Raw genomic sequence first — 57,714 nt, 5'->3', positions numbered from 1 at the left:
ACCTGGGAGAGGCAGGTGGGACTTAACGAGTGCGTCACGACACTGTCCCTCCTTCCTGTCCACCTTCTCACCTCCCTAAACTCACATATCTACACCTTAAATTATGTTAACATAAAGTTCTTGAATTTAATAAAGCAAATACCTCAAGCCAGTAACATTGGCTGTATTAAATTTGGTCCTGGACTGTATACAATCAGGATTAATTATTGGACTTGACAAATTTTGTTAGTATCTTATGCATATTACAAAATTCCAATATTATTATTATTATAATCAAAAAGAAGCGCTAAGCCACAAGGGCTATACAGCCAAAAATTCCAATAATCAAAAAAAAAAAAAAAAAAAAAAAAAAAAAAGTTACATAATTTTAATTACAAAAATAAAAGGAAATACATCATACCAAATTATGGTCTTGATAATATGTCTTAACGCCTACCTATAGATACGCAACTAATACTGGCCGATAACTAGTTACATTACCTGCAGCCGATAACTAGTTACATTACCCGCAGCCGATAACTAGTTACATTACCTGCAGCCGATAACTAGTTACATTACCTGCAGCCGATAACTAGCTACATTACCTGCAGCCGATAACTAGTTACATTACCTGCAGCCGATAATTAGTTACATTACCTGCAGCCGATAACTAGTTACATTACCTGTAGCCGATAGCTAGTTACAATACCTGTAGCCGATAACTAGTTACATCACCTGTAGCCGATAACTAGTTACATTACCTGCAGCCGATAACTAGTTACATTACCTGCAGCCGATAACTAGTTACATTACCTGCAGCCGATAACTAGTTACATTACCTGTAGCCGATAACTAGTTACATTACCTGCAGCCGATAACTAGTTACATTACCTGCAGCCGATAACTAGTTACATTACCTGCAGCCGATAACTAGTTACATTACCTGCAGCCGATAATTAGTTACATTACCTGCAGCCGATAACTAGTTACATTACCTGTAGCCGATAGCTAGTTACAATACCTGTAGCCGATAACTAGTTACATCACCTGTAGCCGATAACTAGTTACATTACCTGTAGGTTGTAGCCAATAACTAGTTACATTACCTGTAGCCGATAGCTAGTTACATTACCTGCAGCCGATAACTAGTTACATTACCTGTAGCCGATAACTAGTTACATTACCTGCAGCCGATAACTAGTTACATCACCTGTAGCCGATAACTAGTTACATTACCTGTAGGTTGTAGCCGATAACTAGTTACATTACCTGTAGCCGATAGCTAGTTACATTACCCGCAGCCGATAACTAGTTACATTACCTGTAGCCGATAACTAGTTACATCACCTGTAGCCGATAACTAGTTACATCACCTGTAGCCGATAACTAGTTACATTACCTGGGGCCGATAACTAGTTACATCACCTGTAGCCGATAACTAGTTACATTACCTGTAGGTTGTAGCCGATAACTAGTTACATTACCTGTAGCCGATAGCTAGTTACATTACCTGCAGCCGATAACTAGTTACATTACCTGTAGCCGATAACTAGTTACATTACCTGTAGGTTGTAGCCGATAGCTAGTTACATTACCTGCATCCGATAACTAGTTACATTACCTGCAGCCGATAACTAGTTACATTACCTGTAGGTTGTAGCCGATAGCTAGTTACATTACCTGCATCCGATAACTAGTTACGTTACCTGTAGCCGATAACTGGTTACATTACCTGCAACCGATAACTAGTTACATTACCTGTAGCCGATAACTAGTTACATCACCTGTAGCCGATAACTAGTTACATTACCTGTAGTGAGATTTAATTCACCCTGGGAGGTGTATATTAGAGGTTATGTTTGTCAGGAAACGGGACAAGTGTCTCCTGACGCGGGTCTTCGTTATATGACTCGCATAGTAATAAAATGAGGTTAAATATGCATATTTTTGGTCATGTGACCGAGGCCTTCCACTGGTTTACCACTCCACCACTTTAAAAATCATGGTTATGTTTATAACTATTATTACATTACACATTAGATGATACTTGTTGAGGACGATGTTGATTCTCCAGCAGCAGTTCACGTTTTCATTCGTATCATCTTTATTTTGAGTTTCATTGTATATCTCCATTCTTCCAGATACACGGTAAATTCACTTATTATACACAACACTATATTTAACGATGCTATTTATATGGGCTTAGATTAAACGAGATTAATTCCCCAGAAATTCCTGCTCTTACCTGTATTATTGCGCCATTTTCGTCGATCTTCTTAAGGTTGGGTCTCCCAATACATCTTTTGAATTAATTTAATAACACTTCCAGGTGTGTACTACACTTTCATTATTGAAATATTAATTTCCTCTAAATTACAACATTTTCACTTTATTCAACTCCTTACAAAATATAAGGAAATAATGGAGAATATTAATTCTCATGTCACAGAACATCTTTTAAAAGTCACTGAAGATACATACACAATATCAGTTAACATTATTATCCTCATCAATTCTTACACACAAATTACGGGAAAATTATCAAAATTTTCCTGTGTTAGTTTTCAGTTACTGCACTGTTATTGCCTTATTAATCTTAAGTTTGCCCGAAATGCTCTGCCTATAAAGGGGCTTTAGGCATGTACACCCAACTGTTATACTCCTTTGTACAAACATCATACTAAAATAAAGTTGAAATGTTTATTTATCTGTAAAAATTACAATGTGGGTTTTACATATAAAATATTAATTACAAAGTGTGGTTTACTTACTATAAAAGATTAATTACAAAGGCCACTAGCATGCTTAGGCATTTCGGGCAGCTAATTATAAAAAAATATTATTACTGGCTGGTGATTATTATTATTATAATCAAAAAGAAGCGCTAAGCCACAAGGACTATACAGCACTGGCTGGTGAGAGAGTCAAGCAACTATGTCGTATTATTATTATAATAAAAAAGAAGCGCTAAGCCACAGGGGCTATACAGCAACTATGTCGTAGGATTTTCGTGGTACTTTCCCCTTGATGCAGCCGAGTCACTACTCTATTATATGACGCACCTTTTTTTTTTTTAATAGTGTACTTCAGTTTCTCAAAAGAAAACGGAGCACTGGAGGGGATATGCAGGGTGGATTTCGCTATTTATTGCAAAAAAAAAAAAAAAAGTCGCTGGCTGGCGAAACGTTTCCTTAATAAAGATTCCCAAATGTTGCAAGTGTCCCAAACTCCAATGGAAATACGTCACTGTTTTTTGGGTTATCCTGAGTTCTTTACACGTATGCTGCTATGTATGATAATCTATGTAACTGTATTTGTGTATACCTGAATACGTATACTAAACCATTTATCACACACTGGATATTCCACCTGTGATATGACAGGTTAGGTTTGTCAGGAAACAGGACAAGTGTTTCCTGACGCAGGTCTTAGTCATATGATGATCCCACAGCTGGAGCTTTTGGTCATCTGACCGAGGCCTTCCACTGGCTTACCACTCCACCACTTTAAAAATTAGGGTTATGATTATAACCTTGCCCAAAGCGATACCATTGTCCTACGATGTATATCAGAGATACTACAAGGAACTCAGTGAAATTAAGTCATTTCCTCTGACTTTTTTGGGTTATCCTGGGTAATATACACGTTACAATGTATTATAATTATAGTACCTATACCTAAATAAGCTACACTGCTCAGAGAAGATGGATAGTAAGTAAAGGACCCCATTAGAAATAAAGGACCCCAGTGGAAATAAGTCACTGACTTTTTTGGGGGTTATCCTGGGTTCTTTACACAAACTGCTATGTATGATAATCTATGTAACTGTAGTTGTGTATACCTGGAGAGAATTCTGGGGGTCAACGCCCCCGCAACCCAGTCTGTGACCAGGCCTCATGGTGGATCAAGGCCTGATCAACCAGGCTGTTACTGCTGGCTGCACGCAATCCAACGTACGAACCACAGCCCGGCTGGTCAGGTACCAACTTTAGGTTCTTATCCAGTGTCTGCTTGAAGACAGCCATGGGTCTATTGGTAATCCCCCTTATGTATGCTGGGAGGCAGCTGAACAGTCATGGGCCCCTGACACTTATTGTGTTGACACCCCTGCTTTTCACTGGGGGGGGGGGGATGCTGCATCATCTGCCGACGCTTTTGCTTTCGTAGGGAGTGATTTTCATGTGCAAGTTTGGTACTAACCCCTCTAGGATTTTCCAGGTGCATATAATCATGTATCTTTCCTGCCTGCATTCCAGGGAGTACAGGTTCAGGAACTTCAAGCACTCCCAATAATTGAGGTGTTTTATCTCAGTTATGCGTGCCGTGAAGGTTCTCTGTACATTTTCTAGGTCATCAATTTCACCTGCCTTGAAAGGTGCTGTTAGTGTGCAGCAATATTCCAGCCTAGATAGAACAAGCGACCTGAAGAGTGTCATCATGGGCTTGGCATCCCTAATTTTGAAGGTTCTCATTATCCATCCTGTCAATGTGATCACTCCCAGGGCTTTGACATTAGTTTTTCACTCTATTGTGTGGTTGGAACAAAAAACTAACGTCAAAGACCTGGGAGTGACCTGAATAAACTTACTATGTAGGTACCGGTACACATAAATAATTCCACAAATTATCGTTTGTGTAAAATACCTAGGATAACCCCCCCAAAAAAAAAAGCCAGTGACTTATTTCCACAGGTCCTTGACAGTTTCTTCAAAGGGTGGTTGTAAGTAGTTTGTGGCTCAAGTGGTAGTGTCCTTGGCTCACAAATGAGGGACCAGGATTTGATCTAAGCACAAATGGAAATTTTGAGCATGTTTCCTTATCTTTTACCAATAAGAAAGTATCTGGGTGTTAGACAACTTGTGTGGGTTGCATCCCAAGGAGGTGGTGATCAATGTTTTGTATAGACTAGGTTCTAAAATGAGCTTAGGTTGGTTAACAGCTCTTAGCCTGTCAATTCAACTGTATAAATGATAAAAAAAATAAGGTTATCTTTATGACTTGATTATTAAGGGAGGGTAGCCCCAGTTATTTGGATCAAGACCTTTAGCATCAAATTGCTCCCTGTCCACTCTAAATATGTACTGTTTAGATAGGTTAGTTCATGAACAAAGCATTTCAAGACAAAACTCTAAAATAGGACAAAGTGGAGTGAGGTCTCCATGTGCCGCTTCTAAGATACTGCAGCCTAATGTCTCAGTACCGTATACTGACATATACACCTTTCCAAGTGTACGTATATACATACGATACCCCTGCTTGCAGTTCATACACATCAAGAGAGATTATGTACCTGTCAGAATACAGTAGTATAATAAAGTCAATGAGTGATAATAAATAGTTTTACTTTGGGCCGTCCTACCTTGATGGGGAACAACTGGCATGATGCAAAAAATCTGTTGCTGTACTGAAAGTGTTGGGCGAGGCTGAGACGAGTACAGCAGAGAACACTTGGGTGAGGCTGAGACGAGTACACCAGAGAACATTTGTGGCAAACTTTTACTTAAGTTAGAAGATCTTGATATGCCAATAATGACTTAAAGTTTCATATAAAAAGTCAGGGAATATGCAGAAATGTTGGCGAGGAGATAAAACATGGACAATATAATAAATGGGTTGGATGATGATGATGGGGCCCAGATTACAATACATTACTAGGCAAGAGCGTACAGTGTGTTCTGGGGGTCAATGCCCCTGTGGCCCAGTCCATGACCAGGTCTTGTGTATTACTGGCGTAGATAATATGGAAACGGATTGCAACACACAGTGAACCTTCATATAATGGACCTTGGAAATACGAAACAAAATGTCTTAGGACAACTGCTTCTTATTGTTACCATCATGGCAAAACAACCTCTTCTCTATCCACAAGTGCCATTATTAGCCTTCCACTCTTCCCTATTAATCCAGTGTATCAAGGATTTACTGGTATCCATGGAGAACATTTATAATACAAAAGATATTTGGAAAAATTTCAAGATACTTAGATGTATGTAACTTATTAAACTAATAATTATGAACTGGTTTCTATACGCAGTTAAGGCTGCTGATAAGAGATGTTACCCTTTACAGTACAGACCTATTATTATAGTCATGCGGAAATGCTAAACTCAGAAGAATTTGGAGGTAATCAAGGTTCATTAAAGGATGAGGAAAGCTTCAAGGACCTTTCATGATCAGTATACCCCTTCCCATTAAAGGTAACTAAGTCAATAGAAAAAAAATAAAAATTAATATATTTGTGGCTACACTTAAGTTTAAAAAATGTAGCCATGGCTTTGCAGCTGGGAGTTAGGATTAAGTAGGGAAGTTTCTCTGGGTTTCTCCAGGTTAATTTAGTGTACAATAGGTCAAATTTAACATGCAAAGGCATATACATGTACAATTTTATTCTCATTAAGTTGTGAATAGCCATCAATATTCCTTATTCAAGTAAGATATTTTTTAAATGTATAAATATATAAACATGGAATGTAGTATAGAAAATCCTTCCAAACAAAGATGTCATAACCGAGGTTTAAAATGTAAGAGGTCTTGGTAAGTAAAGATACTGAATAATGTTTAAATGTTTTATCAATTGTTTCTGTCTCAAATGCATTTATGATTTGTATATGTTTCTTGCTTGTGTTGTAGATTAAGATTTTGTGGTAGAAATATGCCAAGAAATGGTATAAAAGACTTTTTCATTGCATTTGGAAATTACAGCAATTAAATTCCATCAGTTGTTTATGGATCAAATGCACCTATGTTTTGTATAGAAATAATCACCTCTGCTGCCTCTAATTCAGTTTAGAGCCATCACTGTATGTGTACCAGAATACATGTATAAATATAATGTGCTTTATAGGCACTACTTGAGATCTTGACTAATAAAGCAATGATCATATACCAAACTAGACATTATAAATTTCTTGTTGCATAATTCTTGAAAATCAGCCAGATAACAAAATTAACTAGACAATATTAAATAATACAAACTAAATTTAATATGATCTAAGGTAGAGTTGGTACAATTACGACCAATTATATTAAGACTATGTTAGTTCTAGCAAGTTTACGTCACTAAATAAATTTTGGTGCAAAGTTACATATTTATATTCTATACGTACAATAAACTCACAAACACAATGCATGCAAAATTTTTAGATTTATTCCCATTTTAGATGATACAAATAGTTACAATAAATTTCGAGAGAATACTGTATTTTATTTTGTGTGCCATATTAATCTGTAGATATGGCCAGTTTGTGGAAAGAAAGAGGAATGTGCTTTGTAAACTGCACAAAATACAGTACTTTATAAACAAAGATGGGAACAAATTATATAAATTTTGATCAGCCTATTAGGAACATAATGTGCGACAACTGTTTTACCAAGTAACTGCTATGGTTCCACCATTATCTTTCATTGTGTGACAACTGTTTTACCAAGTAACTGCTATGGTTCCACCATTATCTTTCATTGTGCGACAACTGTTTTACCAAGTACTAATTGCTACAGTTACACCATTATCTTTCACTGTTAGAAGACCATTTGTCAAAAAGAAAAACACACAAGATTCATTTGTTATTGAAGTAATAAATAAATACACTGCACATAGGAAAGAGAGATTTATGATGATGTTTGGGTCCAATTTGGACCATAGCTAGTTGCACTGAGGCAATTCATGGTTTGTATTCTGTAGTGAGGATCTGCACTACCACCATCTTAAACACAGGTTTTTCCATCTGCATAAGGCATAACTCATTTTACATTACCAATACATCATCCTGATTATACTAAACACATGCAAAAGGGTTACAAAATGGTTACCTTATGCACTACTGCAGTTTGCCTTTGATGACAAGTACCTTTTGAACAACTTACCAGTAAGAGGAAGTAAAGCTGGTTTTGCATAATTATCAGAATAGTGATAAAAATACTTTATTGCTACAAATCCTTCCAAGCTGCCATCACTAACAATTTTTCAGTGGCCTGTAAAATTATAATACAGTAATTTATTAGGAAAATTTAGAAAATTGGAACACCTTCATCCAAAATAATATTCACTAAAATCATTTTGATGGAGTGAATGATGGTGAAAGTTTTTCTTTTTCGGGCCACCCTGCCTTGGTGGGAATCGGCCGGTGTGATAATAAAAAAAAATAATAATAAAATTTAAGAAAACGTAGCTCTAATTAATTTTTCAAAGAGTGTGAATTACAGTGAATTACAAATTTTAAATACTGGTAATGCTAATTTGAAAACAACAGTACAGTGATTATTATTATAATCATAACCAAGCACTAAACCCATAAGAGTCAACAGTACAGTGAAAGTGACCATTAAATTACTTTACTACAGTATTATGCCACTCAATTCTAATTAATAGTGACAACACTTAGCTAGCTTACTACAATAAATGAAGTAAAAAATCTTTTACGTTACAGTAAATGGATTATTATGTACGTACTTTGGTAGTAGGTTGGTAGACAGCAACCACCCAGGGAGGTACTACCGTCCTGCCAAGTGAGTGTAAAACGAAGCCTGTGATTGTTTTACATGATGGTAGGATTGCTGATGTCTTTTGTCTGTCTCATAAATATGCAAGATTACAGGCATGTCTTGCTACTTCTACTTACACTTAGGTCACACTACACATACATGTACACATTTATTTATACACACTCATCTGAGTTTTCTTTGATTTTATCTTAATAGTTCTTGGTCTTATTAATTTTCCTTTTATATCCATGGGGAAGTGGAATAAGAATCTTTCCTCCGTAAGCCATGCGTGTTGTAAAAGTCAACTAAAATGCCGGGAACAATGGGCTAGTAACCCCTTTTCCTGTAAAGATTACTAAAAAGAATAAGAAGAAGAAAATTGTCAAAGTGGGAAGTCTGAATGTGCGTGGATGTTGTGCAGATGATAAGAAAGAGATGATTGTGGATGTTATGAATGAGAAGAAGCTGGATGTCCTGGCTTTAAGTGAAACAAAGCTGAAGGGGGTGGGAGAGTTTCAGTGGAGAGGAATAAATGGGATTAGGTCAGGGGTTTCAAATAGAGTTAGAGCTAAAGAAGGAGTAGCAATAATGTTGAAGGATAAGCTATGGCAGGAAAAGAGGGACTATAAATGTATTAATTCAAGGATTATGTGGAGTAAAATAAAGATTGGATGTGAAAAGTGGGTTATAATAAGCGTGTATGCACCTGGAGAAGAGAGAAGTGTAGAGGAGAGAGAGAGATTTTGGGAAATGTTGAGTGAATGCGTGGGGAGTTTTGAATCAAGTGTGAGAGTAATGGTGGTTGGGGATTTTAATGCTAAAGTGGGTAAAAATGTTATGGAGGGAGTAGTAGGTAAATTTGGGGTGCCAGGGGTAAATGTAAATGGGGAGCCTTTAATTGAGCTATGTGTAGAAAGAAATTTGGTAATAAGTAATACATATTTTATGAAAAAGAGGATAAATAAATATACAAGGTATGATGTAGCACGTAATGAAAGTAGTTTATTAGATTATGTATTGGTGGATAAAAGGTTGATGGGTAGGCTCCAGGATGTACATGTTTATAGAGGGGCAACTGATATATCGGATCATTATTTAGTTGTAGCTACAGTTAGAGTAAGAGGTAGATGGGAAAAGAGGAAGGTGGCAACAACAAGTAAGAGGGAAGTGAAAGTGTATAAACTAAGGGAGGAGGAAGTTCGGGTGAGATATAAGCGACTATTGGCAGAAAGGTGGGCTAGTGCAAAGATGAGTAGTGGGGGGGTTGAAGAGGGTTGGAATAGTTTTAAAAATGCAGTATTAGAATGTGGGGCAGAAGTTTGTGGTTATAGGAGGGTGGGGGCAGGAGGAAAGAGGAGTGATTGGTGGAATGATGAAGTAAAGGGTGTGATAAAAGAGAAAAAGGTAGCTTATGAGAGGTTTTTACAAAGCAGAAGTGTTATAAGAAGAGCAGAGTATATGGAGAGTAAAAGAAAGGTAAAGAGAGTGGTGAGAGAGTGCAAAAGGAGAGCAGATGATAGAGTGGGAGAGGCACTGTCAAGAAATTTTAATGAAAATAAGAAAAAATTTTGGAGTGAGTTAAACAAGTTAAGAAAGCCTAGGGAAAATATGGATTTGTCAGTTAAAAACAGAGTAGGGGAGTTAGTAGATGGGGAGATGGAGGTATTGGGTAGATGGCGAGAATATTTTGAGGAACTTTTAAATGTTAAGGAAGAAACAGAGGCAGTAATTTCATGCACTGGTCAGGGAGGTATACCATCTTTTAGGAGTGAAGAAGAGCAGAATGTAAGTGTGGGGGAGGTACGTGAGGCATTACGTAAAATGAAAGGGGGTAAAGCAGCTGGAACTGATGGGATCATGACAGAAATGTTAAAAGCAGGGGGGGATATAGTGTTGGAGTGGTTGGTACTTTTGTTTAATAAATGTATGAAAGAGGGGAAGGTACCTAGGGATTGGCAGAGAGCATGTATAGTCCCTTTATATAAAGGGAAAGGGGACAAAAGAGACTGTAAAAATTATAGAGGAATAAGCTTACTGAGTATACCAGGAAAAGTGTACGGTAGGGTTATAATTGAAAGAATTAGAGGTAAGACAGAATGTAGGATTGCGGATGAGCAAGGAGGTTTTAGAGTGGGTAGGGGATGTGTAGATCAGGTGTTTACATTGAAGCATATATGTGAACAGTATTTAGATAAAGATAGGGAAGTTTTTATTGCATTTATGGATTTAGAAAAGGCATATGATAGAGTGGATAGAGGAGCAATGTGGCAGATGTTGCAAGTATATGGAATAGGTGGTAAGTTATTAAATGCTGTAAAGAGTTTTTATGAGGATAGTGAGGCTCAGGTTAGGGTGTGTAGAAGAGAGGGAGACTACTTCCCGGTAAAAGTAGGTCTTAGACAGGGATGTGTAATGTCACCATGGTTGTTTAATATATTTATAGATGGGGTTGTAAAGGAAGTAAATGCTAGGGTGTTTGGGAGAGGGGTGGGATTAAATTATGGGGAATCAAATTCAAAATGGGAATTGACACAGTTACTTTTTGCTGATGATACTGTGCTTATGGGAGATTCTAAAGAAAAATTGCAAAGGTTAGTGGATGAGTTTGGGAATGTGTGTAAAGGTAGAAAGTTGAAAGTGAACATAGAAAAGAGTAAGGTGATGAGGGTGTCAAATGATTTAGATAAAGAAAAATTGGATATCAAATTGGGGAGGAGGAGTATGGAAGAAGTGAATGTTTTCAGATACTTGGGAGTTGACGTGTCGGCGGATGGATTTATGAAGGATGAGGTTAATCATAGAATTGATGAGGGAAAAAAGGTGAGTGGTGCGTTGAGGTATATGTGGAGTCAAAAAACGTTATCTATGGAGGCAAAGAAGGAAATGTATGAAAGTATAGTAGTACCAACACTCTTATATGGGTGTGAAGCTTGGGTGGTAAATGCAGCAGCGAGGAGACGGTTGGAGGCAGCGGAGATGTCCTGTTTAAGGGCAATGTGTGGTGTAAATATTATGCAGAAAATTCGGAGTGTGGAAATTAGGAGAAGGTGTGGAGTTAATAAAAGTATTAGTCAGAGGGCAGAAGAGGGGTTGTTGAGGTGGTTTGGTCATTTAGAGAGAATGGATCACAGTAGAATGACATGGAAAGCATATAAATCTATAGGGGAAGGAAGGCGGGGTAGGGGTCGTCCTCGAAAGGGTTGGAGAGAGGGGGTAAAGGAGGTTTTGTGGGTAAGAGGCTTGGACTTCCAGCAAGCGTGCGTGAGCGTGTTAGATAGGAGTGAATGGAGACGAATGGTACTTGGGACCTGACGATCTGTTGGAGTGTGAGCAGGGTAATATTTAGTGAAGGGATTCAGGGAAACCGGTTATTTTCATATAGTCGGACTTGAGTCCTGGAAATGGGAAGTACAATGCCTGCACTTTAAAGGAGGGGTTTGGGATATTGGCAGTTTGGAGGGATATGTTGTGTATCTTTATATGTTTATGCTTCTAGACTGTTGTATTCTGAGCACCTCTGCAAAAACAGTGATAATGTGCGAGTGTGGTGAAAGTTTTGAATGATGATGAAAGTATTTTCTTTTTGGGGATTTTCTTTCTTTTTTGGGTCACCCTGCCTCGGTGGGAGACGGCCGACTTGTTGAAAAAAAAAAAAAAAAAAAAAAAACTTTGAAAACCTAGATTCTTCCATATTTCAAATACATACATGTAAATGGTTTCCTAAGTACCTTCTTGCTAGTGTATTTATAAATGAGTAACAATAAGAGGATCAGCATCTACTTGCTCACAATTCATCACGAGAAAATGATTTAAGAATATTTAGCCTGCCTTGCATCTCTTCCTTTTTCTCCTTTGTGATTCGTCCATTCATAAGACCTTCCACGCGATTTTTCTCAAGACCTATAAATTCTCCACCTTTTTCAAGAACCTTCCTCATTATTTTCACATAAGTTTCTGCAATTTGTTGGTCAGATGGGCTCTTCAGCTTGTCCCATTCATCCTCTGCCTGTCTAAGAAGAGTTTTTTTCTCAACCAGGTTCTCGGTGATCATAAAACGATCAACAATTCGGTCAAATGTTTCAAGGCACCCTTCCAGACCTATGTAAACTTCCGAATGACGACGAATAAATTTTTTCAGTTCTTCAGCATTAAATTCCCCTTCAAAGTCTAAGGGATCATCTTTACCACTGATGAAAAGCTTTACTTTTGGAAAATCTTCCTTGACCACTCCAAATCTTTCAGCAAGATCCATATTTTCCATGTCGCCATAATCTTTGACTCCGACTTCTGCCACAAGAAGCTCCGGTGATCCCCTTCCTGCTGCTGACAGTTTGGTGTATTCCTCGTGTTTCTTGCCATAGGGATAGGCTATGTCAAACTTTACTATGGCAGCATGGAACTTGGGAATAATCTGTCAAATAAAAGAAAGAAAAACCAGTTATATTGTAATCTGAATATAGGGTAGGTATGAGGTACATAATAAAGATATCAAACTAAGGAGTTGCCAGTCACATTATTATTATAGTGTGGCACTAAACCCATGGGGATTATACAGCACCAGTTGGGATTGGGGGGAGGGAAGATTAAGGCATTCAGACTTAATTCAAGAAACTAAGGTACCAGTCACAAGAATGTAAAGTACAGTGGACCCCCGCATAACGATCACCTCCGAATGCGACCAATTATGTAAGTGTATTTATGTAAGTGCGTTTGTACGTGTATGTTTGGGGGTCTGAAATAGACTAATCTACTTCACAATATTCCTTATGGGAACAAATTCGGTCAGTACTGGCACCTGAACATACTTCTGGAGTGAAAAAATATCGTTAACCGGGGGTCCACTGTACATGAAAGAGCTCTAGATAATGAATCATAAAGTGCCTGGGGTAATCAGGATGATCCAACGAAGGAGAGGGTAATTCCAATTCCTTGGAGCAAAAATCCTTTTGCTTCACATAATGCAAGTATGGACAACAGAGATAAGTGATCATTATTCATGTTTATTTCATTCAAGGGGAAGCACTAAACCCACAGGAGTCATACAGCACCTAGGGTAGTGAAAGGTATTCAGACTCATTTTTAGAAATTGCAGCACAGGTCTAATTCCTTAGATCAAGAGCCCCTCACCAGCATCATGGAACCTCCCTTGAGGGGTGTTCTAGTTAAATATTTCTTTTACACACTTCTGTTTCATATTTCTGCTTCTGCAATGATATTTCCATTAAACACAATTTTAATTATTACACTCAAAACTAAGCACTAAACTCACAAGGGTCATACTGACCTGATTTTAAGCATACACAAGCAACAAATAATAGAAAAATTAACCAAGAATAACCCAGACCAATCAATATGGCTTATCAGTAAAATTTATTTTCACTGAGGTTCCATTTGTATGGATTATTATTATTATTATTATAATCAAGGGGAAGCGCTAAACCCGGAGGATTATACAGCGCCTGGGGGAGGGGATGTGGAAGGCATTCAGGCTTAATTTGGGGAATTGGAGCACAGATCCAATTCCCTAAATCAAGAGCCCCTCACCAACATCAAGGAACCTTCCTTGAGGGGTCCATTTGTATGGAAAAAAGTCACGTGTCAACTTTCTTCGGCTGATGGCTCAAGTGGTAGCACATTAAGCTTGCATGTGAAGCAAAAGAGTGTCATCCAACACAAGACAGAACTGGCATATGTCCTTACACCTGCTGTTAAGATAAGATTTCTTTCGGATTTTTTAACACCGGAGGGTTAGCCACCCAGGATAACCCAAGAAAGTCAGTGCGTCATCAAGGACTGTCTGACTTACTTCCATTGGGGTCTTCAATCTTGTTCCCCAGGATGCAACCCACACCAGTCAACTAACACCCAGGTACCTATTTGCTGCTAGGTGAACAGGACAACAAGTGTAAGGAAACGCGTCAGAATGTCTCTGCCCTGCCGGGAATTGAACCCGGGCCCTCCGTGTGTGAAGTGAGAACCTTATTGCCTTATTACTCATAAGTTAGTCTTCAGTTTGCCCAAAATGCTCTGCATATAAAGGGGCTTTTGGCATGTTCACCAAATTGTTACGCTCCTTTCTACAAACATGTATCATGCTAATATAAAATTGTTATTGTTAAGTAGGTAAGAGTAGCTAGGTGTTAGCAGACTGTCGTTGTGGGTCGTATTCTGGGGAAGATGCTCAAAGAACTACAATATCTGGGTTAATAATACAAATAATATTTTTCATCGATTTTACATTCAATAAAACATTTACCGACCACAGGATGGGTATGAGGTGCATAATAATGAGACTATCTGAAGGATGAAAAAGTTTGGATTTCAGTACTTTATAGTTTATGTTGTGGAGAGCACTAAACACTCAGGGATTATAGTGTGCCATGGGCAATAGGAAGCAGATTTAATCCAGAGGGAGGGTTGTTAATTCCTTGGATCAAGAGCCCTCATTAACATCAAGGTACCTACACCAATGGAAGTCAGTGTCTGCAGCATTAGTTATTAGGTTTGATCCAAGGAAGGGGACATCAGATCCAAGCTCTTGGATCAAGAGCCTGACAACAGTGTCTACTGGGAACATTCCTTCATAAGTATTTTAGGCAGAAGTACTAAACCTATAAGGATCATAGTGTAGATGAAAAGTAATCAGGTTTGATCCAAGGACGGAGAGGACACGTACAATTCCTGTGTAATACATGTTCTAGATGCATTAAAATTTTCTAGAATCATTGGAAATGTCACTGACTTTTTATCTTCAGTAATTTACACTGTCAGATTATTGTAATTAGTTAAACTTGTGTAAATGTACTAAATAAACTAATGTCCATTAAAGATCAAGGTCCACGTTATTATAATCATGGGGAGCGCTAAACCCGTATTATACAGCGCATGTGTGGGGGGGAATGGAAGGTATTCAGACTAGATTCAAGGAACTGCAGCACAGACCCAATTCCCTAGATCAAGAGCCCCTCACCAACATCAAGGAACCTCCCTTGAGGGGTCGACGTCCACAATTATAATCAAAGTCAGGGGGAGTGAAATCAAGGTCCATAAACAAGGGGAGTGTGGCTCACCTTATCAAAGGTCCATGAATCAAGGGGTGTACAACCCTTGGCATTAATGGCAGTAGTGAGGTGTAGCAGGAGAAATAATGTCAGCAGTGTCACTACTGTATGACAACACATTACAGGAATATTACACCACAATAAAGCCATAATAGAGCGCCAGGCTGAGGCTCAGCCGTCGTCTGCTACACAACAACAGGAATCTTCACATTCATCTCTCACACAAAAAATAACTTTGAATCCTAATCTAATTTTAATATTTAAATAATTTTGGATTACATTAATAATCAACAAATAAATCTACATTTCTTAAAAGTAAACCTGTTGAAAAATAAAGTAACTTTTAACGCTTTATTGAAAGTTCCTGATTAGATAAAACATTTATAATAATTTACATTATTTATAAATTTACATTATTTATAAATTATTTAATACTTAAATAATTTTGAATTACATTAGTAATCAACAAATAAATATACATTTCTTAAAAGTTGAAAAAAATAAAGTAACTTTTAACGCTTTATTGAAAGTTCGTGATTAAACAAAACATTTATATTAATTTACATTATTTATAATTTTTATGACATATTTAATAAATAAATAACTAAATAAATCTACATTCCCTAAAAGTAGACGTGTTACAAAATTAGGTGACATTTATTTTACGCATTATTGAAAGCCTTTGATTAGGCAGAACATTTACATATTTCTAATAGGAATATTTTATTGCATAATATGGTACAGAAGATTTAAGAGATACATTGTTGATATAAAGGTGGCATATACGGTACATGTTGTTACGTGTGTATCACCGATTATAAGGCGAAAATCTCATCCAGCTCCTCAGAGCTGGGGCGTGTGCCCAAAATACAGCAGGCATTACCCCTTTGAACAGCCGCACTGAGCCGCTGGAACAGAAAACTAGCTGCCCTGGGATCCCTAGTTACCCTGATGAGTCTTTTTCCCAGCTCCTTAAGGAATTTAGATGCACTCTTTCCCCATGAGCCAAGGGTCTCTGAGCCTATGGGAACAAACATATAATGATGGGCAAGTTCTCCATATTTTCTAGACTTTTGGGACTCCCTGAAGCTGGCAGCTGCCCCTCCTTCCTCCCTGGTGTACTGGAGATAGGTATCAGCCAAGGTAGATGCACATGTATAGTCCCACACCACCTGCTTTCCATCTGTCCAGGCTTGAAGGGTGATACCATCTGGACGCTTCTGGCTGCCATCAGATCTGCATAGTTGGGTTGGCTCCCTTACTGCTGGGCATCCAGCTGTTGTGAGGCTCCTCTTGATAATGTTATTAACCTCCTCATGTCTTGCAATCTTTCCCTCGGATTTACGGCACACAAGACCATGGTACCCGAATCGGTCTGCTGCTTCACTGCCACAAATACACCTGTGTTCGGCGAGAATAGGGGCGGCAAGTCGAAGGGCAACACCGATGCGGATGGTCTGTGGGTCGAGACGTGTGCCAAGGCTGGAGTTGGGAACAGCCAACAGAAAGTCCCCAGCATGAGGGGCTCTCACTGCCAGGAGGCGGGCTCTATCCTTCCCTGACACACTCTGAAGCATTGTTGAGGCAATATTTTCCACTATTGGACCATCCCAGTGCGATTGTTTGTAGTTGTTGGGGGGAGCAGGTCTGGCTCCAGAGCCCGTTAGATTATCCCAGATCATTGCTCCGTCAATGAATTTTTGGTCCTGGACTCCTACCTTGTCCCTAAGATGTTCAGGGAGAATCGCTGCTACAAGCTCTCTGGATGCAATACACGAGGACAGAAAAGCAGGTAACGCAATCTGTGATGACTTGCGGACACCAATGCCTCCTAGTCTGACTGGAAGTGTAGCTTGGTTCCACTGCCCGTCTTCTAGAGTAAGGTTAAGTACTTTCGTAAAAATCTGCCTCAGAATACTGTCATATTCGTGCAGAATAGGGTTATCATATGAAGGTGCACATCTTAGGAAATATGTCAACCTGGGCAGACTCAAGCACTTTGTGAGAAGGTACAAGGCATCGTGGGTGTCCAGATTGCCTATTCGTTGTTCCATTCTCCTTAACTCTTCCAATTTCTTCCTGAGAATTGTGTCAATGGCATTGCTTCCCAGAGGTGCTCCTAGCAAGACACTATTTGTGGGGGCAATGACTGCTGCTCCTGGTAGTTTTGCTCTCACTGCATTTATCACTTGTTGACTGACTGAGATGATTTCACATTTGGATGGATTCAGGATGAGACCCATTTCCTGTCCCCGTGTCATTACCTGTGTAAGGTCATGTAGGAGGGACTCTTTTGTACCTGCTAGTGTGCCATCATCTAGGAACCAGATGTTTAGCTCGCTGGTCAGTCTGACTGTGATTTCCCTAACTGCTATACAGAAGAGAAATGGTGCAAGAGGATCTCCTTGTTGGACACCCTCCGATGATGTAATTTCATGCTCTCCAAAGAGAAGCATTGATTCCTTGCTATACCCGGCTGAAACAAAAGGGAAGAGACCAGGGAAATGTTCTTGTACTGCTGCTAATACCACGTCTCTTTTCAGGAGATTGAACGCATTCTTGAAATCTAATTTTACCACTGCATTGTCCTCAGGCAGGTTGTTGATATATGCACTTGTTGCATGAACCGCTGCTTCACTTCCTTGAGAGACCCCAAAGCCAAGCTGGTTTGGTTGAAGCATCATGGCTGCCTGTGCACGAATACTTCGGACAGCAGCTTTGGATACGAGGCGGCGTAAGGTGTTGCCTACTGCAATTGGCCGAATTCCTCCATCCTTCTTTTTAAGTGCACAAAGTGTTGCACCAAAAAAGAAAGGTCTAATTTCATCAGGGATCAGACCAGCCAAGGAATTGTTGACGAACCTTGTGATCTCTGAAAGCAGTGTCTCTAATTATTTTTATTTAGGGAGAAGCCCTAAACCCGTAAGTCATGCAGCGCCTGGAGGGTGACCTAAAGGGATTTACTAACCAAATTCTTATTATTCATTTTAAATAAAACGCAATGGAAATAACAAAGACCCCAATGGAAATAAGTCACTTTGACTGACCTTTTTGGGTTATTCTAAGTAATATAGACATGTTAATATATATGATAATTGTACTTATGTGTACCTGTACCTAATTAAACTTAATCATGTTCTCTCGGAACTTTTTGGGTGTTCAGTAGTACATATATGATATATACACCGTATATTACTATATGTATACCGTATCTCAGTGTATATACATTGTATATGCATTATATAATGTATATACAATATATAATGTATATACACTTTACAATGTACGTATATACACTTTACAATGTACGTATATACACTGTACAATGTATATACACTAGACAATATATATACACTACAATATATGTATATACACTATATACAATGTATACACACTGTACGTATATACACTATATATACAAAGTACAATGTATATACACTATATATACAAAGTACAATGTATATACACTATACATACACAACTACCTCAAGTCTTACCTCAGCAACAGAAGCCAATATGTGCACACAAATGGGGCAAACTTCCGCACAACCAATTACAGTTGGTGTCCCACAGGGAAGTGTCCTTGGCCCTCTTCTCTTTCTCCTATACATAAATGACCTACCAAATGCTTCGCAATTACTCAAACTCACTATTTGCAGATGACACTACATACGTCTTCTCTCACCCGAGCCCAGTCACGCTAGCCAATACTGTAAATACCGAATTACAGAAAATATCTACCTGGATGAGGACTAACAAACTTACACTAAACATTGACAAAACCTACTTCATTCAGTTTGGTAACAGAGCTACAGATGTCCCTCTTAACATAATGATAAACGGATCACCTATCACAAAGCTAACAGAGGGAAAATTCTTAGGAATCCACCTTGATAATAGACTCAAATTTCATACACATATACAACAAATTTCTAAGAAAATTTCCAAGACTGTAGGCATACTATCGAAGATACGGTACTATGTTCCACAGTCAGCCCTCCTGGCCCTTTATCACTCTTATTTACCCCTATCTCACCTATGGAATTTGTGCATGGGGCTCAACAACAATAAACCATCTCAGACCATTAATTACCCAACAAAAGGCTGCAGTCAGAATGATAATAAATTCTCACTACAGGCAGCACACTCCACCAATATTCAAAACACTAAACTTACTCACCATACAAAACATCCATACTTATTACTGCACCTATTACATACATAGAACACTTAACTCTGATATTAACCCTCCCCTCAAACATCTCCTTACCAACCTCAACAGAACACTTGACCATAACACAAGACAGATCACTGATGTTCCTTGTGTCCATCTCACACTATGCAAAAACTCAATGCACATAAAAGGCCCTAAAATCTGGAATTCATTACCTGTAAATATAAAAGAAACACTACCTGTTTATAAATTCAAGTCTCTTCTCAAAGATCACTTACTTACCCAAAACCAAATACTGAATAACTGAACCTTATAAATTGTATATCTTAAATGTTTCTCACAATTATATTACATAAATGTTAAACCTAAGACCCAATCTAACTTTGTTATTTTTTAAATACACTACCTAACAGAATACTCCATTCTACTGAATGTACAGCAATGCATGCAACCATATGACCTGTCTTTGTAATACTCATTTGTGCTTTATTGTTATCTGTTTACAATAATGTTTTATCACTGATTACATCATTGCTTAGTTAATCTTAAGTTAATTTTAAGCCAGCCCGTAATGCTATGCATACAAGTGGCTTTGGCATGCTGCTCTTACCTGTATTTCTTTGTACCTCTGTATGTATGTTCAAATTATTAAATAAATAAATAAATAAATAAAATGTATATACACTATATACACAATACAATGTATATACACTATATACAATGTATATATGCACATGGAGTCCACCTCTGGTGCAAACTGTAGGGCCCACAGCCTCAGAGAAGTGGACAAAAAGGCTTTGAGAAATATTTGGATTTCTTGCTGAAGCCATTTGACTGTTCTCCTTCCCCTACCATCCTATCTAATCACTGACAATATTTGTATTACTTTATACTATGAGAGCAATCAGTCATCTTACTGTGATGTTAGCATCCTTCAGGAAAGACAATAAATGAATGATGGTGGATGTGCTTCCTCTTTTTTGTTAAGATGGCTGGTGTTAAAAAATGAATTTGAAATCATGATTCATGAAAGTGTGATAAGACGATTGCAAACAAAACAAGGATGGGTGAGACTTGCCATGGGTTCAAGCCCCACCCATTTTTTGATGAATTTGTAATGTACAAATTTTGACGTATAGTTATACGTACATAGAATAATTCAGTGGCACATAATAACACATTTTTTGTATTTATTAACACATCGGCTGATTCCCACCAAGGCAGGGTGGCCCGAAAAAGAAAAACTTTCATTATCATTCACTCCATCACTGTCTTGCCAGAGGGGTACTTTACAGTTATAAAACTGCAACATTAACACCTGTCCTTCAGAGTGCAGACACTGTACTTCCCATCTCTAGGACTCAAGTCCGGCCTGCTGGTTTCCCTGAATCTCTTCATAAATGTTACCTTGCTCACACTCCAACAGCACGTCAAGTATTAAAAACCATTTGTATTATAAACACACATATTCTGATAATTAGAATGAAAATTTTCAGCCAGATTTTAGCAAAATATAAATTAATGATGGTATACTTGTCACTGGAAAAGAATCCTTCTCCTGTAAACCATGTGTGTCATAAGAGGTGATTTAAAATACTGGAAGCAAGGGGCTAGTAACCCCTTCTTCTGTATATACATGTACAGCCTCTCCTCACTTAGCAACGTACTCGTTTACCGACACCTTGGACTTACAATGGGCTCTGATCAGTATTCATACCTAAATAATGTATATTTCTTCTATTCTGTTTATTTCAATATACAGTACACTACTGTATAAACATTTAAAAATATACCAGAAATGTTATAAATGGTGCAAAAGTAATATTAAAACAATATCAAAGATGGTTGAGACAAACTCATAACCATTATAGTATGCTCCTCACTTAGTGAAGAATTAGTTTACCAACGTGGTCTTAGGAATTATTATTATAATCAAAAAGCGCTAAGCCACAAGGGCTATACAGCAGGTCTTAGGAATGGAACTCCATCGCTAAGTGAGGAGAGGCTGTACTACTATATGTTAAAAGAAAAACTTTTGTTTTTCTTTTTAAGTCACCCTGGCTCAGTGGGAGATGCCCGGTGGGTTGAAAAAAAAAATTCCTTTCATGCCTTAGATGCAGGTCTCATTATTACTTATTTAAATACAAATACAAATACTTTCTTTTCTGCAGTATACAGGTAATGTAGTTTAGATATAATAAAACATTGTTAGGCACAAAAGAAAGCCACTAACATGTGGTGCACTTCAGACAAACTAATGATTTATGTGAAGCATTAAACCAGAATGGGTCATGCAGTGTTAGATGTTGTAACATTAAATTTATAAATTAAAAAACAATTCATTCATTTATAATTTAATGTAATTTCTTTATTAGCTGTATCCTATTTAGTATTTTCTTGTGTGAAGGACAGAAATATACATTATTTTTGAAAAAGTTTTATTTATTTTTAATGTCTTCTTCTATTTCCCTATCTCTCCTTCCCCAGTTAAACTTAGACATTATTATTGTAAATCTCTGAAATATCAAGGTTAGTGCTGCTTTATTTCTATATTTATATAGTACTGTACATGTTTATCTTGGTCTATTATGAAAGGCACTAATGGCTTTTATTACTGGAGGGTGCTGTTAGGAGGGAGGGCCGGCTTTTGTGTTAGCCAGAGATTACTCTCCAGCTTGCCTGCCAGTGTCTCATATCTTTCTGAGGCTTCGTGCCTCCAGGCAGCCAGCTGGGCCCGCAGGCGACGGTGTGCGGCCTCGGCTGCTGTGGTGCGGGCAGTGAGGGCTGCACGTTCTTCAGCGGTGAGACGCTTACGGCGGCTTCCCTCTTCACGACACTCCAACACCAATGCTCGGGCCTTCAGTGGGTAAAAAAAATACTATTATAGTGACTTAGGTCGCAACTGTAATTAGGCTCAAAGACACAGTATTCAAGATTTGAAAACAGAGAATGCAGCATTTTGAAAAATGACAAGAAATATTCCAGGAATAAGAACTACTGTCCTAGGTAGTAGGTTGGTAGACAGCAACCACCCAAGGAGGCACTACCATCCTGCCAAGAGTATAAAACAGAAACCTGTAATTGTTTTATATGATGGCAGGACTGCTGGTGTCCTTTTTCTATCTCATAAACATGCAAAATTTCAGGTACATCTTGCTACTTCTACTTACACTTAGGTCACACTACACATGCACGTACAAGCATATATACACACACCCCTCTAGGCTTTTCTTACAAGTTCTTCTTCTTGTTTATTTCCTCTTATCTCCATGGGAAGTGGAACAGAATTCTTCCTCTGCAAACCATGTGTGTCATAAGAGGCGACTAACATGCCGAGAGCAAGGGGCTAGTAACCCCTTCACCTGTATAAATTACTAAAGTTGAAAAGAGAAACTCTTGTTTTTCTTTTTGGGCCACCCTGCCTCTGTGCGATATGGCCAGGTTGTTGAAAGAAGAACTACTGTGTTAAGAAATACACTGGAAATTACAAATAAGTGTATACTAAACCACAGAAAGGGTGGGATCTGAACCCATGGCAAGTGTATCAAAATAAGTGTACACTGAATGTCAGTAGAGGTTTGTAGGATTTACTGCCATCTTACATGTTTACAAAACAGAAAGACCTGATCAATACTCCTGCCCGAGTTTGAAACATTCAACAGGCTACTGTTTTAGTCACAGGGCAAGATTTAGTCACAGGGCAAGTTGCTGTCTACCAACCCAAATACCATCTTTCATGATGAACTGGGTTAGGACTATGGTGAGGGATTAAAATTATATTAATGGAGATCATAGGAGGTAATCAAGTTTGACCCAAAGAAGGGAACAGTAGCTCTGATTCTTGTATTAAGAGCCCTTTACTGGCCCAAAGTACTGGTGATGGAGATAGCCAAAGTACAGCAATTACCTGGTCAAGTCTATCCTGAAGAAGGTTGGCTCTGAGGGCGAGGCGCTCACGTAGGTCTTGAAGGCATCTTTCTCTTACAATTTCTCCTCTGTCACCCTCACTGTCACCCTAAAATACCATGAACAGTTATAAATAGTAAAAAAATAAACAAACTTTATTTCTATGAAGTGCAGTACAGTATATTATACCATTAGAGTAGGTTGGTAGACAGCAACCACCCAGGGAAGTACTACCGTCCTGCCAGATGACTGTGAAACAAAAACCTGTAACTGTTTTGCATGATGGTAGGATTGCTGGTTTCTTTTTCTGTCTCATAAACACGCTAAGATAACAGGGATATCTTGCTACTCCTACTTACACTTTGGTCACACTTCACAGACACGCACATGCATATATATATATACATACATCTAGGTTTTTCTCCTTTTTCTAAATAGCTCTTGTTCTTTTTTATTTCTTCTATTGTCCATGGGGAAGTGGAAAAGAATCTTTCCTCCGTAAGCCATGCGTGTCGTATGAGGCGACTAAAATGCCGGGAGCAATGGGCTAGTAACCCCTTCTCCTGTATACAATTACTAAAAAAGAGAAGAAGAAAAACTTTATAAAACTGGGTTGCTTAAATGTGCGTGGATGTAGTGCGGATGACAAGAAACAGATGATTGCTGATGTTATGAATGAAAAGAAGTTGGATGTCCTGGCCCTAAGCGAAACAAAGCTGAAGGGGGTAGGAGAGTTTCAGTGGGGGGAAATAAATGGGATTAAATCTGGAGTATCTGAGAGAGTTAGAGCAAAGGAAGGGGTAGCAGTAATGTTAAATGATCAGTTATGGAAGGAGAAAAGAGAATATGAATGTGTAAATTCAAGAATTATGTGGATTAAAGTAAAGGTTGGATGCGAGAAGTGGGTCATAATAAGCGTGTATGCACCTGGAGAAGAGAGGAATGCAGAGGAGAGAGAGAGATTTTGGGAGATGTTAAGTGAATGTATAGGAGCCTTTGAACCAAGTGAGAGAGTAATTGTGGTAGGGGACTTGAATGCTAAAGTAGGAGAAACTTTTAGAGAGGGTGTGGTAGGTAAGTTTGGGGTGCCAGGTGTAAATGATAATGGGAGCCCTTTGATTGAACTTTGTATAGAAAGGGGTTTAGTTATAGGTAATACATATTTTAAGAAAAAGAGGATAAATAAGTATACACGATATGATGTAGGGCGAAATGACAGTAGTTTGTTGGATTATGTATTGGTAGATAAAAGACTGTTGAGTAGACTTCAGGATGTACATGTTTATAGAGGGGCCACAGATATATCAGATCACTTTCTAGTTGTAGCTACACTGAGAGTAAAAGGTAGATGGGATACAAGGAGAATAGAAGCATCAGGGAAGAGAGAGGTGAAGGTTTATAAACTAAAAGAGGAGGCAGTTAGGGTAAGATATAAACAGCTATTGGAGGATAGATGGGCTAATGAGAGCATAGGCAATGGGGTCGAAGAGGTATGGGGTAGGTTTAAAAATGTAGTGTTAGAGTGTTCAGCAGAAGTTTGTGGTTACAGGAAAGTGGGTGCAGGAGGGAAGAGGAGCGATTGGTGGAATGATGATGTAAAGAGAGTAGTAAGGGAGAAAAAGTTAGCATATGAGAAGTTTTTACAAAGTAGAAGTGATGCAAGGAGGGAAGAGTATATGGAGAAAAAGAGAGAAGTTAAGAGAGTGGTGAAGCAATGTAAAAAGAGAGCAAATGAGAGAGTGGGTGAGATGTTATCAACAAATTTTGTTGAAAATAAGAAAAAGTTTTGGAGTGAGATTAACAAGTTAAGAAAGCCTAGAGAACAAATGGATTTGTCAGTTAAAAATAGGAGAGGAGAGTTATTAAATGGAGAGGTAGAGGTATTGGGAAGATGGAAGGAATATTTTGAGGAATTGTTAAATGTTGATGAAGATAGGGAAGCTGTGATTTCGTGTATAGGGCAAGGAGGAATAACATCTTGTAGGAGTGAGGAAGAGCCAGTTGTGAGTGTGGGGGAAGTTCGTGAGGCAGTAGGTAAAATGAAAGGGGGTAAGGCAGCCGGGATTGATGGGATAAAGATAGAAATGTTAAAAGCAGGTGGGGATATAGTTTTGGAGTGGTTGGTGCAATTATTTAATAAATGTATGGAAGAGGGTAAGGTACCTAGGGATTGGCAGAGAGCATGCATAGTTCCTTTGTATAAAGGCAAAGGGGATAAAAGAGAGTGCAAAAATTATAGGGGGATAAGTCTGTTGAGTGTACCTGGTAAAGTGTATGGTAGAGTTATAATTGAAAGAATTAAGAGTAAGACGGAGAATAGGATAGCAGATGAACAAGGAGGCTTTAGGAAAGGTAGGGGGTGTGTGGACCAGGTGTTTACAGTGAAACATATAAGTGAACAGTATTTAGATAAGGCTAAAGAGGTCTTTGTGGCATTTATGGATTTGGAAAAGGCGTATGACAGGGTGGATAGGGGGGCAATGTGGCAGATGTTGCAAGTGTATGGTGTAGGAGGTAGGTTACTGAAAGCAGTGAAGAGTTTTTACGAGGATAGTGAGGCTCAAGTTAGAGTATGTAGGAAAGAGGGAAATTTTTTCCCAGTAAAAGTAGGCCTTAGACAAGGATGTGTGATGTCACCGTGGTTGTTTAATATATTTATAGATGGGGTTGTAAGAGAAGTAAATGCGAGGGTCTTGGCAAGAGGCGTGGAGTTAAAAGATAAAGAATCACACACAAAGTGGGAGTTGTCACAGCTGCTCTTTGCCGATGACACTGTGCTCTTGGGAGATTCTGAAGAGAAGTTGCAGAGATTGGTGGATGAATTTGGTAGGGTGTGCAAAAGAAGAAAATTAAAGGTGAATACAGGAAAGAGTAAGGTTATGAGGATAACAAAAAGATTAGGTGATGAAAGATTGAATATCAGATTGGAGGGAGAGAGTATGGAGGAGGTGAACGTATTCAGATATTTGGGAGTGGACGTGTCAGCGGATGGGTCTATGAAAGATGAGGTGAATCATAGAATTGATGAGGGAAAAAGAGTGAGTGGTGCACTTAGGAGTCTGTGGAGACAAAGAACTTTGTCCTTGGAGGCAAAGAGGGGAATGTATGAGAGTATAGTTTTACCAACGCTCTTATATGGGTGTGAAGCGTGGGTGATGAATGTTGCAGCGAGGAGAAGGCTGGAGGCAGTGGAGATGTCATGTCTGAGGGCAATGTGTGGTGTGAATATAATGCAGAGAATTCGTAGTTTGGAAGTTAGGAGGAGGTGCGGGATTACCAAAACTGTTGTTCAGAGGGCTGAGGAAGGGTTGTTGAGGTGGTTCGGACATGTAGAGAGAATGGAGCGAAACAGAATGACTTCAAGAGTGTATCAGTCTGTAGTGGAAGGAAGGCGGGGTAGGGGTCGGCCTAGGAAGGGTTGGAGGGAGGGGGTAAAGGAGGTTTTGTGTGCGAGGGGCTTGGACTTTCAGCAGGCATGCGTGAGCGTGTTTGATAGGAGTGAATGGAGACAAATGGTTTTTAATACTTGACGTGCTGTTGGAGTGTGAGCAAAGTAACATTTATGAAGGGATTCAGGGAAACCGGCAGGCCGGACTTGAGTCCTGGAGATGGGAAGTACAGTGCCTGCACTCTGAAGGAGGGGTGTTAATGTTGCAGTTTAAAAACTGTAGTGTAAAGCACCCTTCTGGCAAGACAGTGATGGAGTGAATGATGGTGAAAGTTTTTCTTTTTCGGGCCACCCTGCCTTGGTGGGAATCGGCCGGTGTGATAATAATAAAAAAAAAAAAAAAAAAAAAAAAAAAAAAAAAAAAAAAAAAACTACTTTATTCTCCATGGAGAAGTAGAGAAGAATCCTTCCTCCATAAGCTATGTGTGTCATAAGAGGCAACTAGCCAAGAGCTAGGTGCTAGTAACCCCTTCTCCTGTATAAATTACTAAATGTAAAAGGAAGAAAAACTTCATTCTTTCAGGTCACCCTCCCTCAGTGGGACATGACTGGTGTGTTAAAAAATAATTGCTACTCATAGAAAGCCCCTTATTATGCAAGGTATTTCAGGCAACCTTAAAACTAAATTATGATTACTAGTATATGAGAATGAGAATACTTAGTTATTATTATGTGGGAGGGATTCAGTAATTCAATAAAAAATTCCAATTAGTAATATATTAAGGATGAAGCTAGGTACATGAGATGAAGGAATGATAGACAAAAACACGGACAATATAAGATGAAAGAATTGTTCAGCATACTGACATACACTGGCTCAAGATACTTGTTTACAGTTCAGGATATTTATTAAAGGAAATGTTCTCAACTGTACATAAGTGTCTTTATCTATATACAGCAATCTAAACTATTACATACATTCCAGGCTATATGGAAAAGAAAAAAATCCAAAGATATGAAGTATTGGAAAAAAATCACACATTATTCCCTTGGTACTGTATCTTCGAGTTGTACACTCACAAGTTAGCCAAGTCTTGAGTTGTACTCTACTGTATAATTTATTGCCTATGATCTCTTTCAGTTACTGAGAGAGCACAGTGTGTGGTGAGAGTAATGTCTTGTTTGGGCATGTTTCTTACACCTGCTGTCCCTGTTCACCTAGCAGTAAGTAGGTACCTGGGTGTTAGTCACCTTACACCTGCTGTCCCTGTTCACCTAACAGTAAGTAGGTACATGGGTGTGAGTCACCTTACACCTGCTGTCCCTGTTCACCTAACAGTAAGTAGGTACCTGGGTGTTAGTCACCTTACACCTGCTGTCCCTGTTCACCTAACAGTAAGTAGGTACATGGGTGTGAGTCACCTTACACCTGCTGTCCCTGTTCACCTTGCAGCAAGTAGATACCTGGATCTTAATCAACTGTTGTAGATCACATCCTGGGGGACAAGACTGAAGGACCACAATGGAAATAAGACAGTCTTCAATGACACATTGACTTTCTTGGGTCATCCTGAGTGGCTAACCCTCTCTACCCCAGGTTAAAAATCCAAACATATCTTATCACTAGCAATAACTTACAATATGGAGGAAGAGAGGCAAAGACAAGAGACTGATGGAGTGACTGACCAATAAAAGGGGTAGGTAGGGAGCAATGGTGTCAACACGACCCTCCCGCTCCTCCTGACGTTTCCTCTGCATCTCCTCCCGGTGAGCCTCCTCGTACTGCCGCTGCAAAACATACTATATGTGTAACCTTTGTTAAACTCTTTCCACTCACACACACACTCTCACCTTCCATAAAGACATAAACAGTATCAAAAACATTAACAACTTTAATAATTCATTGCTTAAAAGTCATGTCATTCATTCTTGGAAACATCTATGTACAACTCCATGGAGAAGTGGAAAAGAATCCTACCTCTGTAAGCCATGCATGTCATAAGAGGTGGCTAAAATGCCAGGAGCAAAGGAATAGTAACCCCTTCTCCTGTATAAATTATGAAATCTAAAAAGAAAACCTTCTGTTTTTCTTTTCTTTTACCTGGGAGATGGCAGGTACATTAAAAAAAATGGTTGATAATAGAAGGTGCTAGAGAGAGAGTGACAGATTATTGCAAGAGGGACAGCCACAATACACACACGTTACCTGTTTTAATATGTACTGGACTGTTTCATTCCTGCGGATGTCAAAGATGTGTGGAAGGAGGACTATGTGGTGCTCCTCTGCAGTCCTGGCCTCTCTGATGGCTGCTGTCTCCTCCACTGCCCTTCGCACCTCCTCCTGCACCTGCACCTCTGCCTCCATCTCCGACTCCAACACTTCCCATAGCTCGGGCATACCTGGTTCCTCCACGCTTGGGTCAGGCTGTCGCACCACCACAAATAAAACAAATACTGTACTGTAAATCAATACAGTATGCTGTATTATGAAGGTACACACAGGAAGGGTTGGAGGGAAGAAAAGTTTTGAGTGTTAGAGGCTTGAACATCCAACAGACCTGTGTGAATGATCAGAGATATGAGTGAGTGGAGACAAGTGGTTTTTATGGATTGACAGGGTAACATATATAAAAGAATTCAGGGAAACAGGTTAGCTGAACTTAAGTCCTGGAAGTGGCAAGTATAGTGCCTGCACTCTGAAGAAGGGATGAGAATGTTGAAGGTTGGAGGTTCATCTAAACTGTTATGTCCAAGTGCTTCTGCAAGACAGTTACTGAATGAGTGATAATCATTGTTAACTACTTTGAGTCACCTTGATGGGAAAATAGTCAATTTGGTTAGTAAAACTGTTATATTTACCAGGAAGTACTAAACTCATAGGTGTCATACAATGCCTGGGAAAAGAGAAGTACTATAATCAACAACCCTTCATTACAGTTAAGAACCCTTCATTACAGCCAAGAACCCTTCATTACAGTCAAGAATCTTACAGCAGTATCAAGGCAACACCATTGAAGAAATCCAATGTGATAAAAAGCTGAAGGGTTCTTCCATCACTGCAAGATGTGTACAGTTAGCAAGTTCATGGAAGCAGGCATTACAAAATATAATAAGCAGAATTAGTAGTGAATCAGGAGACCTGGAATCCCTGGGTCATCTCTGATGTGAGATCTGTGGGCCTGCCACTCTGGGGCTTGAGGAAGGACCTGGTGGGCTGCAGGAGGCGGTGGTGACCGTAGTGGTACACCAGCAGGATCTTGCCTTCGCTTATTTCGAACACTCGCCGCTGCACTGCCTTGTGAGGCTCCTCCCCATCTGGACACCCAAACTCCTCTTCAATAATCTACCAAAAAATACACAGATATTATTTTCTGACCATTGAGTTTACTACAGAATACTTGAAAAAATTATGTACAGTATGATGGGCTGGACTTGAGCCTGGAGATGGGAAGTACAGTGCCTGCACTCTGAAGGAGGGGTGTTGTGTTGCAGTTTTATAACTATAGTGTAAGCACACTTCTGGCAAGAGAGTGATGGAGTGAATGATGGTGAAAGTTTTCTTTTTTGGGCTACCCTGCCTTGGTGGGAGATGGCCGATGTGTTAACAAAATAAATAAACGATCCTTATGGCAGGATAAGCGTAAAAGAGACTTCTCAACGAATGTGGGTTTGATCATAATTGGTTCTTGTCTAAAACTTTTGAATTGTGTCTAAAATTTGTAGACATCCCTTGCACAGCACCATTACTTTCACTGATAATTGTACAATAATTCAAAAATGTTATGGAGAACAGTATACGTACTATAATAAGAAAAAAAATACCAAGGCAAAGATATTGAAAACAGCAGCTTTTGTTATTTTTTGCTGTTAATACTCATTAATAATCCTACTTAATAGTCTATGTCTAATTCTTAAGTAGTCTTCAAGCATTAGGATTTGTTTGCCCCAAATGCATTTGCATACTAGTGACTTTCTTGTGCCTAATAATGTTTTATTATGTGTAAACTATATTATCTTTACACAGCATAAAAAGAAATAAAAATCTGAATTTGAATTTGAAGTCACATTAAAGGGGCATGGTGAAATGACAGTCTTACCTGAATGGGTCTGGGTGGACTAGGGTCAGCATTACTGAAGGTGATGGTCCGGGCCATGAGAAGATCTGGACGGTCATCAAATTCCTCCCTCCAAACTGTTTTGCCAATTACTCGAGTCCTGTAAAAGTACAGGAAGGCCTCACTTTGCAGTACTTCATTTTACAGCTTTTCGCTAATATGTACAGCGGTTCTCAATTACATGTATATCCATTCTTCATTTATTCAGACTTCCTATAAATCACTATAAGCTAAGGATGAAAATATTTTAAGGTAAGTAATGTGAGTACTCTATAAGCATATTTTAGGCTTAGCTATACCAATCACTCAATATATGATAGTGTAAACATGTTATTAGGCTTTTATATGCATTTGAAAGTAAAAAAAAGGCTACGATTCACTTTAGTGATTTTCGTTTTAGAGCAGTAGACTGTCTGCAATAATATCACAGTAAACAGGTGATATCACAATATGTAAAATAACTACTGTGAAAAAAAGGTCCTTGTTTATGTGAGAAGTCACAAAAACACTTGGAAGTTCACTATTTTTCACACTGGTTTGCACAGATCCATATATATGAATCTTTGGCTGTAAGTATATACACTGCTGAACAACCAAAAAGATCTTAAAGTTTACATGAATCACAAAAGAACCTCAACTTGCCTGAGAGCGTCCACTCTGAACTTTGAGTGGAACTCGAAGACCTCGTCTTGAGGTGACTGGTTACGATCATCACCTTGGCCTGCCTGTGCTGGATTATTCATACCATCAGACCCAGACCGAGCCATTAGAAGACCAGGAGCCCGCCAGTACTTGTGACCTGCCCACACATTATACACAAAGTCAAAATAACCCACAAAGTCAAAATAACCCATCTCCCACCAAGGCAGGGTGACCCAAAAAAGAAACACTTTCACCATCGTTCACACATATTACACATAATATAATGTTTGTACAGAGATGGATGACATTTGGTAGTACATGCAGAAAGCCCATAGTTATGTAGAGCATTTCAGGCAAGCTTAAACTTAAGACTACAATGGCAATAATTATTATTTGCTTATTTATAAGGACATTTAAGGTTTACAAACAACAAATTTAGGCATAACAAATAGAACATGCAAGTGTGCCTCTACCCTATGTTCATCAAGGGAATTAAGGTCCTACAATGACCCCACGAAACAAGAATCTTTTTAAAACATAATTTATCTGAGAAGCGGGAAGTACAGTTCCTGAACTCTGAAGGATGGTGGGGATGTTACAGTCTGGAAGCGTCAGTTAGGAAAGTAAAGTGAGATTCTGTCTTAGAATAAGCTTATTAGAGAGGACAGAGCATTTTTGAACATTAACATCCAGGATGAAGATTAGCAAGGAGTGATTTTTTTTACGTAGCTATGGGTTACACATACGCTTGAGTGTGTCCTTTCTAGTGTTGGCAAAGGTTTCGTGGACGGCCCCCTGGAGGAGACTGGTCATGCGGCTCAACAGACCATCGCCACGTTGCTCAAATTTCTCCTGTACCTCCTGAGATGACCCTGCTAAGAGATCTTCCCATTATTATTTTATCCATGAACCATATAAGGCTGAAGCCTTGCAATGCAAAGCTTAACAAAAGAGGGTGAATGGGAATAGGTAGAGGTATCCAAGAAAGAACTCTGGTATAAAATATGGGGGTCAGAGCGATGTAGGAAATTGGTGTTCAGTCAGAAAATAAGAGTAAGTTCTTAATAAAGATGGGACCATCAGAGAGGGCAGCGAAAGTAAGCAAGTCAGATCACTGAAGGCGTCTGACCTCTTCAAGGGGGGCTCCTTGGCGTGGTGAAGAGGCTCTTGGTCTGAGGAATTAGCCCTGTCGGTCTTCTTCCTCAGACCGAACCTAATTACCCCCCATTCTCCCCTCCCCTATCCCATCCTCCCCATCCTCCCCTTTTTCCATTCCTCCTCCTCCTCCTCACCCCTCCCTTTTGCCCTTCCTCTTTTTAGCCTTCGTGATTTCTCCCACAGGCGTGCTAGTTCCTAGGTAGGGGAAAGGACACCGGGGTCGATCCCATTCCGTTGAGGTTTCTTGGCGGTGGCGTAGTTTGCCGTGGAATCTGGATTGCCTAGGGATGTCCCGATCCCTCTCCGGTATCCCGGAGTAGCTTTGGGTGTCTTTTGGGCGACGGGTGTATCTCTGGAAGCCACCTTTCGGATTCCGGGGGTGGTGGCTGAAGGAGGTATGCTTTGTGGCGGATATCCGGCCGCCCTCTCTTTTGTCCACCGAGGTAGCTCGGCAGATGTGAGGTTGCTATCCCGGATTGCTGGTTTACTGGCATGAAGGGTAGGGTATGGCACGGGTTCCATGCTGCATCTGCGCTACTAGCGGTGTCGAGTCCTCTTGGGCGCGGAGGGAGATTTCCGGCCCTTTCATTTCTCCTGGGAACTATTCCTCCCCGCTCCCCCCTTTTTTTATTCTTTTTTTTGTTTTTATTTTCTTTTCTTCTTTCTTTTTTTTTCTTAAAAACAAAAAGCAAAGGAGTAACCTAACCATGGCAGCCCTAGTCCATGAAACCACTACCCCCGGGCCCCTTCTTGATACCGCACCCCATTCTGACCCTGCCTTGTGTTTAGACCACTCTTCGGACACTCCTGATGCCCCTGTACCTCTTGCTGGTGCTGTTTCCTCACCCGCTTCAGGTACCGGGGCTTCGACTGACTCCTTCGATTTGTCTGAACTCCGCTCTCCTTTGACTATGCTTCCGGCTTCTCCCTCTACGGTACGGCAATTTTCGAATCGCCCACCCATTTCATGCCGGACCAACTCCGGTCCTACTCCTAAACGCCAACGTCAATCTCCTGATGATGCTCCGTCGTTACCTTCCCATTCTACTCGGAAACGACCGACACGTCAAGCACTCCCTCTCCACGCTCAGTTTCGGACCACACAATGGACTAAATTCTTTACTTTAAGACCAACTTCTTCTTCTGCCTACCTTTCTGACCATAGTATTGCCAAAGCGCTCCTGCGTCATGTTGGCAGAGATATTTCATTTCACGCTCTCAAGAGCGGTACGCGCATCGTCACTGTCCAGAATGCTACCCAAGCTCATGATCTTTCTCTCCTTTCGAATATCGATACTACTCCTATCACTATTGAAAAACATCTTTCTCTCAATTCTTGTAGTGGTACTGTCATTCTGCCCCATACCATAGTCCAACAGAATTTCCAGTCATGTGGCAATGACATTTTTGAACAGCTGGAACTCCAGGATCTCCCAATCCTCAAAGTAGACACTTATGTCCTTCCTGCCCGGGGGCGGAGACGTTACCCTTGCAATGTGGCTCGTTTAACTTTTGACAGCCGAGAACTCCCGTCTTCTGTATATGTCGCGGGACATCGGTTACAAGTTCGAAAGGTGATACCTACACCGCAACAATGTAGAAATTGCTGGCGTTTTGGTCACCCAGCGAAATATTGCAGATCTATGGCCGAATGCCCAGTCTGTGGTGCCGACAACCATTCTAATACATCTTGCAGTCAACCTCCATCTTGCCTTAATTGTAATGAAGCTCACCCTTCGTACTCCCGCCGTTGCCAGGTCTACTTAAATGAACGTGAAATCCGTTGCCTCAAAGAGGCAGAAGGTCTCCCTTATGCTATGGCAGTTACTCATCTCCGCCTCCAAGGGAGACTACCCCGTGTTTCTTATTCTCGTGTTTCCAAACATCCCCCCACTTCTGGGGTCCCATCTTCTGCAGCCTCCTCTGTTGTTACCCCTCCCATAGCCATTACGGCATCTAATCCTTTTGCTGTCCTTGGCTCTGACGTCCCGACTACAACTCAGTCTGTTCTCACATCTTCGCGTCCTTCCTCACAAGCCCCAGTATCGACAAGACCTCGTACGACACCTAATACCAATCGCCCCTCTACTCAGAAGTCCAAAAAATCCACATTGCTCAAATCTTCTTTGCCCCTTCCTTCCCTTCTTCCACCTCCACACGTTACCTTTCCAGTCTCTGTACCTAGTTCTTCCCCTCTCTCTGGCTCTATTACAAGTGTGGAGATTCACCCTCCTCCTCGTACTATGCCTTCCACCCCCGTCCCCTCCCAAGTTTCTCCCTCTTCTGTCACCTCCCAGGTTTCTACCTCTTCTGTCCCCCCCCACACTTCATCTCCAGTCCCTTACACTTTTCCCTCCCCCTCTACTTTGGTACAGTCCATTACTGTCCCAATCTTTACTCACCCTCCTCCTCCTATCTCCAATATGGTTTCCCATACATCTTTGAATTCAGAAACACTTGAAGCCATTTCAGAATATATTGCAGAGACTAAACCTTCAATGGACACTGATTCACTTCCTGTTCCTTCTCTTCCCTCTCCTCCATCTTCACAACCCCATTCTTCGCAACGCTCCGTTCCTTCGTTACTTGAACATCTTCCAATGCCACCACACGTTGACTTTTCTAACCCCTCTAGTCCGTAGGTGCCTTTACCTACAGATTCCTGATATTTTCTTCATCGCCAATCATGGCCTATTTACAGTGGAATATCCGCGGCCTCAGGGGTAATCGGGGTGAGCTTCAGATGTTGCTTTCCAGGTTTTCCCCTGTTGGTGCTTGCTTACAAGAACCAAAATTACACTCGGCTGTTTTCCAACCTATCTCAGGCTATAATTTATTGTATTCTTCGGATCCTTTCTCAGATGGGACCTTTAATGAAAGTGCCCTTCTTCTACGCAATGATATTCCGTACTGTCAACTATTTGTCCATACCTCGCTGCATTACACTGCAGCCCGTATCCACTTGAATAAGTGGTTTACAATATGTTCTTTATATCTCTCTCCTTCTCGAGCATTTTCTATCCCAGACTTTGCCTTTCTTGTTTCATCCTTACCACCACCACTTCTGTTACTTGGTGATTTTAATGCCCACCATTTCCTCTGGGGGGGGTCTCATTGTGACTCACGTGGCATTCAGTTGGAGGCTTTTCTTGCCTCTCACCCCCTCCATGTTTTAAATACGGGTACTCCCACCCATTTTGATCCTCGTACTCATACTCTCTCTTGCATCGATCTATCAGTCTGCTCTTCCTCCACAGCACTAGACTTCACCTGGTCTGTTCTACCAGACTTACATGACAGCGATCATTTTCCGATCATTCTTACTTCTCCTTCTTATTCACCACCTTCCCGTAGCCCTCGCTGGCAATTTGATCGGGCAAATTGGGATCTTTACTCACACCTCACTGCTTTTAGTGAGGTTCCTTCTTCATCCTCCATTGATGAGCTCCTACACATCTTCTCGACATCAGTTTATACCGCAGCTTCTCATTCTATACCCCACACCTCAGGCAGGCATTCTCAGAAGTGCGTGCCTTGGTGGTCTCCTGCTTGTGCTCGTGCAGTACGTTTGAAACGTGCTGCATGGGGCAGGTACCGGTACAATAGAACCGCTGAGAGACTTGTTGATTTTAAGCAGAAGCGTGCGATCGCTCGCCGTGTCATCCGTGAAGCTAAACGCACTTGTTGGCGAGACTATGTTTCCACCATCACCTCTGCTTCTTCTATGAGTGCAGTCTGGAAAAAAGTGAGGAAATTGAGTGGTAAATACTCTCCTGACCCGGCTCCTGTTCTACGGGTCACTGGTGTTGATATAGCAAACCCTCTCGACGTTGCCATTGAACTTGGCACACATCTGGTCCGTATTTCCCGAGGGCTCCATCTATGCCCCTCGTTTCTTTCCTCAAAGTCTGCCAGAGAGTTAGTACCCTTGGACTTTTCTTCTCTCGGAGAAGAACAGTATAATGTGCCTTTTACACTTCAAGAACTGGAGGCAACGCTCTCAGCTTGCCGATCATCGGCAGCTGGGCCTGATGACATTCATATTCGTATGTTACAACATTTACATCGGTCAGCCCTTGTAGTCCTCTTACACCTCTTCAATCTTATTTGGGCACAAGGAGTTCTTCCCCAGCTGTGGAAATCTGCCATTGTTCTCCCTTTCCGCAAACCGGGTACTACAGGACATGATGCCTCCCACTATCGCCCCATCGCTCTTACAAGTGCAGTTTGCAAAGTGATGGAACGCCTCGTAAATCGACGTTTAATGTGGTATTTAGAGACTCACAACAGTCTCTCCGCTAGTCAATATGGCTTTCGTAAGGGTCGTTCTACCATAGACCCCTTACTACGCTTGGATACGTATGTTCGTAATGCCTTTGCGAATAATCACTCAGTTATTGCCATATTTTTTGACCTTGAGAAGGCATATGACACAACTTGGAGGTATAATATTTTGGCCCAGGCCCATTCCTTAGGCCTCCGAGGCAATCTACCATCCTTCCTTAAGAACTTTTTAACTGACAGACATTTCCGTGTTCGAGTCAATAATGTTCTTTCCCCGGACTTCGTCCAAGCTGAAGGTGTCCCTCAGGGATGTGTTCTAAGCACAACACTTTTTCTCCTTGCTATAAATGATTTGGCCTCTGTTCTTCCACCCAATATTTGGTCATCACTCTATGTTGATGACTTCGCTATTGCTTGTGCAGGCGCTGACTGTCACCTTATTGCAGTTTCTCTCCAGCATGCGGTCGACCGTGTTTCCACTTGGGCCACCACACATGGGTTTAAATTTTCAAGTACCAAAACTCACCAAATTACTTTCACTAGACGCTCTGTTATCTCCGATCATCCTTTGTATCTCTGTGGCTCCCGTATCCCCGAACGTGATACAGTCAGGTTTCTAGGCCTTCTCTTTGACCGTCGGTTAACCTGGAAACCTCACATTACCTCTCTGAAGGCAACTTGTCACAGCCGGCTAAACCTTCTTAAAACCCTTGCTCATCTTTCCTGGGGAGCTGATCGTCGAACTCTGCTTCGCCTACATTCAGCCCTCGTTTTATCGAAACTCGATTATGGTGACCAGATTTATTCCGCGGCCTCTCCTGCTACTCTCTCTAGCCTTAACTCTATCCATCACCAAGGCTTACGTTTGTGCCTTGGTGCTTTTCGCTCTTCCCCTGTTGAGAGCCTCTATACAGAAGCAAATGTTCCATCCTTGTCTGATCGCCGTGATGCCCATTGCCTTCGTTACTATGTACGCTCTCACGATCTACACAATCCTTCCATTTATAGAATGGTCACCGATATTAGTAGACATTCTTTATTCGTTCGCCGCCCCTGTTTGCTCCGTCCCTTTTCTCTTCGCCTACTTTCACTCTTGTCTTCCCTTCAGTTACCACCTTTATATGTTCATGTAGCATCTCACTTTTCCCTACCCCCCTGGGAAGTTCCAGCTGTTCGGGTCTGTTCTTTCTCACTCCCTTGCTCGAAAGCTCAACTGCCTACGGTGGCTTCCCGCTCTCTTTTTCTTGATCACTTCCACTCTCATTCTCATGCCACCGCTGTGTACACAGATGGCTCTAAGTCTTCAGACGGCGTCGGATTCGCAGCAGTGTTTCCGGACAGCGTCGTACGAGGGCATTTACTATCTTCAGCTAGCATTTTTACTGCTGAACTGTATGCCATTCTTGCAGCACTTATTCGTATCGCATCTATGCCTGTGTCATCATTTGTAGTAGTCTCAGACTCCCTTAGTGCTCTACAGGCTATACGAAAATTTGATACATCTCATCCCCTAGTTCTCCGTATCCAACTTTGGCTACGCCGTATCTCTACCAAACATAAAGATATTGTTTTTTGTTGGGTCCCTGGTCATGTCGACGTACAGGGCAATGAACAGGCAGACACTGCTGCGCGGTCAGCAGTATATGACCTACCAATTTCCTATCGAGGTGTTCCATTTCTAGACTATTTTGCTGCAATAGCTACCCACCTTCGCACCCGTTGGCAACAACGTTGGTCAACTCTGCTCGGTAACAAACTTCATTCTATTAAACCGAGCATAGGTTACTGGCCGTCTTCTTGTCATCAGTGCCGAGGTTGGGAGACCACTCTCTCCCGCCTTCGCATTGGCCACACTCGTCTTACTCATGGGTATCTCATGGAGAGGCACCCTGTTCCTCTCTGTGAGCAGTGTCAAGTTCCAGTATCGATTAGCCACATTCTGTTAGACTGCCCTCTCTATCAACGAGCACGCAGAATTTACCTCCAACGTCGTCTTCGTTCTCCTACTCTCTCTTTACCTTCCCTTCTTGCTGATGGACCCTCCTTTAATCCTGACTCTCTCATTGACTTCTTGACAACGACTGATTTACTCCACAAACTCTGATGATACTTTTCACACTCCCCTCAGCCCTTTCTGGTTCAGTCTCTTGCTGCCCTTTACCCTTTCACCATCCACTGCCCCGCTGTTATCCGTAACCTGTTGCTCATCCATCTCCCTTTTGCCACCTGATGCCCTCGCTTCCTTCCTGCCCTGCAGCGCTGTATAGTCCTTGTGGCTTAGCGCTTCTTTTTGATTATAATAATAATGAAGGCGTCTGAAATGAAGTTAGTGGACTCTGCTGGACTGTGCCTAACAATATATTACCTGTAAACTGTAAGATTCACCAGTGTTGAAGCAGATAGCGCAAGACTCACCAGTGTTGGAGCAGAGGGTGAGGATGAGGGTGGCACCCCGGGGGTGGGAGAAGGCAGAGTAGCGTCGCACTACCACCCCACAGTAAACCTCTTCCCGCCACCCACCTGGAAACCTCTCCTCCAGCACTAAAACACACAATAACCTCACTGTAATAACAGTACCAGTACAGTAGCAGTAGGAGCTGCACTCTAGTATTAGCAGCAGTATAGTAACAGTAACTGTAGTAGTAGTAACATAGCAAAAGTAGACATAGTAGTAATACAGTACACTATCATATATTAAGTGAGCAATATAGCTAGGCCTAAAAAATGCATATACAGAATACACACATTACTTTAAAATATTTTCATTCTTAGCTTAAAGTGAGTGGTGAACATATGTACTGTAGGAAGTTTCAATAAATGAAGAGTGGGAATCACTGAAAACTGCTGTATAAGTGAAATTCTGTAAAGTAAAGCACTGTAAAGCAGGACTTGCCTGTATGGTATTATTTTTATTATATTTATATGGAAGTGCTAAACCCATATGTGCCCTAGTTTACCCAAAATGTATTGCATATTAGTGGCTTTCTTTTGTGCCTACCACTGCTTGATTACATGCAACCTACATTAGCTTTGTACCACATAAATAAAAACTTTATACAACCCAGACATATATGAGGGTGGTCAGAAAGTTATGTATTACATCACCATTCGTGAAGCAGGAGGTGAGGGGGGTCTGGGGAGGGCTGCAGCCTACCTGGGACTATGAAATTTAACATCTTCCAACCATATGTTAGTTACTCATACTGTTTAGTTACTAGAACTTTGTGGTCCAGTCCCTGGACCCATTATGTGCCTCTGTAAGCTTTTGACTACCTCCCACAGGATGCCTATTAGGTGCATAATAAAGATATTAAACCAACTACAGATGCTCCCTGTTTTAAAATGGTTTGACTTAAGATATTTCAGTAAAACTGTAAAACTTTTACTTGCACTGTACAGTTTTTTATTTATTTATTTATTTTTTTTTTTAACAAGTCGGCCATCTCCCACCAAGTCAGGGTGACCCAAAAAGAAAGAAAATACTTTCATCATCATTCAACACTATAACCTCACTCACACATAATCACTGTTTTTGCAGAGGTGCTCAGAATACAACAGTTTAGGAGCATATACGTATAAAGATACACAACATATCCCTCCAAACTGCCAATATCCCAAACCCCTCCTTTAAAGTGCAGGCATTGTACTTCCCATTTCCAGGACTCAAGTCCGGCTATGTAAAATTAACTGTTTTCCCTGAATCCCTTGACTAAATATTACCCTGCTCACACTCCAACAGCTCGTCAGGTCCCAAATACCATTCGCCTCCATTCACTCCTATCTAACACGCTCACGCACTCTTGCTGGAAGTCCAAGCCCCTCACCCACAAAACCTCCTTTACCCCCTCCCTCCAACCTTTTCGAGGACGACCCCTACCCCACCTTCCTTCCCTTACAGATTTATATGCTCTCCATGTCATTCTACTTTGATCCATTCTGTCTAAATGACCAAACCACCTCAACAACCCCTCTTCTGCCCTCTGACTAATACTTTTATTAACTCCACACCTTCTCCTAATTTCCACACTCCGAATTTTCTGCATAATATTTACACCACACATTGCCCTTAGACAGGACATCTCCACTGCCTCCAACCGTCTCCTCGCTGCAGCATTTACAACCCAAGCTTCACACCCATATAAGAGTGTTGGGACTACTATATTTTCATATACTCCTTTCTTTGCCTCCATAGATAACGTTTTTTGTCTGTGACTTAGATACAGTAATTATTTGTTTACTTACTTATTCAGTGACAGTAGTTATTTATTTACTTATTTATTATATATTCACATTTGACTTAAGATATTTTCAACTTAAAACTGATTCATTGGAACATAACCCCATTGAAAGTTGAGGAGCATCTAGGGCTTATACAGAAACCAAGGTGCCGTATTTTGTGGCTTATTACACACATTTTTTTTCCATAAAATGTCTCCAAAAACCACCCTGCGTCCTATAAACTGAAGGTCAGTGAAGGGAGCTATAGCTATAGCTCCCTTCACTGTAGCTCTCCCAGTTACATCCGATGCTGAGCCATTGAAACTGAAACAAGACTTATAAGCCGTGAAATACGGTAAATATCGTCTAGCATCCCAGTAAAGTAAAACCTCATATGCCTATGATCACTGTGTATGATGGTGGTCAGGTGTATACCCTCACCTTCACTGTGATGGTGACAATCACTAGGTGTATAAACTCACTTTCTTCGGTGATGGTAATGGGCATATACATCCTTGGCACCTTGAGGGTCTTCTTGGTGTCCCTATGGGCTTGAGTTACTGCAAGTGAGGTGGTGCCCTGACCTAAGGGCACCGGCCCCTCACAAGATTGTGCTGGGGGTGGGTAATGGTGGGCAGCTGGTGATAATGACTGGTGGGCAGATGATGGTTGCAGTGGGTCGCTGCCTACTTCATGGTGCGGGGAGGAAGGTGATAGTTGATGTGGTGGATGAGAGTCACTTTCACCATCTTCTATGAGTGCCATCCATACATTTCGGTCTGATAAATCAAACTATATACTTCTTACTTACAAAATATCACCTAAAATGCAGCAGACATACCACATACAGTATCTTTAAGTATTAAGTTATAAATATTATAAAGAACAAAAAAATTTAAATAATGCAACAGGAACAAACCATACCACGGGTGGGGATAGTGTGCTGAGTATTTCTGAGTGCAGTTATTATCTTAATGGTGATATGTTAAAGTTTAATTCAGACAGATGAATCTATTTCAGTCAATAAACAAATACAAAGAACTATGATGAAGTATCAAAATGTATTGGACACTTTGTTGATCAACTGATGAAATTTGCTGCATGGAGGCAGAAAATCAGTGTACACAGAGTACATATTAATTCACAAAAGCTTAATAACATGATTGCAAATAAACCACGTAAGCCGAGTGGCTTATGCACTGGCCTGGAGTTTTAGGACTTGCTTGTCGTGGGTTTACACCCCACCTGTTCTGTGGTTTACCCCTCAAGGGAGGTTCCTTGACGTAGGTGAGGGGCTCTTGATCTAGGGAATTGGATCTGTGCTCCGGTTCCCTGAATTGAACCTGAATACCTTCCATCCCCCCACATGCGCTGTATAATCCTACGGGTTTAGCGCTTCCCCCTTGATTATAATAATAATAATGTTCTGTGGTTTACATATTTTCATCTGTGAGATTTTCTTCTAAAGATCTTAGATGTAGACAGAAACTTACAGCCTCTTTCTACACTGTTTCTATCTCCATGCAGATTTCCTCAATTCACAAAGCACTATGTTGATAAGAATAAATTACCAAATAAAAAACAGATTCAGCAATTAGAAGAGTATAAAACCAGTAAATGACAAACCTAAAACTGAAATGACTCATGAAATCATAAAACACAATTGCAAACAAACCATGGAATGGGTGAGGTATAAACCCATGGCAAGTGAGTCTTAGGACTCACTTGCCATGGGTTCAAATCCCACTCATTCTGTGACTTGTTTCTAAAGCTGAAATGATTGCTACATCAACACCAGGCATGGCATATCAACTCACCATGTCTGAGGAGATGGGTTGGTCATACTTAGTGCAAGCCCAGTAGTTAGTGTGGTCGAACACTGCGTGGATGTGGAGGTACGGAGGACCCAGGGGAACTACCTGCCCTGTAGTAGGCTCCACAAACGTGGGTTTGGTCACATGATGCCCGGGAGGCAGAACCACCACCCAGAAGTGAAGGTGACTTGATGTCTCACCCCCACCACTGCCTGTCTGCCACTCCTCAATGTAACAAACAACAAACAAAACAAGCGAATTTTATTTTCAAAATGCAGTATACAATATAATACAGATGCTCCTCACTTAACAGTGGTTCAGTTTATGATATTTCAACATTATGATGGTTTGATGGTACTGTAAAACTTTTTTCTCATACTGTACAGTACTGTACATTTATTAACAGGATAAACTTGCATTCATTTATTTTATTTTTTTTTTTTTTATTATCACACTGGCCGATTCCCACCAAGGCAGGGTGGCCCAAAAAAGAAAAACTTTCACCATCATTCACTCCATCACTGTCTTGCCAGAAGGGTGCTTTACACTACAGTTTTTAAACTGCAACATTAACACCCCTCCTTCAGAGTGCAGGCACTGTACTTCCCATCTCCAGGACTCAAGTCCGGCCTGCCGGTTTCCCTGAATCCCTTCATAAATGTTACTTTGCTCACACTCCAACAGCACGTCAAGTATTAAAAACCATTTGTCTCCATTCACTCCTATCAAACACGCTCACTTTTCAATATTCGTATTTAGTTACAATAATTATTTGTTTACTTATTCAGTGACAGTAGTTATTTATTTACTTGTTTATTTATCATATCATATATTCATATTCAACTTAAGATAGTTTCAACTTATGATGGGTTCACCAGAACATAATTCGAGAAGCCGTATATATGATATACAGCTAGGTATCGTTTAGTGTGAATAACGAATCCGATGAAGTAATCGCATTATCCAAGCTCATATTATTTTAATTATATGTAATTTTTGTGCATGATTTAAATTTGCACTATTCAGACTCATAAGTTAAGACCTGGTTGTATATTATAACACAGCATCTGCAGTCTTAAAAAACAGTAATTTATATGTATATTGTATCATTAATATAGTACTGACAAGGCATAAGTATCCCTAAACCAAAGTGTGGGTGCCCTCACTTGCTCATGGGTGGCAGAGGTATGGGTGTGATCGTGCTTTTGTTGGAGGTGGGCAGTTCGTCGCCGCTTGGCTCGTTCCTCCATGATGAGCAGGTACTGACTCCTCAGGTCTGGGGGGGCACGTACACTGTATTTGGAAGCCATCGCTGCTTCCTGCTTCTCACCCTCCTGTAAGGTTATATGACACACAGATCAACACATGTGTATTTTTCTGGTGAGACAATATTGAGCTTGTAAATAATATTAAAAATTACTCAGAACAAACAGTCACTTAGGTAACCCTACATTGAAAGAGTATTTTTATAATACTGCTGTACACATAAATACACACACACACATCTGGGTGTGCATGTACAGGTATCCACCACTTTATTTTGGTTCGGTTTGTGGGAATTTGCTTACATTGCAGCAACCTCATTGCTACCAGTATTAAAATTTGATCTTGTATGATAAGAGCGGGTGGTTGCTGTATGCTTTTTGCTCTAATGCAATCATTCAAGCCTGGCAACATTTTATATTTAAAAAATCTCTCCAAATATCCCTCTAAACTCGTTTATAATTATATTCATAAGAAAGATTTGAGGAAAACCAATCAGATTTGGGCATAATAAATTCAATGAGCCTATTCTGAATGAAATCCTATGGTTGGATTTTAATTTAAGTGACTTGGCTGAAATTAAAAGAAAATAGACAATAGTCAGATAAATTTGGGCTATAGCAACACACAACGAAGACCAGGGATGAAGGGAGGAAATAGCATGAAGATATGTATTCACAGGTTGATAACATGTGCACTTCAGCCAAAGACAAGCTGGCTGGATGGTGGTAGAGGGAGGAAGGAGGCTGAAAAGGAAGAGGATTATGATTGAACTTTGCAGTATTAATTGTTTCTTATTTGTTTTATGACCAGCTGCATTTATTTTGATATAAATATGGCCATTTGGCGCCTATCAGGTATGCTTATGTAATTTGTTGGCTAAAATAAGAAATCTGAATTTTTTTTTTCAGTTTTTAACCAGATTCATTTCTTTATTTTGTATTATCATTTGGTGCATATGCAGTAAAGCATAATTTTTAGGTAAACATTTATAAAGTAATGCCAAATTTGCAAAGTCTTAGAACAAAACCCTATGTTTCACATGTTATAATAAGTCCACTTTATGCACCACATGCCAGGAAAGCATCTATCACATAAAGCACGAGACACTTATCAGCAGTGGAAGGCCCACGTCAGATGAACAAAAGCTCCAACTGTGGGTCATCACCTGTCAGGAAACACTTGTTGTTTCCTAACAAACCCAACCTAGAAGTACAACAGATAAGGTTATTGTAGTGTATGTATCCACTCAGAGTAAACTTTACCCTAAGCTGTTGCTGAAGGTAAGGGCAGGGAAGGTGGGAGGTGTCCCTAGCAACAAGTGAGGGCCATGCTGCCCCTTGCACCACCAGGGCCCTGTAACCTGCCCCCAGCAACACAGAAGCAACCACCAAGGCACACTCTGCTCCTCCACCCTGCTGAGTCCTCACCACCTCTGCTGGAGACCGCACTCTGCTTGGCTGAAAAACTCTCATTTAGTATATTTGTATACAATGGCACCTAGTACACTGCCCAAAATGTGCCACATGCTAGTGGCCTTCTTTTGTGCCTAAAAATATTTTATTACATGTAAACTACATTACCTGGATACTGCAGAAAAGAAATAAATTTGTATATGTACAGTAAGTGCAAACATCCACACTATGTTTATTAATGCAAAAATATAAAAAAGTATTAGCAACAAGTCCCTCAAAAATGTTCAAGAAATGTAGATGTAAATGTTACTAATTTTGTAACAATTATGTATATCTTGAATATATTATTTACTAATTTAATCCATTGTTCTTGTATTACAGGCATTACTGCAACTTGCCTAGGTAAAAATGTGTTGGAGCTCAGCTCCTGGGCCCATTATATGCCTCTGTATGTTTGTTACAACCATCTTCAGGAGAAGTATGGGGTGTATAGTGAGTATAAAACTGCATGTAAATTCTGGAATTTAGGATGAATACAAGGACTCTTACTTAAGTGTACCTAATAATACTGCACTTTTTGTACATGCTAACACTCAGTACACTTAAACACAAGGGTGGAGCTACTATGAAACTAATGAAGCTTAAGCTTCAGGGCCCCTAATCCCGGAAGGGCCTCAGAAGCCACTTTAGTCCACATTGCTTAATAATTTGGGGTCTATTGTATGAGAAGGGGTTGCAAAGGTGACCCCAATAGTAGTTCAAGCTTCAGGGCCCCCCAAAAATGTAGGTCTGCCATTGGTTAAAAATACTAATACTTTGTACATTCAAATGTTTTTTAAAACCAACACAGCAATTACCTCCATGCCATATCTATATAATCATATTGCCTATGTAGTTGTATGTTTTTCAAACAGTATTTATTAGGTCTAAAAAGTCATATTATTCACTGCATTTAACTTTCTATTTAATAGTTGTGGGTATGTGTCAGGGTTTGTGTGTGTTAGGGTGGGTATGTTTCACAGTGAGCAGTGGAGAAAGGTGAGCATGCACCAGGATAGATGTTAGGCTGGGGTAGGCCTAGGGTACCAACCAGAGTAGGCACTGGGTGAGCACGTACCAGAGTGGGTGGCGGATGGGGCGGAGTATAGTTGATGAGGTCGGAGAGGACTTGGGCAGCATCCTCGAGAGTGAGCAACTGTGGGTGTGGCACCAGTGATGGCACTACAAGGTTCACCACACCCACCTACAACATGACCTAAGTATTACATTCAATAATCAGGATCCAAATGGAAATAAGTCAATTTGACTGACTTTTTTGGGGGGTTATCCTAGGTAATTTACACATATGTTACTATGTATGATAATTTGTGTCAATGTATTTATATGAACCTGTACTTACTAGTTACTGGTAATAATCACAGTATATTAACTTAAACTATCAATGAATTTTTCCCACACGTGGGGAGCTGAGGAGACAGCCAGCTCTTAACACTTTACCATCTCCAAAACTCTTCAAATTTGGTATTGAATATTATCCTATGTTCTGAGCTCATCTGTAGATCTTAACTCAGTCTGACACACGGGTCAAGAGTTATGGCCTAGTTTATTTTGAGATCACAGGACAATAAGCATTGTTTTGGAGCATAACTTGGGTCATATAGTAATCATCATATTTTTATTTAATTTTAATTTAATTATGCATGATAAGTGCTAAACCCATGTGGGTTGTTCAGTGCAAAACATGGTGGAGGCTTGATCCTCTGTCTGCTAAGAGCCAGACAGACATACTTCCTATTTGTACTCACTTAGCTGTCCATAAATTTATTATATTTAACATATTTGGATGCAACAGAGTATAAGAATTCTGTATCATTATTACAATGAGAAGTAAGCACTAAACCCACAAGGATAAGGACTCACAAATTCAATGACTGAGCTCCGGACTTTTATTATATTTTAGTAGAAGATTTAATTCATTTACATCATATTTTCAATTGGTCATACAGTATGCAGATTTTGTTCCAAGGAAATGGCAATCATCTCCAAGTCATTGAATCAAGAGCCCTTCACCCTATAGCAGCAGCAAACCCAAGATTTCATTTTTTGGGCTTAAAATTGACAAGACATTGAAAAAATCAAATATATTGTCTTTAAAACACTTGACTTTCAGTATATATCTATCAGTCAGTGCATTATGTCAGTCAGTTGTGTGAGATCTGTCAGTCAGTTTTCTCAGGTTGGTCGGTCAGTCAGTCAGTCAAGTCAGATCTGTCAAGTCAGTTGGTCAGTCACGTCAGGTTGGTAAGTCAGGTCAGTCAGTCAATTCTGTATAAATTAGATTCACTTATAATTAATAGAACTACTGTACAACTATGATAATTTCTTTAGTGATAAGTAAACCATTAAATTAAGTCAGCACATAATGCCTAGACATAATAGAGGCTCTTCACACTACAACCCATTATTGTAAAAATATAATCTCAATGTACTACTTGCAAAGAAATAAATTTAAATTTGAAATCAAGTAAGTCAATCAATAAAGTCAGTTCTTGGTAACTGACACAAGTTACTATATATGATAATTGTATTTCTATGTACCTGTACCTAAATAAACTTACTTATTTACTGACTTAGTGTCATTACTATTATAATCAAAAGAAAGCGCTAAACCCTCACAGTGTGATCATTGTGGTCATGAGGCATCAATAATAAGACAGGTCCTCGAGGATACAATGTATTATATTTCCGTCTATAACTTGCTATATGGTGTAGTAATTCTTCTGCCATATTCTTGTTACTTCCTTCATCATGGATATTTTGTCTCCACATTATGATAAATATCACACAAGAACCTCACTAGACTTTTATATATTTCTGGACTTAGAGAAGCTCTTAAGTTTGGTTTCCATGGCAACCAGGATGTCCTTCATCAGAGGTCATAGAATAAAGTTCAGAGTTGACCCCCCCCCCCCTCATGGAAGGTTCCTTGATGTTGGTGAGGGGCTCTTGATTTAGGGAATTGGATCTGTGCTCCAGTTCCCCGAATTAAGCCTGAATGCCTTCCACATCCCCCCCCCCTGGGCGCTGTATAATCCTACGGGTTTAGCGCTTCCCCTTGATTATAATAATAATCAGAGTTGACCCTAAATACCCTCCATCATCCCCTTACATGTGCTGTATAATCCCTACGGGTTTAGCGCTCCGCCTTGATTGCAATAATAACAATAATAATATAGCTTAAAACTTTGGAATTACAAACCATAATGGAAATAAGTCACCTTAAAATCATAAGGAACACTGCACAAGACCTACTGATTTTTTTGGGGGGGTTATTCTGGGTAATATACACATATGTTACTATATATTATAATTGTATATATGAACCTGTACATAAATAAACTTAGTCTTGGCTGGAAATGTTTTAACACAACAGTGATCATTACTTACAATTTACAACACAATATTTTCCCAAAATTTTGACCAACCTGTGACAACACAAAGTTAAACCATTCAAACTAAGTTGTATTTTAAATACATAAAAATACATATGTTATGTGTTCCTGTGTCCATAAAAACGTAGTACTGAGGTGGTCACATTCCTCTGTATTGTATACCATTATCATAGTCATCCAGTCCTTAAAAAATGTATATTGCCCACATCTGGGCAGGAATGGTAAAGAAAGGAAATTTTCCTCCAAAAACGAGATACGGAAGTAATATTTCCCTCAACACACACTCAAACTGAGTCAGAAACCGGCCCGGTGGCCTGGTGGCTAAAACTCCCGCTTCACACACGGAGGGCCCGGGTTCGACTCCCGGCTGGTGGAAACATTTCGACACGTTTCCTTACCTGGAGTTACCTGGAGAGAGTTCCGGGGGTCAACGCCCCCGCGGCCCGGTCTGAGACCAGGCCTCCTGGTGGATCAGAGCCTGATCAACCAGGCTGTTGCTGCTGGCTGCACGCAAACCAACATACGAGCCACAGCCCGGCTGATCCGGAACTGACTTTAGGTGCTTGTCCAGTGCCAGCTTGAAGACTGCCAGGGGTCTGTTGGTAATCCCCCTTATGTGTGCTGGGAGGCAGTTGAACAGTCTCGGGCCCCTGACACTTATTGTATGGTCTCTTAACGTGCTAGTGACACCCCTGCTTTTCATTGGGGGGATGGTGCATCGTCTGCCAAGTCTTTTGCTTTCGTAGTGGGTGATTTTCGTGTGCAAGTTCGGTACTAGTCCCTCTAGGATTTTCCAGGTGTATATAATCATGTATCTCTCCCTCCTGCGTTCCAGGGAATACAGGTTTAGGAACCTCAAGCGCTCCCAATAATTGAGGTGTTTTATCTCCGTTATGCGCGCCGTGAAAGTTCTCTGTACATTTTCTAGGTCGGCAATTTCACCTGCCTTGAAAGGTGCTGTTAGTGTGCAGCAATATTCCAGCCTAGATAGAACAAGTGACCTGAAGAGTGTCATCATGGGCTTGGCCTCCCTAGTTTTGAAGGTTCTCATTATCCATCCTGTCATTTTTCTAGCAGATGCGATTGATACAATGTTATGGTCCTTGAAGGTGAGATCCTCCGACATGATCACTCCCAGGTCTTTGACGTTGGTGTTTCGCTCTATTTTGTGGCCAGAATTTGTTTTGTACTCTGATGAAGATTTAATTTCCTCATGTTTACCATATCTGAGTAATTGAAATTTCTCATCGTTGAACTTCATATTGTTTTCTGCAGCCCACTGAAAGATTTGGTTGATGTCTGCCTGGAGCTTTGCAGTGTCTGCAATGGAAGACACTGTCATGCAGATTCGGGTGTCATCTGCAAAGGAAGACACGGTGCTGTGGCTGACATCCTTGTCTATGTCGGATATAAGGATGAGGAACAAGATGGGAGCGAGTACTGTGCCTTGTGGAACAGAGCTTTTCACTTTTCACCTGTTGTCCTGTTCACCTAGCAGCAAATAGGTACCTGGGTGTTAGTCGACTGGTGTGGGTCGCATCCTGGGGGACAAGATTAAGGACCCCAATGGAAATAAGTTAGACAGTCCTCGATGACGCACTGACTTTCTTGGGTTATCCTGGGTGGCTAACCCTCCGGAGTTAAAAATCCGAACGAAATCTTATCTTATCTTATCTTTACTGAGCCTTAAGACAGCTGCTTGACGGCTTTCCGAGTCCGACTGATTGTTAAGCCGGATAGTAATAACAGTAATAATATCTTTATTACCACCAGTACATGTACAAGGTATACCAGTACATGTACAAGGTATACCAGTACATGTACAAGGTATACCAGTACATATACAAGGTATACCAGTATATGTACAAGGTATACCAGTACATGTACAAGGTATACCAGTACATGTACAAGGTATACCAGTACATGTACAAGGTATACCAGTACATGTACAAGGTATACCAGTACATGTACAAGGTATACCAGTACATGTACAAGGTATACCAGTACATGTACAAGGTATACCAGTACATGTACAAGGTAAACAAGTACATGTACAAGGTATACCAGTACATGTACAAGGTATACCAGTACATGTACAAGGTATACCAGTACATGTACAAGGTATACCAGTACCAACAATACCACCAGTCCGATAACATTCTTCTTTGCAAATATACAGGGTCTAAAGCCAGCAACAAACAACAAAATACCTTTCATCCGTGGACTGCTTGCAGAGGCAAAGGCAATGTTCGCGGCTTTCACTGAGACCCACATAAAGGATCACTTGGACAACGAAATGTGGATCCCAGGTTACAACCTATACAGATGTGACAGAGTGAACAGGCAAAAGGGGGGGGTTGGCCTGTACATTGCAGAGTCACTTGTTTGCACAGAACTGCTAAATGCCTCAAATGATGTAGTGGAAGTTTTAGCAGTAAAGGTCGAGAACCAAAACCTAGTCATTGTGATAGTCTACAAGCCTCCGGATGCAACATCCCAGCAATTCCAGGAACAGCTGTTAAAAATTGACCACTGTCTGGAAAACCTTCCAGCTCCTGCACCCAACATCTTGCTCCTGGGGGATTTCAACTTAAGGCACCTAAAATGGAGGAATATAGCAAATAATATTGTTGCAGTAATAACACCAGGAGGCAGCTCTGATGAAAACTCACACTCACGCGAGCTTTTAAATCTCTGCACAAAATTCAATTTAAACCAGCAAATAATAGAGCCTACTAGACTGGAGAATACACTAGACCTCATCTTCACTAACAATGATGATCTGATAAGAAATATCACCATATCAAAAACAATATACTCAGATCACAACATAATTGAGGTTCAGTCATGTATGCGCGGAGCCCCAGACCGACATAATGAGATTAGTCACGAGGGAGCATTCACCAAATTCAACTTCAATAACAAAAACATAAAGTGGGACCAAGTAAACCAAGTCCTAACCGATATAAGCTGGGAAGATATACTAAGCAACACAGACCCCAACTTATGCCTAGAACAGATTAACTCGGTGGCACTCGATGTATGCACAAGGCTTATTCCTCTAAGAAAAAGGAGGAGTAGATGTAAAACAGAAAGAGACAGGCGCTCCCTTTACAGGCGACGGAAAAGAATAACAGAGCGGCTAAAAGAGGTCAATATATCTGAAATGCGTAGGGAGACACTGGTCAGAGAAATAGCAAGCATCGAACTTAAGCTAAAAGAATCCTTTAGGAGTCAGGAATCGCGGGAAGAACTAAAAGCCATAAATGAAATCGAAAGAAACCCAAAGTATTTCTTCTCCTATGCCAAATCAAAATCGAGAACAACGTCCAGTATTGGGCCCCTACTTAAACAAGATGGGTCCTACACAGATGACAGCAAGGAAATGAGTGAGCTACTCAAGTCCCAATATGACTCAGTTTTTAGCAAGCCGCTAACCAGACTGAGAGTCGAAGATCAAAATGAATTTTTTATGAGAGAGCCACAAAATTTGATTAACACAAGCCTATCCGATGTTATCCTGACGCCAAATGACTTCGAACAGGCGATAAATGACATGCCCATGCACTCTGCCCCAGGGCCAGACTCATGGAACTCTGTGTTCATCAAGAACTGCAAGAAGCCCCTATCACGAGCCTTTTCCATCCTATGGAGAGGGAGCATGGACACGGGGGTCGTCCCACAGTTACTAAAAACAACAGACATAGCCCCACTCCACAAAGGGGGCAGTAAAGCAACAGCAAAGAACTACAGACCAATAGCACTAACATCCCATATCATAAAAACCTTTGAAAGGGTCCTAAGAAGCAAGATCACCACGCATCTAGAAACCCCTCAGTTACACAACCCAGGGCAACATGGGTTTAGAACAGGTCGCTCCTGTCTGTCTCAACTATTGGACCACTACGACAAGGTCCTAAATGCACTAGAAGACAAAAAGAATGCAGATGTAATATATACAGACTTTGCAAAAGCCTTCGACAAGTGTGACCATGGCGTAATAGCGCACAAAATGCGTGCTAAAGGAATAACAGGAAAAGTCGGTCGATGGATCTATAATTTCCTCACTAACAGAACACAGAGAGTAGTCGTCAACAGAGTAAAGTCCGAGGCAGCTACGGTGAAAAGCTCTGTTCCACAAGGCACAGTACTCGCTCCCATCTTGTTCCTCATCCTTATATCCGACATAGACAAGGATGTCAGCCACAGCACCGTGTCTTCCTTTGCAGATGACACCCGAATCTGCATGACAGTGTCTTCCATTGCAGACACTGCAAAGCTCCAGGCAGACATCAACCAAATCTTTCAGTGGGCTGCAGAAAACAATATGAAGTTCAACGATGAGAAATTTCAATTACTCAGATATGGTAAACATGAGGAAATTAAATCTTCATCAGAGTACAAAACAAATTCTGGCCACAAAATAGAGCGAAACACCAACGTCAAAGACCTGGGAGTGATCATGTCGGAGGATCTCACCTTCAAGGACCATAACATTGTATCAATCGCATCTGCTAGAAAAATGACAGGATGGATAATGAGAACCTTCAAAACTAGGGAGGCCAAGCCCATGATGACACTCTTCAGGTCACTTGTTCTATCTAGGCTGGAATATTGCTGCACACTAACAGCACCTTTCAAGGCAGGTGAAATTGCCGACCTAGAAAATGTACAGAGAACCTTCACGGCGCGCATAACGGAGATAAAACACCTCAATTATTGGGAGCGCTTGAGGTTCCTAAACCTGTATTCCCTGGAACGCAGGAGGGAGAGATACATGATTATATACACCTGGAAAATCCTAGAGGGACTAGTACCGAACTTGCACACGAAAATCACTCATTACGAAAGCAAAAGACTTGGCAGACGATGCACCATCCCCCCAATGAAAAGCAGGGGTGTCACTAGCACGTTAAGAGACCATACAATAAGTGTCAGGGGCCCGAGACTGTTCAACTGCCTCCCAGCACACATAAGGGGGATTACCAACAGACCCCTGGCAGTCTTCAAGCTGGCACTGGACAAGCACCTAAAGTCAGTTCCGGATCAGCCGGGCTGTGGCTCGTATGTTGGTTTGCGTGCAGCCAGCAGCAACAGCCTGGTTGATCAGGCTCTGATCCACCAGGAGGCCTGGTCTCAGACCGCGGGGGCGTTGACCCCCGGAACTCTCTCCAGGTAAACTCCAGGTAAACATGTACAAGGTATACAAGTACATGTACAAGGTATACAAGTACATGTACAAGGTATACCAGTATATGTACAAGGTATACAAGTACATGTACAAGGTATACAAGTACATGTACAAGGTATACCAGTATATGTACAAGGTATACAAGTACATGTACAAGGTATACAAGTACATGTACAAGGTATACCAGTACATGTACAAGGTGTACAAGTACATGTACAAGGTATACAAGTACATGTACAAGGTATACAAGTACATGTACAAGGTATACAAGTACACGTACAAGGTATACCAGTACATGTACAAGGTATACAAGTACATGTACAAGGTATACCAGTACATGTACAAGGTATACAAGTACATGTACAAGGTATACAAGTACATGTACAAGGTATACCAGTACATATACAAGATATACAAGTACATGTACAAGGTATACCAGTACATGCACAAGGTATACAAGTACATGTACAAGGTATACCAGTACATGTACAAGGTATACCAGTACATGTACAAGGTATACCAGTACATGTACAAGGTATACCAGTACATGTACAAGGTATACCAGTACATGTACAAGGTATACAAGTACATGTACAAGGTATACCAGTACATGTACAAGGTATACAAGTACATGTACAAGGTATACCAGTACATGTACAAGGTATACCAGTACATGTACAAGGTATACAAGTACATGTACAAGGTATACCAGTACATGTACAAGGTATACAAGTACATGTACAAGGTATACCAGTACATGTACAAGGTATACAAGTACATGTACAAGGTATACAAGTACATGTACAAGGTATACAAGTACATGTACAAGGTATACCAGTACATGTACAAGGTATACCAGTACATGTACAAGGTATACCAGTACATGTACAAGGTATACCAGTACATGTACAAGGTATACAAGTACATGTACAAGGTACACCAGTACATGTACAAGGTATACCAGTACATGTACAAGGTACACCAGTACATGTACAAGGTATACCAGTACATGTACAAGGTATACCAGTACATGTACAAGGTATACCAGTACATGTACAAGGTATACAAGTACATGTACAAGGTATACAAGTACATGTACAAGGTATACAAGTACATGTACAAGGTATACCAGTACATGTACAAGGTATACAAGTACATGTACAAGGTATACAAGTACATGTACAAGGTATACCAGTACATGTACAAGGTATACAAGTACATGTACAATGTATACAAGTACATGTACAAGGTATACAAGTACATGTACAAGGTAAAGCAGTACATGTACAAGGTACTCAGTGGTCAGTCGTCACGTGAGGTCACAGACCCTGAGCTGCCTTGGGGATTAGTGTGGACGGTTACAAAGCATGGCTTGCTTCTGCAGTGTTTTAAAAATTGAGGTTGGAGAGTTGAAGGAGGAGGTCTTGCTTCTCCAGGAGGAGATTAGGAGGCTGAAGGTCCACCTTAATGGGTCTGGGAGAGAGTGTGAGGTGGCTGGAGTTGTGTGGAATAATGCTTCTAGCAGCGAGGTGCAGTCTGTCTCTCGCTGTGAGGAGGCTGTAGTTGGGGAGGCAGCAACGGCTACCAGCAGTGAGGTGCAGCCCAGCACCTGCTACAAGTGGCGAGTAGTTCACAGTAATGGAAGGCGCATCAGAGTAAGGAAAGTTAAGAGTGAAGATCTGAAGGTAGGAAATCGCTTCTCTGTTCTTCAGGATGAATGTACTTCAGTGGCCAGTGAAGGTAAGGGTACTACTGCCCCTGCTAATGGAGGTAAGCGCATTCTTGTGGTTGGTGACTCTCAGGTAAGATACATTGACCGTGCTTTTTGTAATAGGAATAAGAAGATGAGAGATAGAGTGTGCTTCCCTGGAGCTGGTGTTGGGGACATTGTCAACAGGCTGGATAATATCATGTCAGGTAATGGGAGCAAGCCCATTATCTGTCTCAGTGCTGGTGGAAATGATATTGGGAAGGGTAGGAGAGAAGAGCTGCTAGATAAGTACAGGTCAGCTATAGATTTCATTAAGTCTAAGGGAGGGATCCCAATCATATGTAGCATCTTGCCTAGAAGGGGAGTAGGAAATGAATGGTTGTCTAGGGCAATTGGTGTAAATTGCTGGCTAGACAGATACTGCAAGGAACTTGCAATCCCATTCATTGACAACTGGAACAACTTTTATGGCAAACATGATATGTATGCAAGGGATGGGGTACATCTCTCTGGGGCTGGGGTGGTAGCACTTGCAGACTCGATTGAGAAGGCCATTGGTGAAATGCCTATGATTTTAAACTGATGGAAGATAGAGGTATGGGTGTGTGTGGGAAACAAGCAGGTTGCAACACTTGGGTTGGAAACAGTAAATGTATAAAAGGCATTCAGCATGAAGTTATAAATAAAGACAATAGATCAGGTCAGCAAACAAAGGGGGACAGCAGAGGGCAGCAAGGGACTAGCTCCCTTAAGGTTTACTATACTAATAGCAGGAGTGTAAGAAATAAGATAGATGAGCTAAGATTAATTGCAAGTGCAGGAGACATAGATATTATTGCTATAACAGAGACCTGGCTCAATCTGAAAGATAGAGAGATGCCCTCTGAATGTCACATACAAGGCTATAAATTATTCCACACTGACAGGGTCAACAGGAAAGGTGGTGGAGTAGCGATGTATGTCAGAGACAATTTAAATTGTTGTGTTAGACAAGATATTAAATTAGAAGCGTCAGCCACTGAATCTGTTTGGTTACAGCTTCTCGAGGGCCGAGAAAAACTAATTTTGGGTGTGATTTACAGGGCCCCAAATCTTGATAGGGAGTGCAGTAAACTTCTATGGGACGAAATTCGTAAGGCATCTACATACGAAAATGTTGTGCTAATGGGAGATTTCAACTATAGACAGATTGACTGGAGCAATTTGACAGGAAATTTAGAGTCAGGTGACTTTCTTGATACGATCCAGGATTGTTTTTTAAAACAGTTTGTGACAGAGCCAACTAGGGGAAATAACCTCCTTGACTTGGTTCTTGCCAGTAGGGAAACACTAATTAATAATCTTGAGGTTAATGATGAGCTTGGGGAAAGTGATCACAAATCACTCAGTTTTAATATATCATGGAATTCCCCTAATAATGGCAATCAAGTCTCCGTCCCTGACTTTCGCTTGGCTGATTTCA

The 57,714-nt window shown here is 40.6% G+C and overlaps 2 protein-coding genes across 4 annotated transcripts; both read right to left on the bottom strand.

Annotated features, from left to right (window-relative positions):
• Window positions 1-12,104: 12,104 nt before the first annotated feature.
• On the bottom strand, window positions 12,105-15,742 carry wbl (endoplasmic reticulum protein 29-like protein wbl). Its single transcript, XM_053788691.2, has 2 exons — window positions 15,531-15,742; window positions 12,105-12,871 (listed from the first exon to the last, which is right to left on the bottom strand). The coding sequence occupies exons 1-2, from the start codon at window positions 15,669-15,671 to the stop codon at window positions 12,245-12,247; spliced, it is 768 nt and encodes a 255-aa protein (XP_053644666.2). The 5' UTR covers window positions 15,672-15,742; the 3' UTR covers window positions 12,105-12,244.
• Window positions 15,743-22,116: 6,374 nt separating this feature from the next.
• lobo (lost boys) lies at window positions 22,117-49,641 on the bottom strand. Of its 3 annotated transcripts, none has more exons than XM_053788692.2 (15): window positions 49,513-49,641; window positions 47,016-47,141; window positions 45,749-45,943; window positions 44,387-44,554; window positions 43,224-43,445; window positions 41,889-42,198; window positions 39,604-39,729; window positions 32,493-32,621; window positions 31,747-31,903; window positions 31,087-31,204; window positions 30,129-30,332; window positions 29,196-29,414; window positions 28,676-28,777; window positions 23,603-23,710; window positions 22,117-22,552 (listed from the first exon to the last, which is right to left on the bottom strand). In XM_053788692.2, the coding sequence occupies exons 1-15, from the start codon at window positions 49,525-49,527 to the stop codon at window positions 22,307-22,309; spliced, it is 2,445 nt and encodes an 814-aa protein (XP_053644667.2). In that variant the 5' UTR covers window positions 49,528-49,641; the 3' UTR covers window positions 22,117-22,306. The 3 variants fall into 3 exon arrangements, with proteins under 3 accessions (XP_053644667.2, XP_069960188.1, XP_069960187.1); XM_070104087.1 differs by lacking the exon at window positions 49,513-49,641 and adding an exon at window positions 48,575-49,334 and having other exon boundaries at window positions 32,493-32,618; XM_070104086.1 differs by lacking the exon at window positions 49,513-49,641 and adding an exon at window positions 48,575-49,333.
• Between the last annotated feature and the right edge of the window lie 8,073 nt (window positions 49,642-57,714).

This window comes from Cherax quadricarinatus, chromosome 89, assembly GCF_038502225.1.
Source record: "Cherax quadricarinatus isolate ZL_2023a chromosome 89, ASM3850222v1, whole genome shotgun sequence".
Classification (NCBI taxonomy): Eukaryota; Metazoa; Arthropoda; class Malacostraca; order Decapoda; family Parastacidae; genus Cherax; species Cherax quadricarinatus.
Note: the sequence above shows the minus strand (reverse complement) of the source record. Positions and strands in the feature narration are given on the sequence as shown.

What these genes read in the sequence shown, in the direction of transcription:
- wbl (XM_053788691.2), bottom strand. Translation starts at nt 15,671, where the DNA reads ATGGCTTTATTGTGGTGTAATATTCCTGTAATGTGTTGTCATACAGTA. An exon ending in ATTCATGGACCTTTGATAAG is followed by an intron (nt 12,872 to 15,530) that starts GTGAGCCACACT and finishes TTTATTTGACAG; the next exon opens with ATTATTCCCAAGTTCCATGC.
- lobo (XM_070104086.1), bottom strand. Translation starts at nt 48,727, where the DNA reads ATGTGGAGACAAAATATCCATGATGAAGGAAGTAACAAGAATATGGCA. An exon ending in GTCCACCCAGACCCATTCAG is followed by an intron (nt 30,333 to 31,086) that starts GTAAGACTGTCA and finishes ATTTTTTGGTAG; the next exon opens with ATTATTGAAGAGGAGTTTGG. An exon ending in CCTACCTACCCCTTTTATTG is followed by an intron (nt 23,711 to 28,675) that starts GTCAGTCACTCC and finishes ATGGTATTTTAG; the next exon opens with GGTGACAGTGAGGGTGACAG.